The sequence below is a fragment of the Ostrea edulis genome, chromosome 1 (genome assembly GCF_947568905.1).
Source record: "Ostrea edulis chromosome 1, xbOstEdul1.1, whole genome shotgun sequence".
Classification (NCBI taxonomy): domain Eukaryota; kingdom Metazoa; phylum Mollusca; class Bivalvia; order Ostreida; family Ostreidae; genus Ostrea; species Ostrea edulis.
The window spans coordinates 26,851,844-26,904,863 of NC_079164.1; the positions used below are offsets into that span (position 1 = coordinate 26,851,844).

The 53,020-nt window shown below is 35.8% G+C and overlaps 3 protein-coding genes across 8 annotated transcripts in view; 1 reads left to right on the forward strand and 2 right to left on the reverse strand.

Annotated features, from left to right (window-relative positions):
- The first annotated feature begins 2,894 nt into the window (after window positions 1-2,894).
- On the forward strand, window positions 2,895-14,429 carry LOC125664018 (sterol 26-hydroxylase, mitochondrial-like). The gene is made up of 8 exons (XM_056155319.1): window positions 2,895-3,482; window positions 4,140-4,318; window positions 4,905-5,088; window positions 5,785-5,962; window positions 7,176-7,339; window positions 8,836-8,917; window positions 11,342-11,560; window positions 11,677-14,429. Exons 1-8 carry the CDS (start codon window positions 3,217-3,219, stop codon window positions 11,800-11,802), a joined length of 1,398 nt encoding a protein of 465 aa, XP_056011294.1. The 5' UTR covers window positions 2,895-3,216; the 3' UTR covers window positions 11,803-14,429.
- A 3,776-nt stretch (window positions 14,430-18,205) lies between these two features.
- On the reverse strand, window positions 18,206-28,860 carry LOC125663847 (dual specificity protein phosphatase 22-like). The gene is made up of 5 exons (XM_048896249.2): window positions 28,689-28,860; window positions 25,753-25,869; window positions 22,333-22,457; window positions 21,869-22,040; window positions 18,206-19,619 (listed from the first exon to the last, which is right to left on the reverse strand). Exons 1-5 carry the CDS (start codon window positions 28,812-28,814, stop codon window positions 19,230-19,232), a joined length of 930 nt encoding a protein of 309 aa, XP_048752206.2. The 5' UTR covers window positions 28,815-28,860; the 3' UTR covers window positions 18,206-19,229.
- A 3,719-nt stretch (window positions 28,861-32,579) lies between these two features.
- The window catches only part of LOC125663848 (uncharacterized), a 20,884-nt gene continuing 443 nt past the window's right edge, over window positions 32,580-53,020 (reverse strand). The window contains exons 1-11 of one of the 6 annotated variants that reach the window (XM_048896252.2): window positions 44,552-44,709; window positions 42,383-42,494; window positions 41,165-41,385; window positions 40,162-40,328; window positions 38,508-38,758; window positions 37,029-38,074; window positions 36,641-36,934; window positions 36,336-36,527; window positions 36,089-36,236; window positions 35,591-35,871; window positions 32,580-34,467 (exon numbers count right to left, since the gene is read on the reverse strand). In XM_048896252.2, coding sequence (XP_048752209.2) covers window positions 33,679-34,467; window positions 35,591-35,871; window positions 36,089-36,236; window positions 36,336-36,527; window positions 36,641-36,934; window positions 37,029-38,074; window positions 38,508-38,758; window positions 40,162-40,328; window positions 41,165-41,385; window positions 42,383-42,482 — 3,489 coding nt within the window. In that variant the 5' untranslated portion in view covers window positions 42,483-42,494; window positions 44,552-44,709 and the 3' untranslated portion in view covers window positions 32,580-33,678. Of the gene's footprint in view, window positions 34,468-34,870; window positions 35,336-35,590; window positions 35,872-36,088; window positions 36,237-36,335; window positions 36,528-36,640; window positions 36,935-37,028; window positions 38,075-38,507; window positions 38,759-40,161; window positions 40,329-41,164; window positions 41,386-42,382; window positions 42,504-43,132; window positions 44,059-44,551; window positions 44,710-53,020 lie in introns of those variants that run through there. The other 5 variants (XM_048896251.2, XM_048896254.2, XM_056153062.1 and 2 more) reach the window with 5 other exon arrangements.

Consider the following 53,020-nt stretch of genomic DNA (forward strand, 5'->3'; position numbering starts at 1 on the left):
AGAATATCCGAGTTTCCTGTTACTAATTTTAAAACGCGCGTAGGTGTGAAATATGTCATCAGTCTGGATGTGCACAATTTCATCATTGTTCGTCTGTTAATGTAAAACTTATACGGTACCAATTTTGATGCACCAGATGCGCATTTCGACAAATAATGTCTCTTCAGTGATGCTCAACCGAAATGTTTGAAATCCGAAATAACTATGAAGTTTTAGATCTAAATATAGCCAAAAACAGCGTGCCAAACAAGTGGAGCTAAATTCGTACAAGGATAAGAGCTATGCATGAGGGAGATAATCCTTAATTTTGAAATGAATTTCTAAATTTTATAACAGCAATTAAATATACATCCGTATTTTCAAGCTAGTAACGAAGTACTTAGCTACTGGGCTGTAGAGACCCTCGGGGACTAACAGTCCACCAGCAGAGGCCTCGACCCAGGGGTCATAATGTAAAACTTATACGGTACCAATTTTGATGCACCAGATGCGCATTTCGACAAATAATGTCTCTTCAGTGATGCTCAACTGTCAATAACTATGGATGGCACCGACGTTCTGTCGGTGGGAGATTTACTGAGCTGAATCAAAGTGAATTATCGAGTATTCTTGAAAACAGAGATAGTTCAAATACCACAAATGTAATCCAAGCCTCCATTAGGATTCTTCAAGAGTACTGTGCGTCCGAGGAAGATGGCGTTTTGCGGAAAACAAATGACGACCTGGCAGAATCTCTCATAAATTTTTATGCAGTGTCGAAGAAGAATGGAAAATTTTATTCAAGAGCATTCATGATCAGTATTCGGTTAGGATTAGAAAGGCATTTTCTTTCACTGAGAAAATTAGATATTGTGAATGACCCTGTATTCCAGTTGTCCAATGAAACGTTGAAGTTGTTTTAACACATATAAAACGTGCGGGTAAAGGGAGTATGCAACACAAAGAGAACATTGACAAACTTTATTCATCGGCCGCTCTTCATACTAAACATCCCCAAGGATTGCTGTACAAGGTCTTTTTGGACGTCATGTTTCACACGTGCAGGAGGGAGAATCTGAGATGCATGAAGAAAGATGATTTTGTCTTTTAAAATGATGCCCAGAGTAGACGTTTCTACATAAACACTGCTAAATATGAAACTAAAAATCACAGGGCCGATGGTGTTGCAGACGACTAAAATGCCAGGTAGATCTACTTATCGTGAATTACTTTAAAATGCATATTAATTTATTCCATATGAACCATTTTGAAAAATGAAAGGTGAAGATAACGAACAGTGATCAATCTCATAACTCCTATAAGCAATTATACAAAATAAAGAGTTGGACAAACACGGATCCCTGGACACACCAGAGGTGGAATCAGATGCCTCGGAGGAGTAAGAATATCCTGTTGACCGGTCACACCCACCCTGAGCCCCATATCTTGATCAGGTAAACGGAGTTATCCGTAGTCAAAATCAGTGTACCAAGAACGGTCTAACAATCGGTATGAAACACGTCAGACAGCAATGTTTCTTTTGAATCAGACATGTCAATATAATATTGCTTAATTTTTTCGGGAAGTGCCAGATGCCCAGTTTCAAGTCTTCAAAAATATATCTCCAAATTCAATCTTAGGTGTGACTGGTTCTGGTAGAGGCCCCACAGAAAGTGTGAAGAACTTGATAGTGCTTTGTATGACGATGAACCTGTAGGACACACTTCCCTTGTTAAATTCATGAAAACAATATCATTTGTAGGTTATCAACTACATATACTAACCACTGTATAAGGGCAATTTGCACCACCGTCCTGGATCAGAAAGGAATTGAATCCATTTGCACCACCGTCCTGGATCAGAAAGGAATTGAATCCTGTCATATTATGTCCAGAAGTGGCCACAAGAGTGGAAACTCCATCAAAAGTTATTCGAGAAATGTTAGTGAAAACACCCCCCCCCCCTGAAATGTGTAGTAGTTTGCAAAATGTAATGATCGCTACTTGTACTAATGGTCCAGTTGATCAACAACTGATGAAGATGTTTCTGAATCACCTTTCCATGAGTATGAAGTTCAACAACTTGATAATGCTCAACCCCTTGCCGAGATACTTGCAGATTGTCCCGAGTCGAGGGAAAGAAAATATCGTCATCCCTGTTTCAACATCATGTGCAACATCGCACTCCTTAACATGTGGTCCAGTGTGTTCTCATGTGACTCAAGTTTAGATTCACTACCATATGAATAACAGCTATTACCTGTTCTTATCTTTAACAGGGGTTACATTTAATATTTCCTTGCTTCCTAACACCTATTCACTGCATATTGAAGTTTTCTGTAATTTGTAAAATGCAGATTAAATATGAAGTGAAAACTTTCAAATCTTATTTCATATCGGTATAATAAAACAATCAATTACGCCTTATGAGGTCAACATGGTGAAATAAGGACACTCGACCTGGCCCCTTCGCTGACCTGGCCTGGGTCGCTATATGTCCTTGGTCAGGTTATATCGTGGGCCAGGTTTCGGGTCCGTATTTCACCATGTAGGCCTCATAAGGGGTAAATAATTGTATAATATTTGTTGTTGTTTTTTTCTTCGGTAGAGGAACATAATTTTTGTAATGCAAATAACTGATTATCATAAAATCAAGAAATTAAAAAAAAAAAAAGACGTCATGATTGATTTTATAATCCTTCTTATCACTAATAAAATCATATTTCACTTCATTTCCAAAGTAAATTAATAAATTTGGACTCTGTTCCAGAGAGAAGGCCAAATTGAATGTGTGATAAATCATGATACTGAAAAGGTAGGTGCTCATGTATCTGAACAATTCTATTTTGATGGTGCAGTAAAACGTTTCAATGAAAACAGACATTTGCATTTAATTTGAGCTTACTGTTGTTTCCCTTTCAGAGCTCTTTGGCAGTATACATTTACGCCAATATTTCCCACATCAACGATACGAATGAAGTCTGGCGATATTTCGGCATTTCAGGAGAAGTCGTTTGACAGCCTCCCTGGCCCACAGGGAGTGTACAGCATACCCTTTATAGGAACGGCCCTTCATTTTAAGCCTTTCAGTAAGCTGGATTGTAGCTACATGTAGATTTAGGAAGAGAATTGATCACCCATTTATTCTCGTACATTTTCAGTTTGATTGTTGTAAATTCCTTATGGTATTAGGCGCTCCACCATCATTTTCGACAGTTTTGTAGCCTTTCGGAAATAAATGACAATAAAAAGTACATATGATTTATGTTTGTTTTCAGCCGATCAGCCATTTGTCACTATCAACGACTTGTTTCGATTGCTTCAACAGAAGTATGGGGATATTTACAGATTTAGAGGTACCTTTCGCTGGGTTGTGGTCGTGTCAAATCCAGACCTTGCTAATGAGGTTCTCACCAAACGGGTCAAGTACCCTTTCCGACCGGAAGTGGAAATTGTGAAAGTGTTCGGGATTCGGAACAACATAGAAGAAGGACTGGGCACACTGTACGATCAAAATAATGATTAATAACAATCGATAAATTTGGAAAGAGCTGGCCACTGACTGTGCTGGTGATTTAAAATGATCATATTCTAAACAAAAATGAAATGAGAAAATTGTCGTTGAAAGCTTTTCAATGCATATTCAATTCAATCGGAGAAAATGATTGTTGGTTGTGCATTTAAGGAGGAATACTACATCGTCACAAGGATTGACTTCTCAAAAACTTTAATGGAAATATCATATATATGTAATCAATACTCGTATGTATTTTCCTTTCAAATCTAATTGCTTAGCTGGGTATGTAGTTCGTGCATTAGCAGGGTTTTAACCTTTTCCTGATCAGTTCTACTCAATCCACACATGCCCGTGATACACCACAACATTCCTTTTTATAATGCAATTTATCTCTACATTGCACTATGAGAATAAACATTCTTCTTATCACTAAAACTGCATTTTTCAGTAAATGAGGTAGATTTGAAACTTTTTAATTTTAAAGTAGTTTTGTACCTACATGTATCCCCCACTTTCCATCTACATAATATTTCTTTGGTGTGTTATTCCTCCTTAAACAGACTGATAAAAATGGATTTGTTTAAGTTTCGCAATTTGACACTTATGATAATACCTTCTAGTTGGCTTTCTCTTTCCTTTCACAGACAAGGAGAAGCATGGTGGCACCTCCGGAAGCCGGCTCAGGATCACATGCTCAAGCCCACTGCCGTTCAGTTATATATTCCTCTAATAGAACAGGTTGCTGAAGATTTTGTTGCCACTCTGAGGGGCGTCCCGGTCATCGAAGACTGTCTCAAAACACTCGTCAGTGTATCCACGGAATGTAGGTTTGGCATCTCTTCGGGGGAAAAACAGTCAAATTTTCATAGAAAATTAACAACCAATCAAATTAAATGAATCTATGTATGAAAAAGGTGAAGATAACGAACAGTGATCAATCTCATAAATTCTATAACGAATACAGAATTGAGAACAGAGCAAACACGGGCCATGGGAAACATTAGAGGTGAGGTGCCTAGGAGGAGTAAGCACCCCTTGCTGACCGGTCACACCTCCATAAATCCTCTTTTTGATCAGGTAAACGGAAGAATTTGTAATAAATATCAGAATATTAAAAGTGGTCTGCCAATTGGTATGAAACACGTCAGGCATCATTCGACCTTATAACAGGTTTTATTTGCAAATCGGATCATTTTAATCGTTCTATCTCTATCTACAATTATCTACCATTACACGTTTTTTCTACTTGCATTAATGCTTTATGTACTTCGAGGAAAAGGAACACGAGGTATGCATACAATATGATGAATTTGTAATCGGGATTAATGACACAGATTACGGAATAAGACAATTCAGATTCCATAAAAACAGTTCTGCACAACGACTTCGAATTCTGTGAAATTTTTCAGGTGTGGGAATGCTTTGTTTCAACCGGCGTCTGGGCTGTCTAGACGGTCAATCAATTGTCAATATGGAAGATCTTAATACCATCTTTACCTCCACGGCTGAGGCGGGGAGGTTCTTCAAACCCTATAAATACTTCAGGACTCCATTTTACAAGAGGTTTGAGAAGGCTGTACAGAATCTGCATAGGTATCCAAGTTTTATGAAAATACGTTAGTTCTTAAGAACACTTGATACAAACAAACAAAAAATGAATGCATGGGTTGATTATATTTTTTGCTTTGTTTGATTGTAATAAGTACAAATATAAATTTCCTTAAAACAAGGGATTTGCAAATTTTCTATAATGTTCAAAAGTTCAAATATGTTACACCACTCTATATCCGAGTGGTTAGAGCATCGCGATCACGATCACACGGCCTTTCTCCTCTGGTCGGCGAGGGTTCGAATCCCGCTCGCGCCGCTAAGTGAGAAAGTTTTCCAGTTTACTTTCGGAAGGTCAGTGGTCTTCTCCCAGGTACATTGCATTTGAGTTTTCTCTTCCACCTATAAAAACTGGGCGCCACCAGATAACTGAAAAATTGTTGAGTGTGGCGGAAAACAGCAAAAAAAAAAAAAAAAAAAAAAAAAAAAAAAAAAAAAATCTTAATGTTTACACATTCATTCCCCCATGTTTTGGACTTAATTGTAAAATCATGGGAATGAATTACATTTCATAGGATGAATTATATTCAATTTGCTATAAAATATAAATCAAGTCATTCTTTTAAGGTGTCGTTAAGTCCTTAATAGGTTTTTTATCACTTGTAGCTATAAACTGAATTTTACAGAAGGACTATAGAATATGACAATGTAAAAATCATCTCTTTAATAATGATATTTTAGTATTACAGACAAGGAGATAGAGGGCGCTCTGCGGAGACTGAGAGACGGGACCAATCAAGGCGTGGATGGGGATACCTCGGAACCCAATCTCCTGCTCTCTATGTTGTCAGACGGTCGCCTAAACAAAGAAAAAATAAATGTTCTCATCACGAACCTGTTTGGTGGGGGGATCGATTCGGTAGGTGCATTAAACTACTAGTACATGTATATATTTCAGCACGGATACATATTAAGGCTTAGATCTCTGTTTTTCTCTTCAAAAGGAGTATGGTGGGTGTTTAAGAACATGCGACACGTTTCTCAATAATATTTAATTATTCATGAAATGTCACGTGCATTGCACGTTTATTATTTGATCAAACAACAATGTAAATCTGTCATTAATGGTTTAAATTTTGGGGTAATGTTTCTACTAAAAATCTTCAGGCATATTTCCAAGTTTGTTATAGAGTTAGCACTAAGCATATTCTAATTGTTCCTGGTTGTTGCAAGTAAAAATGTAAATTTAGCACTAATGTATAAATGGGCATTACTGGTAGTAAAGAATGGAGGAGAGAAAACAATCTTTTTTGCTATTGGGTGGGTACCCTTACTTTACAAGCAAGGTGATCTAACCGCTGAGAAAACCTGGCTTATATAAAAAAAAAAAATTGCACAATTACTATCATATAAGATTTAAACCCATTTCGGAAATCATACAGTAACTCTTCATATCGAGGAGATGAAAAAATGATTATATAGAAAATGTCAGAAATGTCACGTATGGCATTGAAACTTGTGGAGCTAAATTCAAACTATGTATTTATTTAACTCGCTTTTCCCGATCATTTCAAGGATTCCGATTAATCAAACAGGCACAGGTCATAGGATACCCAAGATTTTGGAAACATCAAATGAAGTAGGATTTTGCAGTGTTTACATGGGATTTTCTATTATTTGATCTAACAACTATGTAAATATATCATTAATACATGACATACAACTATAAAAAGACATTCTTAAAGGGATCAAATCTTGGGATAATGTTTTTCCATTGAATTTTCAAGCAAAGATTTGTGGATAATGCAAAAATAAAGGTGGTTTCACAAGAAAAGTTATGATAAATATGGATTTTTAGCAATACATTGTATTTAGAAATACATTTAAAAATAGTGTCTTAAGTTTCTATAACATATTAACGGGTATCCTATGTCCTTAATGGTCATTCATTTAATCAGGGAGTAAAGAAAGTTGACATAAATCAAGGTTTCAAATAACCGATAATACGTCACAATTGTATAGGTATTTGATCTTATACTATTACACAAGTTCTTACTTATGGATAAATGCTACATATATCATTTGTGATTTCTTAGAAATTCTTTAGAAATATTATCTGGGTTTTGCTGCAGACTTCTAACACACTTGCGTTCCTCTGGCACGAATTAGCTGTCAACGCAGACAAGCAGGAAAACATATACCAAGAAATCGTGACTACTGTTGGCAATGGCGATCTGAACAAAGAGTCGCTATCTAAAATGTCCTATGTAAAGGCATGCTTAAAAGAATCTATGAGGTACGTGTTTTCATTTCTGTGCTCTACAAATTAAAACATTTCCGCACATCGCTCCGGCTCCCTCGGGCGGATTCAGGAAAATTATGCGCAATTCAATAAGCTGACCTTCCTACTTTGGAGTCAGGTGTCAACGAAATTATCAAAACACCACAAAACTATTTCTAAAAAAAAATCCAAAGCACCTTATCACTTACAGTGCATGTGCACTTTCCTGTTGTCTGTTGACTATTATCACTTACAGTGCATGTGCACTTTCCTGTTGTCTGTTGACTATTATCACTTACAGTACATGTGCACTTTCCTGTTGTCTGTTGACTATTAGTACAAATCAATAACAGTGAACCGAGTGTCTCCTCATAAGTTGATCAGTGAACAATTAAATGAAGAAACCGATGTCAAGATATATATCGCAAAACAGTAAGTACAGGACATTGTATCAACAGGAGTACTAGAGAAACTGAAAAGGTGTGGATGTTTCTGTATTGTAAAAACAAATACGGCTTCATAGAAAAAGAAAACCATACATTTGTTATCGACGTGCGGATAGTTGGTAATAGTTTGTATAAGTTTTTATAAGTCTTTCTTAAATTCATTTGACCTGTCTGTGACATTTAACTTTGCACCAAACTCAAACTGATTTGATATTTTTTTCTAGTCCGGTTCTAGTCCGGTTTCCAACTCTCTGTATGATGTCAGTAGTGTATGTTGTACTGGATATGTTTACCATCAGTATAACCATTATAATGATCAGAAATCCACTCAACCCTAATACTCTATCTTCTAAACCATGAAAAATTACATCAAAGTAATGTTACCCCCCCCCTATATCTATAAAATACTAGCACAAGAATGAATGCTTGAATTCTCTCTTAACATCAGCTGAGGGCATGCCGGTTATCATTATTCAAACACATCTGAAGGACCATATAAGATAACTATGCGCCACATCCGGTACATCCACAGACGCGTGACGTTAATTCACGTTTATTGAAAATCGCACAGAATTCCACCAACACTAAACATTCATGATAACATGTATGTACTACAGTAAAAACAGTCTCATCAAACACCTGTGCAATCCGTTTCACTGGACAATCCTATTTTCCATTTTCAGTTTCATATTTTCATTGTTTTACACCGTTTATTTCAATGCACTGTGTATTCCAACAAACTGTCTCCCAGTGCATGTCAGATTAGACAGGTTTCACTGTACATGTATTTTACTATACAAGTCTTTAACATTTGATACAGAAATATGTTTAAATATACCCCGGAACCTAGATAATTTGTGCAGTTGCTATAATAAGGCAAAAATACAGGCAGGATCGAAACCCCTGATTATCCAACTGGATCCGCCTATGAATGCATTGTATAATTAATTTTTGGCTCAAGTCTATGACCACTAGCACAAGACATTTTTCATCAACAGTTGTTAGTAATATAAAGTGTAATACTCGTGAATAATGTGAATTTTCCTTTTTTTTTACCTTTAAAAGGAAGAACTTTCCCATCAACGTCGGAAGTATTCGGATATTTGACAACGATTGCTTCGTATCTGGATACCATATTCCAAAGAAGGTATTTACAAGATCTGCTTTTGAAAATTTTAAGGGGGGGGGGGGGCGCTGCGCCCCCTTAAATCCGCCACTGATACACACACTCATGATCTTAAAATCTCAAACTGTTGAATGATTTTTTTTAAAATTTAATTATCACTTCTTTAACTGTCTCATATAAATAGTATCTCATTTTGTGCCAGAATCAATGTTTACGAGTTTCATATTTTCATCGATTTTTCGTCCAAAATAAGGCATTGCGCCTCATAAAAAACATTCATTCATTTGAAATTTTGATATGAATAAAGTAGTTTGTGAATGTTAACACCGTTCCGATAATTATAACAACCGTGTTTCATTTATTTTTGTCATGTGTTAAGATAAATGATAATTCCCAGTTTTCGAGGATTTTTTTTTTTTATCAAAACGTACTTTTTGCCCCCCAAAATACACGCTTCCCCTTTATTTTGTGCTCTGGATTTTTATATACGCTAAAGCATCCCTTGACTCACCGTTTGAAAACAAAAACATTTTTGTCGCAATTAGTTTGAGGTTATGCTATATTTTTGGATATAATGACTGGACTATTAGTTACTGATAAACCTAGTGTAAATGTATTGTGTATAATGTCTGGAAGACTGATATACATGTAATATTATGTACATAAATATTTACTGGTTGAAGTCGGAAGGTTGTTGTTGGAGCCCAACATGTACCTAAATTGGCTATGTCCAATCCAAGGTAAAAATTATTAGTGACTGCCCCTCTGCCAAACGGTCAGCGTCTGAAAGTGAGAATCGACAACTTTTCGATTATAGACCTTGAAAACGGTAGGAGGGGAGATGAGAAAAGAGAGAAATTAGAAAAGATTTTTTTTAAAGAAACAACTATTGTACTGTATTATATATAATTTCAAGACTATTGTACATATGTACTCTACATAATTACATATGTACTCTACATAATTACATATGTACTCTACATAATTACATATGTACCTATCGGGATGACTCTCTGGAAGGAAAAATCCAAATTGTCTTTAAAAAAAACCCTTCAATTTACAGCGCCGATGTTGATTTTATTTCATTATAATTGTCAAATATGTCTAAGACTTTCACATATATTGAAAACGTTGAAAACGCTAGGGCAAAAATAAGAAAAATATGAAAGAGTTCTTTATTATAGTAGAAAATCCCATTAGGTCCCATGCTAAAGGTGTCGATACTTTGAGTCGACCCCAACGCAATAATGTGCGGGCAAAGACAATTTTAATTTTCTTAATAAAATGTCCAAAGTACAACTCATCAATGATACAAATTTAATAAAAATCCCTAGAGCAGAAATAATTGTATTCGGCCCCCTTAAGTAACGAATTATTATTTTTTGAAAGATATAGTCTCATGACTGCAACAGTGTGTGTATACGAATTGAATATGCATTTTTTATCCATATTTTTTTCCAAGCTAATTCTTTGGGTAAGTAGCGATTAACGGAACAGCATTGGCGCAGCACATATGAGGTCATATCATAAAAGAAAGGAGTGCGCAATGTTGACCCCAAAAAATCCAATTCATTAATTGATTTTCAATTTAATATCATAAACATCAAATTATTAACAAAGTTTTACAATTTGAACTTAAAACAGGTAAAATCTTTTCTCAAATCTATCTAATTGTAAACAGCGTAGGTATAATCACTATTGGTGCCAATCGGTCATGTTGTCACTTGGAGAAATTGAAAATACAATTACTTAACGAAGAATTGTTGAAAAAATTCCTCATTTTGATTAATTTATTGTGTTTGTTTGGTAATACTAACGAAATTAGAGATAAGATCAACTTCTCTAGGCATCGAATGAGGTGGATTGATGTTTTATAAGACGGGGATGGGCAACAGCACTTTGTGTTCATTCTGCACAGGTGCAGCCAAGCACAGGAACTGGTGATTTTGTCTGTATTAGTAGGGACCTATATCACACCACCCTCTAATAACGTGTAACAATAAATCTATAAGGGGGTGGTATGGAATACATATCACTACTATCATTACTGTGAGTCGAGATGCAGACGACATGCTCGACAGTGTTCATACGCCTTCAGTATTTAGTGATTCGGTCTTTACAATTACATGTATATGCAAATATCATCAAAATTTTGTAATGCTTTTTGTTAAAGGATTAAAAAGTAAATGTAAATATAAAAAAGAATAATATCAGTTAGTATCGAAAAAAGTGCGATCTTTTTTTTAAATACTGAAAACTCCATGATGAATTACAATGTATATATTCTTCCATACACCATCTTCACGGGTCATGAGAGAGAGAGAGAGAGAGAGAGAGAGAGAGACAGAGAGACAGAGAGAGAGAGGAGTTAAATAAAAGTTTATTTCTATATCTTGGCATCTATAGGCTTCCGTACCATTAAGACATTCGTTGCAATTTTGACAGACGCCGATTTTGATAGCATCAAATAACATTAGCAAAGACGCTAGATTTCACAAACACCCAGACCAATTCATCCCAGAGAGGTTCCTCCGGCGGGAAAACACAACGGACGCAGAAGTAAAACATACTCACCCCTTTGCTTACCTGCCCTTTGGATTTGGTCCACGAAGCTGCATAGGACAAAGATTTGCCGAGACCGAAATCCTCGTGCTAACGATTAAGGTAGGAGTCAGTCTCCATAGTGTGAAATACTAATGTTTATCAATTTATGATCAATGCTCATACAGGATACTAATGGATGGCTCGTTTAAGGTAACGCCAAGTTTCTTTCCATATAGTTGATCCAGAACTTCCGAATCTCTCTTCCGCCCGGAAGTGACCGACATCTGGAGTCTGTGACCCGGACTTTTACCGCCCCGGCCAGGAAAGTAACACTTCATCTCACGCGGAGGACCGGGACGTAACGCTGTCATAGAATGAGTCCGTCAAGTTGGCAACATCACCAGACATATCGTCGCCGTTTCATACAAGTCGCAACTTTATCCAAATGTGTACATATATATGAATGTACATACATATATATATGAATATATGTACAGGGAGCTTACAGATGTCTACTCTCAATTGACACGTGCTGGTCAAACTTAGTGTGGTTTAAATAAATCACATTTATCTATCTATGAATACACTTACATATGTCGCTAAAATTATAGAGCAATCTATTCATTGCATGTCGACGTCACAACTGTGTTTCATGCTTGTTGTAACTGTATTTAGATATTCTTGCATATCAATATTTGTTGATGCATTTCCCCACATAGTAATTTCCCGTGACGTCAGCTTTTGAGCAGGTAATACACACCTTGAAGCCCTAATTGTTATAAGCAAAAGTTCAGGTACATGTATATGCGGATTATCAGCTGAACTTTTAATGATATAACAAAAAAGATATTTAAAAAATCCTATGAAAAGTGCTGGGAGCAAGTGCATACTCAAACTAAAACAGCATATCGACAGTATTCTGAGTGAGCGAATTACCGGAGTTGCCCATATTCCTAAAGAAATCATACTATTACTAGCCTGTATATTAAATAAGTCGGAAGTTGGACCCAGAAATGTACATGTACGAATACATCTAGAATATATATCCAAAATTGTTATATTACTGGCTATAGCAGATACACCTGAACGTACGCACACTGTTTTACAAACGATGAACTTACTTATGCAAATAAGACCATTTTAAAACGCACCATACATGCTGATTAGGACGATTTCAAGGTCACAATATAACATGGATATTACCTTCGCGCATGCTCTCTCTCCCTCTATATATATATTTCGAAAATGTGGGACTGATACAATATACGAAAGAGAAATAAAATGACAAGTAATCATTTGATAGGATATTTAACACATATAAGTACTATGACATGTCAAACGTTGTGCAATTTTAATCTTTTCCATTTGCAATGTACAATTTTTCATTTGTGTTGTGCATTTTTCATTTATATTGTATAATTAGGTCACCTGAGTACATTCAGGTGACCTATTGCAATTGGTTGTCGTCCAGCATCGTGCATTAACAATTGAACATTTTTAACTTCTTCTTCATAACTTCCATTCCAATTCTTTTCAAATTTGATATGAAGCATTTTTAGGAGAAGGGGGACATAAATTGTAAATTTCAGGACTACTGCACCACTGGGGCCTTAGAGGTGGGGCAAAACTATCAAATTTTGACCGATTTTCAAGCATCTTTTTTTCTACAACCGCACATGTACAAGAGAAACTAAATGTATAGTGATATAGAACAGGAAAGCCTCTACCATAATTGTAAATTTCATGATACCCGGGGTAGAGGTTGTAACCCCAGGGCGGGACCAAACTTGATATATAGTGTTTATGTGTAAAACACTTAAATAACATCTTCTTTAAAGATATTGATACTAAATTGAAACTAAATAGATATTTAGAAAGAGCAGGTAATCCTTTACCAAATTTGTAAAATTTGATGATCCCAGGGGTAGGGGTTTTGGTGTAAGGGTGGGACCAAGATGGTCAGTTATTAAATGTGTGAACAATAGAAATTTTTAACTTCTTGACAACTACCATTCCAATTCTTTTCAAATTTGGTATGAAACATTTTTAAGACGAGGGGGACATAAATTGTAAATTTGAGGATTCCTGCACCCCCGGGGTCTTAGGGGCGGGGCAAAAACTGCCAAAAATTGACAATTTTTCAAAAATCTTTTTCTCTACAACCGCACATGTACAAGAGAAACTAAATGTATAGTGATATAGAACAGGAAAGTCTCTACCATAATTGTAAATTTCATGATACCCGGGGTAGGGGTTGTAACCCCAGGGCGGGACCAAACTTGATATATAGTGTTTATGTGTAAAACACTTAAATAACATCTTCTTTAGTGCTATTGATTCTAAATTGAAACTTAATGGATATATTCATAAAGAGCAGGTAGTCCTTTACCAAAATTGTGTTTGATGATCCTTGGGGTAAGGGTTTGGTTTCAGGGTGGTGCCAAAATAATTATAATGATTTGAAGGACTTCTTTACGTTTGCTGATACTTATAAAATCTAAAAGCATATTTAGGAATAGCAGAAAGGGATTTACAAAAAAATGGTGAATTTCGTAACCCCCGGGTTTTGACTCAAGGATGATTCCAAATTAGTCATCGTTTAATGTTAATACATATATTATATTATGTAACGGCTTTGATCAGTATATGCACCTTTTTTGAAGTTTTAAGAACACATCTTGTTTTATACTGTTGCTTAATATTGGAATTTAGCTTAGATATTCAGAACAGGAATTTTTTTTCTACATTTCATAACCCTTGGAACTAGTGATACTTTTAACTACATATGTAGTACTCAGGTGACCGATAAAGGCCTGTGGGCCTCTTTGTTTTTCATTTGTATTGTATTTTTTCCCTTTGCGTTGTATAATTTTCCTGTTGTATTCTATATGTACATGTATTGTTTTCCATTTGTACATGTATATACATACGAGTATATATAATGTATTCCATTCATATTGTAAAATTTTTCAAATGTAAATGTATCCGAGGTGTGCTTTATTTTGATTTACTATGAAGGATTCCATTGCTCAAGTTGTAGCCTGTACCGCGTTGAAAACGACCAAGATATTCCGGATGATTATGGAAACCACAAGATCCCCATCGCCCATCTGTGTAGCAGTTCCTAGCAATAAACAAGCTTGAGCAAATCTATCATATACAACCAGCTTGGTTCAGAAAAAAACCCTTTTCAAATGTAATGATTAAGGCTGCATTAATTGTCAAACTTAATTATTAAACTTTACTACATATATTCATTAATTATCATATGACCTTGTGGACCGGTACGTATGACCTTTAATATTAACTTTCACCTAAGGGTGCTTTGTGCCAAGTTTGGTTCCCTATACATTCGCATGTAAATCTTTAATCCCCTATTGTGGCCCCATCCTACCCCATGGGTCATGATTTTTACAATCCTGAATCTCCACTGTCAAGAAGCTGTCATGCAAATTTCAGCTTTTCTGGCCCAGTGGTTCTGGAGGAGATTTTTATATGACCCCCACCCTATTTTTGCATTTTGTGATTATCTCTTATTAGAAGGGGGCATGGACCTTCATTTGAACAAACCCGAATTCCCGTCACCAAACGATGCTTTGTTCCAAGTTTGATTGAAATTGGCCCAGTGGTTCTAGAGAAGAAGATGAAAAAGTAAAAAGTTTACTACGCCCACAACGACACACAATTTTCGATTAGAAAAGCTCACTTTAACCGTTGGCTCAGGTGAGCTAAAATCCTTTTAATTTATTTGAACATATTTTATTGTATAAATATACAAAGGGATTGGTTACAATTTCGAGCAACCTGGAAAACCTCTACCGTATACAAATATATTATGTTATACATGTACAATTTAAGATTGTCGTACCACAAAAATATGATAAACGTTAGAATATACTACTATGATAATATACAACATAGGCGGATCCAGAAATATGTAAGGGGGGGAGGTGTCTAGCACTTGAACTTGTAGGTAATTTTCACAACATCCACCCCACCCCATTTACACCCTTTGCTTGTGTACATAACATCTTTTGTGAGGCCTTAAGAGAGTTTTTATACATGAAAATGGTTATAGCTTATTTACTACTTTTCCCCAGTTCTAGTCACTTGAATTGTAGCACGCATCAATTCATTTGTTGACACCATCAATTCATTGGAAGTGAGTAACAATTCAGTTATAGCGCTCATCAATTCAGCAGAATAATCAATTACATCAATAATTCAATTAATGAGCGCAATAATTCAGAATTGAAGATGCAATAATTATTTGAAGAAATCTTTAACTGAATTGTTGCGCGCATCAAATGAATTGATGACATATTGAAGATATCTTCATTTACTTTAGTTTATGTTAACTTGGCGCTCCATAGCCAACATCGTTTTCCTGACAATTTAGTAAGTTAAACGTACAAGTATCACTAACTCTAAGGGCTATGGAATCCGCAAATGTATATTGAATTTTCCTGTTCTGCATATCTAAGCTAAATTCTAATATTTACATCTGCAGTATAAAACAAGATGTGTTCATACAGCACAAATGCCCCCCCCCCCCTAAAGTGCCCATGTTGATGAGAGACTTTACACAATATATGTCAATATATCATCACTACTATTTTGGACCCGCCCTAAAGTCAAAACCCTGAGTTGTGAAATTCACAATTTTTTTGTACATCCTTTTCTGCTTTTCCTAAATATGCATTTAGTTTTTACGAGTATACTGTATCAGTAAACTTAAAATGATAAAGACAATAATCACTATAATAATTTTGTCACCCTGAAATCAAACCCTTACTCCCTAAGATCATGAAATTTACAATTTGTTTTGCACATATACACTATATATAACAAGTTTGACCCCACCCTTGAGTCTGGACCTCTAGCTCGGGGATCATGGACGTACAATTTTGGTATAGGCCCCGCCCCGAAGGCCCCAGGAGTCCTGACATTTGCAATTTATGATCTCCTTGTCCCAAGAAGTTAATAGTTTTATTATTCACATTTAATAACTGATAATTTTGGCCCCACCTTGATACTAAAACCCCTACCCCTGGGATCATGAAATTCAAAATTTTGGTAGAGGCCTTCTTACTTTACATCATGATGCATTTAGTTTTTCTTACACATTTGTGGTTGTAAAGAAGATTTTCGAAATTTTTGCCCGCGCCTAAGGCCTCATGGGTGCAAGAGTCCTCAAAATTACAAGTTATGCCCCCTTGTCCAAAAGATGCGTCATAGAAAAGAATTGGAAGAGTAGCCATCAAGAAGAAGTTAAAACTGTTCAATTGTTAATGCACGATGGATGCAGATCAATTGCAATAGGTCACCTAAGTTTACTCAAGTGACCTAAAAATTGGTAAATATTTGGCAGTTTTAACCCTACCCCAGGAGTGCAGGAGTCCTGAAATTTATAATCCATGCCCCCTAGCCCCAAAGATGCTTCATACGAGAGCGAGTCAATAAGTAACCTAACTTATTTCCGGTTGAGATCCACCTCTTCTTTTTCGATGCAATTGCCCTCTAGTGTGATGCACTTACACCAACGGCATTCAAGTGCCATCAGCCCAAAACTGAAAAAGTCAGAGTCCTTTCCATTGACCCACTCCTCAACTGCCGTCACGACTTCTTCGTCAGACCGGAAATGACGTCCACGGATATCCTTTTTCAGGTTTGGGAATAGGAAGAAGTCGCTAAGAGCTTGGTCAGGCGAATAGGCAGGATGTGGTATTAATTCATACTCGTTTCGCTCAACAGCATCCATTGCAAGTGTGGACTCTCGCGTTGTCCTGTTGCAGCAAAACACCTTTAGAGAGTTTACCTCGGCGTTTTTCACGGATGGCGGTTCTCGGCTGGTCTAGCAAGTTTGCATAGTACACTCGTTATTGTACTTTTTTGGGTAAAAAAAAACCCTCCAACATCATAACGCCCTTTGCGTCCCAAAATACTGTGCCCATCACCTTGCCAGCAGATGGTTGCGTATTGAACTTCTTTGGCCTCGGGGACCCTGGCCCTACCCACTGACGACTCTAACTTTATTCTCTGGCTCATAATAATGGACCCAAGTCTCATCTACAGTCACCAGACGCAAAAGAAAAATCATCTTTTGACCTAAAACGCTTCAACAAAGCGCTGCATACTGATGCTCTGGTTGTTATTTGCTCATCGCTAAGGGATTTGGGGACCCAACGGGCTTTTAGCTTGCGCATACCTAAACGATCATATAAGATTATTGAAACGCTACCATGTGAAATGCCTAATGCCTACGCTATTTCTTCCACCTGAATTCGCCTATCAGAGTATACCAGATCCCGAACTTTCTTACTCATTTCTTCGTCCGTGGCATCAAGTGCGCGTCTAGACTCTTGCTTGTTTCACCTTTTAAATACAAGTACCAAATTATAGCACAGTACCAACTTTAGATGAAAAGCATGCCTTTCCATCACTAGCCATGTTTGACATTCAATATCTGATTAAAGAATGACTTGATACGCGTGCAATTTTGTACCCAGGTATAAAACATGTATTGGAACAAGGCATGAAAATCGTGACTGTCTCGGTCAATCGGAAATGGGATAGGCTGGTTACTTGTTGACTCGCCCTCGTACCAAATTTGGAGAGAATTCGAAGAGTAGTTATCAAGAAGAAGTTAAAATGTGTAATACGCACAACGGACGCAGACCAATAGCAATAGGTCATCTGAGTCTTTTTTTGTGATGACTGTAGAATGAGTTACCTTTTCTTTCTCAGGTACATGTTTATATGGAATAAGCAATGGAATTTTTATTTCTATTAAAAATAGCCTCACATTACTTACTAGTAAATTTACACTATTATTTTTAAACACTTGAACATACATGAGAATGCGTTCAATAATTATTTGCTGAAAAAAATACCAATAATTTTATAAAAACCTTCTGAAAGTTTTACATAAATATCTATAACAATAGGGTTACCTCTATTACATTAATAAAGTGTAGCAGGGCCACTACTGGGCAGTCTGTCTGCACTATAAGTCTTCACCATCGTTGTTCATTTCTATGCAAATGTATATTGAAAATAAAATTCCATGCGGTACCTTTTCAATGGTTACGGTGGGGACTGAAAAATTGATTATTATTTTTGGCCTTATTCTATATTACCATGTCCATATTATTATTGAAAGGATATATCGTGCTACAGTCAACATAAGGTAAAGGTAAATTCAAAATCATTTCTATGTACTTTATACATTTGTATACTGTAGAAATACATATTTTGGTGAGAATCATATTTTTGCACTTTTTGTGCTTGCTTTGTTGCACTGAAACATTAATTTACTGTGCTATTATGTTTATGCTAGAAAATGGGATAAATTTTGAATACGTACATACATTTACATAGTATGGATTGCATAATGATTTGCATACATTTAATCAACTATTGGCACATTATGCAGAGGTGGATAAAACAATTTTAATTCCACAGGAAAATTTAAAATACTCACAATAATTGCAAAATAGAGAGAATAATTGCTTTGTACAAGTTGTCCTTGTATAAAGACCTAAAAACAAGAAATAAATACTGAGAAAGACTCTTGTAAACTAATACATGTATAAATATCACAAACACAGTTCACACTAGTAGTGATAAACTACTCTAAAATATCTAAATAACTTACTGTAAACATGACAGATAAAAATCTATAATGACACTGTTGCATAGATAATACTGAGTATTGCATAGATTACTGGATACTCCTTTGATGATGTACAGTGTATACTCAGGTGTTCTAGAACACTCGGATCACTGGTTAAATTTTGGACGTATTTTTAACTTCTTCGTTCAGGTTCACAGTTTCATTGTCTGGCTCTTCACTGTCCTGGTTCTGGTTTAACACATCCTGGGATTCCCCAGTATGATGATTAGTAGAGTCCAGTATCTGACCTCCGCCTGTTTCGTTGTTCTGGGAGTCCTCGTTCTGTTTGGCACCCTGTGAGCTGCTGACATCATCACTCGACCTATCTGTACTCACTTGTTTAGACTGTGCTTTGTATGCTCTGTGAGGAAGGCTGTATAAACCATCATCTCTGTTTGGATCACCATGTAAAACAAATTTTTGAAAAGCATCCAGAAGAAATTTCATTTCTTCATTGTCATTGTATGGTACAGGCTCAAACGTGGACTTCACTCTTTCTCTCTCCTAGAAAAAAGTTACATACAAGTGTAAAAGAAAATAGTTACATACAAGTGTAAAAGAAAATAGTTACATACGAGTGTAAAAGAAAATAGTTACTTTCCTAGAAAATAGTTACATACGAGTGTAAAAGACAGTCTCTTTCCTAGAAAATAGTTACATACCAGTGTAAAAGACGGTCTCTTTCCTAGAAAATAGTTACATACGAGTGTAAAAGACAGTCTCTTTCCTAGAAAATAGTTACATACGAGTGTAAAAGAAAATAGTTACTTATGAGTGTAAAAGACAGTCTCTTTCCTAGAAAATAGTTACTTATGAGTGTAAAAGAAAGTCTCTTTCCTAGAAAATAGTTTCATACGAGTGTAAAAGACAGTCTCTTTCCTAGAAAATAGTTACATACGAGTGTAAAAGACAGTCTCTTTCCTAGAAAATAGTTACTTATGAGTGTAAAAGAAAGTCTCTTTCCTAGAAAATAGTTTCATACGAGTGTAAAAGACAGTCTCTTTCCTAGAAAATAGTTACTTATGAGTGTAAAAGAAAGTCTCTTTCCTAGAAAATAGTTACATACGTGTGTAAAAGAAAGTCTCTTTCCTAGAAAATAGTTACATATGGGTGTAAAAGACAGTCTCTTTCTTAGAAAATAGTTACATACCAGTGTAAAAGACGGTCTCTTTCCTAGAAAATAGTTACATACGAGTGTAAAAGAAAATAGTTACTTATGAGTGTAAAAGAAAGTCTCTTTCCTAGAAAATAGTTACTTATGAGTGTAAAAGAAAGTCTCTTTCCTAGAAAATAGTTACTTATGAGTGTAAAAGACAGTCTCTTTCCTAGAAAATAGTTACTTATGAGTGTAAAAGACAGTTGCATGGGCATCAGAGCAATTCCCAATACAGAATTCACTGGTAAAGTGAAAAAGTGACAAATCTGCCAAAGCAATGAAAAAAAAAGACATGGGAAAAAATCGTTTCTATAAATGTGTATATAGTTTAGGTTGTGTATAAGAAAGGATAACAGTGGGTGCCTGACAGTGACTACATCAATTTGTAATATAAAATATAAGCCCTATTTAATTTGTGTCAGATTAAATTTTGCTATTTTTGTGTCCAGGAAAAAACGAAATTAAATCAAACACGAATTTTTTATTTCAAGAAATGTTTATTTTAATGTCAGAAATATTTGTCTTTGTTATTCGTCATCTATTTATAGATAACATAGCAACACTTTATGCTAGCTGCAATAACGTAACATTCTCCCATGGGGGGGGGGGCTTAACTCCTTAGGATCTCCATAATGGTTCGGATGCGGGAGTGATTCACTACCGCAGCATTTTCGATCATTCTGAACATTTGATGGTTTTCTTTACTTAAAGTTGATATCATATGTTTCTAAGTCAATTTACCACCTGCAATTTGCGATTTGTGAGACTTTATCCTATCGTTTTTAACAATTTTGATAGATTCCACTTTCTCGATTCATATTGTGCACTATGTTTGATGTTCTGAAGCTGAACTTCAAATTGTCAATTTATTTACATATGCCCATATAAGGTAGTTTTACACCAATGTATGAGTATGGAGCAGGAAGTGATTTTGTCGGTATATACCAGTAGGACATGCACAATATTTCATGAAAAACACATTTATTACATGTAGATATGCCCAAGTGCAAAGTTCAGCAGTTAAAAATTCTTCAAGCCTAAAGTCTGGGACTAGCAAATTCCGTATTTGGCAATTAGAAATGCTGACTTGAGCATGTGAAAAAAAATTTCAACCCTAAAAGTTGGTACCCTTTTTAGTGTAAACAACATTACAGACAAATACATTAGCTTATCATAGGTTATTCATATAAAAATTTTGCACCAATACGAAGATCCTATGGAATTGTAACCCTCTCCTGAAAATGTCAAAATAAAAAAAAATCTGAGAGGGCTATATTATATCAGCTATGCTTTACGCCAGCATACTTCATGAAGTGTGTTAGTGATTTGTGAAAAGTATGCTGCTCTGAACGTTGTTGATCATACCCTCATGTATTTTCAAAAACGAAATATATCTTTTATATTTACATTTTACTTTTATTTCTGTCGAAATATTCCCAGTTGTTGTAGTCGTACTTATTTATCAAGATTCATTTGTGCATTGGAGAATATTTTCCTAACGTTCTCCTTACCTTAGGCTTTTTCAACATTTTAAAAGATAAATTTCTTTTTGACATGAATTCAATAAACTTCAATGTAAATATTTAAATATTTTCACCATAGTAACTTTATCAGCATCATAAGCCTGTAACTGCCTCTGGAAGCCAAAGTTAGGATTGGCGTAAGTTCTGGCCCCTCTAACAGCCTTCAGACAATCCTTCCACCCATAATCCGTCACCGTCATCATATAGGCAGCTGTCACAGTCACGCTTCTCGACACTCCTGCTAAGCTAAATTCAATCACCAGCAATTAATAGTCTCCATGTGCACGTATACATAACTTAGTGCAATAATTTTGATAATCATTCATCATCATTCATTTCACTTCGATCTTTCATTATGGTGTTTATCATCATTCACACATGTATAAAGATTTTAAGAAATCAAACTATATAATCTAGCTACATGTAAAATACACAAAAGTTCTTTAATTTTACTGGGAGGAGGCAGTGGATTAATTAACTGGATTCAATTTTTTCATATGTACTTGAATTTTGGTTAATTTGTTTAAAGGCACGTTACCAATGAACTAAGACATTTCCCCCTTTGATTCGAGCTTCGTGGATAAAGTCGATACATTCTGAGAAGAACTGGGTCAGGTCCTGGTCGGGCGTATCACTGGCATGCACACACTTATATTCTATATCCTAAAACAGCAGCAAAGGCCATTTTAAAATGTACATTTTAAGGTACAGTCTTAAAACATTATCAATTTCTGTGATAAAGTGACAAAAAAATGATGGAAAAATGTAATAAATGCTCTGTAAAATACAACAAGAGGCCCACAGGCCTTATCGGTCACCATACTACTAGTGAAAAAGTATCACTACTCCCATGGGCAATGAAATCTAGAAAAAATTCCTGTTCTGAATATCTAAGCTAAATTCTAATGTTCAGCAACAGTATAAAACAAAATGTGTTCTTAAAACTTCACTGCCCTCAAAAGTGCATACACTGATGAAAGGCTTTAAATAATAGGTGTATGTATTAACATCAAAACATCAAAAGATATGACTAATTTGGACCCATCCTAAAGTCATAACCCTGGGTTGTTTTGTATATCCTTTTCTGCTTAATTCCGAAGTATGCATTCATATTTTATAAGTATCAGCAAACTTACACATAAAGACTATATACTAAGTTTGGCCCCATCCTGGGGTCAGAACCCCTACTCTGGGGATCATCAAATTTACAATTTTGGTAAAAGACTACCTGCTCTATCCATTTAGTATCAATAGCACTAAAGAAGAAAAACACTATATACCAAGTTTGGCCCCACCCTGGAGTCAGAACTACTACCCCGGGGATCATGAAATTTACAATTTTGGTAGAGGCCTTCTGTTCTACATAACTATGCATTTAGTTTTTCTTACATGTGTGTGGTTCTTGAGAAGATTTTTGAAAATTTGTCTATTTTGGGCAGTTTTTGCCCTGCCCCTAAGGCCCCAGGGGTGCTGGAATCCTGAAATTTACAATTTATGTTGCCCTTGTTCCAAATATATTTCATGTCAAATTTGAAAAGAATTGGAATGATAGTTATCAAGAAGAAGTTAAAAATGTCTATTGTTCACACATTTAATAACTGACCATTTTGCCCCCACCCTGATACCAAAACCCCTACCTCTGGGATTATCAAATTACAATTTTGGTAAAGGACTACCTGCTCTATCTAAATATCTATTTATTTTCAATTTAATATCAATAGCACTAAAGATGTGTCTTACACATAAACACTATATACCAAGTTTGGCCCTACCCTGGGGTCAGAACCCCTACCCCAGGGATCATGAAATTTATAATTTTGGTAGAGGCCTTCCTGCTCTGCATCACTATGCATTTAGATATCCTTACAAGTGTGTTGTTCTTGTAAAGAAAAATTTTGAAAATTTGTCTATTTTGGGCAGTTTTTACCCCGCCCCTAGGAATCCTGAAATTTAAAAAATTGATGACCCCCTTTTTCCAAATATGTTTCATACCAAATTTGAAAAGAATTGGAATGATAGTTATCAAGAAGTTAAAAATGTCTATTGTTCACACATTTAATAACTGACCATTTTGGCCCCACCCTTATACCAAAACCTCTACCCCTGGGATCATCAAATTTACAATTTTGGTAAATGACTACCTATTCTTTCTAAATCTCTGTTTACTTTCAATTTAGTATCAATAGCACTAAAGAAGACACTATTTAAGTGTTTTACACATAAACACTATGTACCAAGTTTGGCCCCACCCTGGGGATCATGAAATTTACAATTTTGGTAGAGGCTTTCCTGCTCTATATAACAATGCATTTAGTTTTTCTTACATGTGTGCAATTCTTGATAAGAAGATTTTTGAAAATGTGTCCATTTTGGGCAGTTTTTGCCCCGCCCCAGGGGTGCTGGAGTCCTGAAATGTATGTCCCCCTTGTCCCAATGATGCTTCATACCCAATTTGAAAAGAATTGGAATGGTAGTTTTTTAGAAGAAGTTAAAAATGTTCTGACTTTAATTGTTAATGCACGACAGACGACGCACGACAACCAATTGCAATGAGTTTACTCAGGTGACCTAATAAAACAAAAAAGTTTTTTATATACTGAGCAGTACTAAATATAAATTCTGATGGTTTGTTATGTAAATAAATGTTATACATGGGTAAATATTACATGGTTACTTGGTTATTACTTGCAATCTGAACTGAGTGTCTGTGATAATTATTATTACTTATCAAAATTATCCATTGTGAATGTCTTAATTTACAAATTCTTGCATTTTGAATTGATAATTTGTAAATGATTATTGATATATAGAAAGGGGCGCCCCATGGACACGGTGTGAGCTGAAAATTTTCAAATTTTATTTTTCCATTTTCGATATTCAGAATGCTAAACTATGATATTTCTAATGGATAGCAAAAATTTTAATGTCAGTTGTTGAAGTACATGGGAGGTACAGAGCTCACAATTCTTTGCTATGTAAACGAAGGCTTGTCCCATGTTTTTGTTTATATATGTCAAATATACTAGTAAACGCTTCGTTTAAAGCAGATTTTTTTTTTAATTTACAAGTTAATTCTGAACACAATTACCGGTAAGTAATTTCTAGTGTTTGGGATATCTCATTTTGTTTTAAACATGATATTTTCTATTAAGGTAGCTCCATCCTCATGTGACTCATCAATATTAATGGTTAAAAGTGGAAAAACTGTATTGATTTCCACTCAATATAGTTTAACATAATTAATAACCAAAGAAAATATATATGTTGCCACCTTTTTAAAGATGTCAGACATACAAAAACAGAAGTATACATCAACATCAGAAAATCACATATTTTCGTTAAACAGAATAATAAACATAGATAAAAACTTGTTGAAATGACAAAATTTAAATATCAACAGTTTTAAAAAAAACTGATTAATTCATAAATATGTATAGATTAATTGCGGATACTAGGCAAACCAATGTATAATAGACATCTAGTAGAGGAAATTCCAGCATAGGAGTTATTGCCCTTGACAAAATTATTTTAATCATAAATAATTGATTATCTATGAAAAATGTAAACTTTTTCAGTATAAATAGTTTACCAGATTTTTTATTATATCTAGTGAATAAAATTCCTCAGAAAGATATATTTCTAACATGCGCAAAGTTTAATTTATCAAGATTTTTGCAAAAACCTATGACATCACATGAGGATCGATCTACCTTAAACAATCTATATGCAAACAAAAACATGGCACGAACCTTGTTTACATAACAAAGAATTGTGACTGCTATATCTCACTTGTAACTAAACAACTGATGTTAAGATTTTGGTTGACCATCAGAAATACTTTAGTTAAGCATTGGAAACAATAAAAATGGAAAAATAAAATTTGAACACTTTCTACTCAAATCGTGTCCATGTCCTTTAAGATTATCTAAGAGAAATATACATAAATCCTCTAACTTACATCTCTAAGTTTCTTTGCAAAGTCATGTATTGATAAAATGTGGGTGATTTTGTTTGTCTTCAGCTGTTCAGTGTCCTTAGCGTCACGGAAATTCCCAACATACAATCCAGGCAGAATCTTAAAAAGACAGAAAACTTTTCCATTGTAAATGAACAGTTTCTCATTTCAAAACGACATTTGTCAATGGTGTGGTGACCAAAATGAATGCTAAAACACAAATGTCTTGGGATAACCATCGCCGCAAACTACTGTTTTGAGTCCACACACTGATGGAGAGAATCGATTAGAAGCACCCATCGGTAACCGACGATGTGGGATACCTGGTTTTCTGGGGGTTTTTTTTTTTGGTTTTCAATTTTAGAAATAATGTACTTATTGTCTAACAATCAACTCTTTCTAAAATATTCTGATTTAAAGTTTGGGACCGATCGAATGTAGGATCAGATCAGCCAATGTTCAAATCACCCTGCAGTTGTTTTCCAAACATCTCCATGATTCAGAACTGAACTATGAATTCGGTTATGGAAAATGCAAAGACCAGTGATAATTACGACAATTTTCAGACAATTTGTTTTTCATTAAAGGAACTCCTGATCTTCTCAAAAGCAGATTGAAACCTAAATTATGTTGGTGGATTATACCACCAGCAATCGTTAATGAAATTGCGATGCGGGCAAACGAACTGATTTAAATCAGATTCAGTGAGAAAACGAAACGTGTGCCATATCAATGCAGATCATATTAAAATGTACGGGTACTGGAAGTTAATGATAAGCACTATGTATATATAAAAAGATTTTATATATTACTATATAAAAATTACCCGTGTTTAAAGGGTGTTGCTAAAATGTGGAACAGAAAATGGAAGGGAAGATGGAACGGAATGGAATTTAAAAATTAGAATGATTAATGTAGATAAGATAATGCCAAAAATCGGGATAAAAATATTCATTTTGATTAAAATCAATGATTTGAAAATTGTTTTCAAGCAAAAAAACAACTTTATCTCAAAATTTTGCATCATGAATTGATTAAGCAAATTAAGGTAAACGTTTGTTTAAGAATTTACAAAGCGTTTTACAAGATTTTTGAAATTTCGGCATTGACAGAGGTGTTAGCGAGCAGGGACACCTATGGGTAAGGAATGAAAAGAACACAAGTGGTTTATATGCCCCCCGGTACCAAAACGTCATATTAACGCACAGGTTCATGTACTTTCACATGATACCGTGTATCTGTCTGTACAGGGAGTGTGATATGTATATAACAACGATAATTCATGATTTTATTAAGTGAATAAGTTAAACATTTGTGTTTGATTGATTATTTTTTAACTAACAGAGAATTAGTGACTGCAGCACTCCAATCCTAAATAGGGAGGACTTCTGACAATTCATTTCTAAACTAAATACTTGTATAGCTTAATGCTAAGCTAATACTTAAGTTAATTAATTAGATTAATAATGAGATGACTTTTCATTCCATTCAAGCATAAATTCTGTGTTAGCCTTTTAGCTGTTTCATATATTATGAAATAAATCTGTTAATTCCTCTTACTATGGGTCATAAACTTCACCCTAGTTTACATTGGTTCTGTTTCAATCTTTCTTTCCTGCTGTATCTCTTCAGTTTCAACTCTAATCTGTAGGATATCGGTACATGTACGAACTTTCACATAGCTTCATCCCTAATGAGGCAAACCTTTTTTTTTTCCACACCGGACTCGTTCGATTTGAAATTTGATGTGATACATAAATCTAGTTCGATTAAAAGCACGTTCGATTTAAAAAGGTTATGTTTGGGGAAAATTGTTCAAAAGATTATTTTGTCTTTTACAATGTTGTTTTCGGGGGGGGGGGGGGTTGGGGGGGGTTGGGGGGTTGGGGGGGGTGGTGTTTACCTTTTATTTATTGGATAGGCTCATAAAATCTTAAAGTAACAGCCAGTTCATCCACAAAATACACCATTTTAAAATACATAATAATGCATTAGTATGAAGTATTAATATGAAATGGTGGATCCTGAGGATGGATTCCAGTTATCTCTGTAAACAGGTCCAGTCCAAAGACTATTTCTACCTACGTAGCTATTAATAGCTACCTAGGTATTTAAACCTACTTAAAGTAGCTACTTCTGCCTACTTTTACCTGTTTTCAAAAATATAAATAAATAATAATCAAGGTGCATCCTTTAAACAGGTCAGTCGTTTTATGTATCATGTTGTGCATGTGCACGGCAAAATTCGGAGTGTAAATTTGAATACTTTACGAGGGTGGAGAATGAAGAGGAAATGCATGAAAATTCGCCCCAAAAACCATTAATGTAAAAATGCATGAAGGTAAACCTCAGAATTAATACAGATTTGTAAGACATTCTTGACTCTTTATCACGTAGCTTTGATCCTAAGCTCCTAGAAAATGTAACTGGGTGCAGTTATTGATGCAAATTTGAAAGGTTAGAAAGCAATCATTTTTTCTCCAATATTTTTGTGGTATTCGTCGTCAGTGGAAGTGAATCAAGAAATTTGGTATACACCATAATGCGTCATTCCTGCGTTTAGCCACGAAATGCAAATAAAGAAAAAGGTTGGTAAATATATCTACTTGGAGTAAGTTTAAATACCTAGGCAGCTATATAAGTAGCTACGAAAGGTAGAAATAGTCCTGGACGTTGTAAATTTTGCTTCCCTCGTTCATAACAAGCCTTTTGATTTTACAAAATGCTGACTTCCTCATAACATCATTGCATAAAACTATTTTCCGTTCCGTGTTTAAATGCCCATGGGTGGAAAGGTGTATTAAACTGCACACTTGTGTACAGGTAACTACCATTATACGTAACACTATGAAAAGCCATTCCCAAAAAACGGAATGAGTACCTGTGAATATTTTGTATATACTACCCCCCCCCCCCCTTATTTTATGTAAACACTTTACCCTGTTCATTCCGTTACCCATTCTGCATAAGGATATTTTACGTCGCGTTGCTCTTTTAAAGTGAAAATAGTAAGATTTTATCCTTGTTCCGGTTAAAGGGTTTAAGACAATCCGTACGTTAATCATTCACTCAAGCTCCGATCGGTATCACAGGCATCAGAATGTGTAGTCTGGCGCATGCCTGACCTAATGTAGCGTAGCGGAAATTGGGTCAGGCATGCGCCAGACTACAGAATGTGTGGATAGCTTGTATATATCTTATCCCCCTTTCTAGAATGCAATTATTTTATACAGAACCAATAATTTATCCAAAATATCATTTTCACCTGTCACAGGCTGTGTCAGTTCTGGGACAGTGGTTGGTCAACGGCACCAAATGTAACAGGAAGGGCGACAATGCAACAGACTGGGATTCGAACCCGGGCCCCTTGAATCTTTAGTCAGGTGCTCTACCAACTGAGCTAACTGGCCACAAGTTTTGAATCCCAATCTGGTCTGTCACATTTTCTTCTTTCTTGTTACAAATTAAAAGTCCTATAGTGTAACCGATTATAGGTTAAAGAAGGTTTTGTACTAGAAAGTGTCTGTTATAAATTATTCTTAATACATGTATTTGAACAGTCGATTATTGCACAGACACTAAAAGGTGAGGGCTCAATCATATGTTATACATCAATATCACTCAAAGCAATTCTGTGAGGCACTGCAGGGCTAGGGGAGTTCTGTACTTTCGATTCTAAAGGACCAAATTTTCGATGAGCCATTTACACTGGCTCACAGTAATTATTAAATAAATGTACTACGCTGGTCAAAATACTGAAGAGTGAAGAAACCATATTTTGTCTTCATGTATTGCTTCTCACTGAATTATTTGATTAATTTCAGATATATTTCATGATTCTTCGATCATAATGTCTTAAATAGCTTGAGTTAAACTAAAGCTGAAAACCTCGTCATTATGGATGTGAAGACAAGGTATGTTGATGATATACATAACCCAGTCAGTGTCAAACAACACAACCAGCAAAGACCCTAATCTACTGCATTAAAAAACGTAAGTAGTTAACATAGACCCTAAACCGGTTAGTGAAAAACATAACCTAGTCAATGTAGACCCTAACCTAGTCAGTATAGACCCTAACCTAGTCATTGTAGACCCTAACCTAGTCATTGTATAGACCCTAACCTAGTCATTGTAGACCCTAACCTAGTCATTGTATAGACCCTAACCTAGTCATTGTAGACCCTAACCTAGTCATTGTATAGACCCTAACCTAGTCATTGTAGACCCTAACCTAGTCATTGTAGATCCTAACCTAGTCATTATAGACCCTAACCTAGTCAGTATGGACCCTAACCTAGTCATTGTAGACCCTAACCTAGTCAATATGGACCCTAACCTAGTCATTGTAGACCCTAACCTAGTCAGTATGGACCCTAACCTAGTCAGTGTAGACCTTAACCTAGTTAGTATGGACCCTAACCTAGTCAGTGTAGACCTTAACCTAGTCATTGTGTAGACCCTAACCTAGTCATTGTAGATCCTAACCTAGTCAGTGTATAGACCCTAACCTAGTCAGTGTATAGACCCTAACCTAGTCATTGTAGATCCTAACCTATTCAGTGTAGACCCTAACCTAGTCAGTGTATAGACCCTAACCTAGTCAGTGTATAGACCCTAACCTAGTCATTGTAGACCCTAACCTAGTCATTGTAGACCCTAATTAGTCATTGTAGACCCTAACCTAGTCAGTATGGACCCTAACCTAGTCAGTGTAGACCCTCTCCGCCGCACTGATCTATAGTTTAGAGCGTTCGAATCCCGGGCGTGACAGAACTAAGTCGTTAAAATAGGTAGTGAGAGTTCCATTGCCAAACGCTCAGCATCAGGTGTGAATGTCACGGGTCCTCGGAGATGACCTTAAAAACGGATGTCCCGTGTCACAGTAGGTGTGGCACGCTAAACAACTCTCACTGCTCAATGGCCGTAATAAGGCGTAATTACCGAGCAAAGGTCTAAAGTTGAAGCCATTCACCGGTCTTGGTGACGTCTCCATATGGGTGAATTGCTACTCTAAAATTTTATTTAATGGCGCATTAAAGCATCTCATATCATTATAAAGTATGATCTCTCACCATCAAAAGAGTGATACAATCTCTAAATTATCTTATATGATATTTTTGTTATGAAATTATATATCATATGAGATACTTTAACGAACCAGATAAAATTTTGGTGTAGTGATCCACCTTAAGGTATTACCTGTAAAGCTAAATTCTCAACAAAGAGAAGCACCACAACATATATGATAATTTTTATTTATACATATGTATAGTACACATACCTTTTGTTACAGAATATAAATTGTAATTTGCATAATGTCCTGAAATTCTTGTCGGATACCCTTGGCTGATCTCGTCTTTTACTCATCCGATGAGTAGAAGACGAGATCAGCCGTGGGTATCCGGCAATGTGAATGCAGGGGCGTAGCTAGAACGAAATGATGTGCGTGCCAAACACAGGGGCTAAGCCCGTTCTGGGCCCGAACCCTGTGATACCATAAATATAGAAAGGGGTCTAACTCTGACCCAGATAAAAAAAAACTAACCACTCGCTTCAAATGCCTAAAAAAATCTTAAATTAGGTAAGCTATGCGTAATTTGCCGATCTCCTTGCATAGATTAATTAATTACCTAATTTAAGATTTTTTAGGCATTTGAAGCGAGTGGTTAGTTTTTTATCTGGGTCAGAGTTAGACCCCTTTCTATATTTATGGTATCACAGGGTTCGGGCCCAAAACGGGCTAAGCCCCTGTGGTGCCAAAGGAGGCAGGAAGTCTGGAGGGTCATCTTAAACCCCTGCCTCCCGTGGGCCCTGGACGAAACCATAGTAGGAGCACAGGTGTAAAGTTCCAGAAGCTATTGGGATTTTAGCATTTTCTGTTGTCAAAATATGTATATAAAGTGAACAACGCCCGAGTTTGAAATCGCTTAACAGAATTTCTAACTTTTACTTTCTTGTTAAACAAGCGTTCGGTAGATTTTCTCTCAAAATTGCAACAAATAATTTATTGAATATCAAACAAAATAATATATAAATGCTTAAGAAGTATTTTCTCGAATTAAATGGAAAAACGTAAATAACGAAATTTCTCGGTACACTTTTTGTGAAACACGCGTTTCATAGATTTATTTTTCGTCTGCATCCCCCTTCTGTCGGATTTCGAATTATTTTGGTACGGAATACTTTTGATTATGATCGTCTGAAGTTAAACTAGAATATCCTTGATTAAATATCATTTGAAATACGCCCAATATTGGTTTAAGACGGATAAATAACGGTTTTACATTACTTTAGAAATTATTAATACGCAAGTGTCAAGGATACACAAATTCATAAATGTGTGGTAAATGATAAAGCAACATGAATGTAAAGTGTCCTCTAAGAATTGTCGAAAATATGCAGGATATATAGTTGTATAATGCATACAACTCGACTAATTTCATATATTTCAAATGGTATATTTAATGAAATGTGCAGGCAGGTCCCAAAATAATCAATTCCATGAAATTTTGTTGATGGAACTGCATAGACACAGCTGTAACATCACCCGGGTACTTGACTTTTAAATATATTTTGATAAAAAAAAAAAGATATCTTTCTGTAAACAAGCTATTTTGTTTGTTTACCGGAAAGAATTGTTTTTATTATACAGACCTATATTCAAAACGTCAAACAGCTCTGTAGCACCATCATTATTTAACATGACTTCTCATTGTGGCAGAACTGTTAACGTCTGTAAGAAAAGTTGTGATGGTCTCGTCCATCACATTTCATGATCCGGAAAGCTGCAGTCCGCAACAAAGAGACTCCAAGAAAAAAGACAATCATAGTTTTCATAATTCTTATTTAATTCTTTTGTCAAAAATATAAGTCCAATTTCCTAAATTAGAGAGGTATGTGTTTTACTGGATTACGTATTCTGAAATAAAAGTGACTATTTAGATGTACATTGTTCTTGGGAAAATGGAAAAAGAATTTTGGAGAACGAAACAAAAAGTTGCAATATATCCCGATTAACGTAAAAGGAACCCCCCAATGTAATAACTGATATTGAATACATTGAAAAATAGTCATTATTAAATAAATAAACGTCAGGGACAATACGTATGAGTATGATGCATTTTAAAGTATGAACTTGTACGAGAGGTTGGAGCTAAATATAACAATGGAAAAGAACTGATCTCGTGTGTGTGAAATGTTTATGGGTACATATATAATATCACCAAAATAAACAAAACAAAAAACAGATAAAGGAATATAAATCATTCCATATCCAGATACCATGTTATTTATTCTATTGTACAATGCAAAAAAGAAAACTGCAAAAAACCACAATCTTATTCTGGAAATCAAAATCTTGTTTTGATAAAAAAGAAAAGAAAAAGAGCATTAAGTACATGTATATTTTTTCACATGACAAGTTAATTTTCTACTAACTAATTTCGCAAAAAGAAAAGGAAATATTAAAAACAAACAGACAAACTGTTATGATGTAAGTATGTGTTTATAGAAAGACAATAACGCAATGTTGAGAATTTGATCGTCAAGCAAAACATTGAATAGATATCCAATAAACAACATTACATGATGAATGCATGAAATAATATATTCGCCAAAATAACAACCAAAAACAAGTGACAATATCAAGTGAATCGAAAACTTTCTTCCAGCTATCAACATTTATCAAATCCGATTCAGTCTTTGGCACAAGCTTACTCATTGTTTGTGACGTCATAAATGCCATGCTCATAGCACTTTACATCAGCTATCGACAATCTGAACTGAGTCGCTCACGTCCACCGGGTCGATCGACAACAATTTGACTTTTCGAACTTTAAACCCCAGTGTTTTGTGTCGATTGTCTCGTATCTCGTTTTGAGTAGCGGGATTGGATTTCTGTACCGTGGCGTTCAATACATAGCTTCATCATGATGGCGCCGATGACTTTGACTGAAGTCTCCTAACCAAATCTCGCTTTACTCGAGATAAACTGTGACTAGTTCTATGCCGTGAAGCCGACATATTTCTTAACTTTCCGTAACGATCGATATGATTCCTCTTTCTCATCGGCATTGTCTTCTGTAGATCATTTGTATACCTGTCTAATTTAGGAGAAGACACTGTGTTAAGAACTGTCGGTGCATTTCTTACACTACTGGGGAACGCTCGTGGTCGTTCACGGAATGTCGTCTGTTTATGATTGTTAATGGCGTTGACAGTGATGTTTCGCCTGCCTACACTCCCTATAGACGTGGACAACCTTCCAGTACGTTCCCGACTTCCTGGTCCCCTCTGACGCCGAGATCCTTGTTTGATAGACTTTGATAAAGGCTGATCTGAGATGATTTTCTTGATATAGTGAGCTGGAACTATCATTTTTGGCAGGTTCGTCAACTCAATCATACTGCTCTTGGAGGAACTTGGCACCTTGGCGGATTTAATACTCATTAGCGGTAGGTTGTTTGGTGTTGACTTGGAAGACTGGTAGGGTTTTTGGTGACCTCCAGAGAGGTTTTTATTTTTTCTGTGGTGTTTTGATTTCACTCCCGTCATATTTTTATGGCGGCCATGATCTCCAAACAATGGGGAAGTTTTGGGAGACTTCATAGGGTTCTTCTTACCAGTCATCCAAACGAGCAGTGCGTAGTGAAGTGTGACGTCCTTTAAATTTACATCAGTTGTCTGTTGTATTCCTCCCAAGTAGATCTGATGCAACTGTGAAGAGAAACAGGGATTAAGTAAAATAAAATGCACATCGTATGTTGGCACCTCCTCAAACGTAAAATATTGTATACACCTCCACCATCTAATAACCCTTGCAGCTACACACAACAAACACAAGACAATGACATTTAATAGGTTGGTGATTGATATGATGTTTGTTTCATTTTGTTTCTTTCAGAATCTCAACATACATGTATTTGCACAAGTTTTCTTCTTGGTTTTTGATACACAATCATATTCTACGGCTTATACTTTTAGAAGACAATCATATCTCTTTTTCATCCATGGATGGTCGAACTTTTAGGTAATACAAAATACAAGTTTGACACAGATTAGTCAGCTGGCAACAAGAAATGCTGACAACCAGTGAATTCAGCGGATGTGGTTGCCTTACCTTTTTACGCGCTCTTTGAGCCGTGCTGTATAAATGGATCCCCTTTCCAGCTACGAGACAAAACCCCACAATACTACTGGGAGGTCAACAAAACAAAAAGCTAAGGCTCTAAATCATGCATGGAGCGTTAACATACATAATAATTATTTCTTGAAGAATGATAACATGTGTAAATTTGTGTGATGAGAATGGAAAGACTTATGGTATATTTAAAACAACGCATGGATTAGATAAACTTCATTGTACGAAATAAACTTTCATTTACGTTTGACAAAATATCACATTCAGAATTTAAATCAATGATGCGAGAGTGCTAAATGAAGCTGTGATGCTTAAACTACTGTAAATGATCAATAAATAGTTTACAGTAAAGCAGATGCACATTTGATAAGCTGCAAACATAAATCTGTTATAGGTTTTAAATTTTATACCCGTTGTAGAGGACACTATTGGGGTAGTGGTTTCCTACAATAGTATGTCACAATGTTAAAAAAGCATGCACTAAATGAATAAACTATATCATGATATTAAATCATAACCAGTAAAATATCTACGTCAATAAATCATGCAGTAATATGTTTATATAAAATATGGATCTCATAATGCAATGGATTTCTACTAAATTAGGATTTCAAGTTGATACGTAAATATGAAACAGAATGAATAAAATGATATCAATTAAAGCAGAGCTTGAATATATAATGGTAAGAGAATAAGTACAGGCGGGACTGTAGAAGGGGCAGCTTCCGTGGGGCGGGGCGAACTGAGAGTAGTGGTGGGCGGTGCCGCTGAGGTGGGCGGAGCTACAGCCATGTTAGCAGATGGAGGTGGCGTGGGACATATGTCCTCCGGTGTTTGGGCCTGTTCTTTAGGAGTCCAGTCGCCACATCGTGGAAAATTAGGCGGAGGTTTTGGCATCTGCTCCGGCTCGCCTACCTGGAGAACCATGCTCATTCCCATTTCCATGTGGAAGGCGATGTGACAGTGAAACAACCAGAATCCTGTTTGAAGAAAATGGCATACTAAATATGGAAAAATTTATGTTGTAAACTAGGTTTTCCCCATTAAATTAGAATGTTAATGCGTTGTCCTTGTATGTTCAATAAGAATCTTTTAAAGAAATGATTCATGAGATGAAGAAAAGAAAAATGGCATCCAAACGGATTATAAAAGCTTCTTAGATAAACAGATTGCTAAGGTTGCTATACAAAAATATACCTGGGTTGGTGGCGTGGAATCTGATAATTGTATAACCTCCATCAGGAACGGTAACTGTGTCCTTTGAAATGGCTCTATGAAGCTTTCTGTTGATCAATCCCATATCATCCAACAAACGAACATGTTCGACCGAAGTGCTGTTCCCCAACTGTAACAAATCAAAAGTGCAAGCATGATTATTGGAATTCTCTAAGATGAAATGCTGATTCCGACATCTTTTTGTTTCAGGTAGAATTTAAATCATTACCTTTTCCATAGCAACGACCCGGAAGTTGTATCCGTGCATGTGCATGGGATGATTGTTGTCCATATGTTTACCCTCGTCCACCAGCACCATTTCTACAACCTCTCCAAGCTTGATTTTAATTCTGTGAGTGCATTCACAAAATTCCTTCTTACAGTTTTTCTCTTTGAATGAGTCTTCATCACAAAAACTGTCCTGTATATGAAATAGTTATATCTTTTCATGTTGCATTTTTAGCCACCGTTTTATGTATGCATTGTAAATAAAATACGTTTTAAAATCAATTGGATCACAGTGAATTCACAAACCTCCATATCCTTAGTGTATTGTGTGAGTGGAGGCGAAGGTGGGGCCGAGTAGGAGATTTTGTTGATCTGAGGAGAAAACATGTGATGGGCGTGACCTCCTTTGTTCATCATGTGTTGCAATGGATAAAAGTCAGGATCGTTAAACCGATAATTTTCTATGAAATTGAAATCCATGCCGAGGTAGAACACCCTGTCTGGTTTCACTTTGAGTGAAATGTCATCGGGAATTAGGGACTCCAGTCGATCCACGTTCATTGTGTTCAAATCTGAATTCTTATTGAACGGATTCAATTTCTGTAGATTGAAAGAGAAGAAAATAAATAATAGCCTAAAATGAGAACAGTACATGGATTTGAAACCACACAGATCAAGCATTGTGTTAACTTACCATTCCTGGTCTTTCCCCTGCCTCATAATCAGTAGACTCCTTTGGAAACATAGGCATAACGCCCTCATACCTAAGGATAGCCGTCTGTCTAACAGAGTTATACTCAGGACCACAATCAGCTAAACCGCGAGTTCTAATCCAAAAATTCCCAGCCTCTTTGTCAGCATTTAATATGAAGTCGTATCTTTCCCCGGCGAAAATGTTGAAAGATTGAACATGGACTGGTTTAAAAGGCGTGCCATCGGAGCTTATGACAGTCAGTGTGTGGTTATCTATGGAAAACTCGATAGGACAATTGTTGACACCATTGCTAGCCACTCTAAATCTGTAGCGCTGACCTTGCTTGACGGTGAAAATGGCACGTGGCGTCTGAACAGGCATCGGTGACTGGGGTTTATCACTATCATCACTTGTTGTTGGAACAGTAACTGTGTTTTCATTGGCACTTCTACGTCTGCGCATCGCCATTTGATGCATTTGGTGCATCTGATGTTCTGAGTTCACAAGCATTTCAAGATCCGAGTTCGAAAGCGTTGTAAGAGACTCCATACCACTCGGCATTTCACTGTCTCCATTGTTCATGTTCATATTGCTTTCTCCATTGGTCATACCCATGGAGTTCATGTTGTGCATATTGTGGTCCACAGTGCTCATTGGCATGGCGTCCATACCCATGCCGTGGTCAACATGTGCATTTTGCATTTCCATCGTATGCATGCTATGCATGCTGTGCATGTTTTGCATTGCTGGGTTGGTGGTAGGAAGGGAATCCATGGAATTCTCATTGTCAGTATTAGGCGTATGTCCATTACCATGCCCTTCTTGCGTCATCTGGTGACCATTCGTGTCAGGCATCATGTGGCTAGCATGTTGATTTCCGTTAGAACCATGCATCATGTGGGTAGCATGTTGATTTCCGTTAGAACCATGCATCATGTGACCAGTCATTTGATGTCCATTGGATTCCATCGGCATCATGTGACCTCCATGACCATTATGTGCTCCCTCACTCGATTGAGGAGGGAATGTTCTGAGAGTTGCTCGTCCTGAAAATAAATTACAGTCAAACCTGTATTAAGAGACCTTCCAATGGGGAAAGGAAAGAATTTAACATATGACAAGTGGTCTCTCACTACAGGTTGTTTATTTTCTACAGTGAAGGCATACATTTATTCAGCAAATAATATACAATGGAGAAGATAACTGCACGTGTAATTAGAATTCATTTCAAATCAAGTATAATAATGGTTTGAACAGGTGTTGATACATATTGTGAAATTTTTTGATCTTTTAATAAAGTAGTTATTAACTTTTGATGCGGTCTACACGTGGCTATACGGACATAATCATTTATTAGTTGATCACCGATTACGGCCTTCGGCTTCGGTCAACCAATGTTATCTGACTAGATCCGAATAGCCACGAATAGACACCAAGAGTCAATGGCTGTGTAGTATTAAACACTGCCGGGATACTCGCCATTTATTAGAATAGAATCCGGTAAGTGTTCTGTCATGGCGTGATGGTGGCCGGCAAATCGAGGAGCCCCCATTTCGCCTATCCAGTCGTTGAGTAAAATAGAGTGTTCTGGCAAATCGTAGTCGTACAGTGCAGAATGATAATCACGTGACTTTGGTTGCCGAATTACAAGGGATCCAAAAACACCGTCCGCTCTTTGTAAACCTGCATGTGCGTGCCAGAAATGGGTCCCAGGTGTTTCAGCAATGAATCTGTTCATGTTCATATTGAAATTTAAATTCATGAAAGATTTCCTCTATAATGATTGTTGTATGAAGCTCGTAATACAGTAAATAAAGTTGATCCAAACATAAACTGTTCGTAAAATCTGTTCACGCTATGTACATATACTGTACGTATAGATAATTACCTTACAGTGTATAATCATATAATATACATGAATTTCATGAAAGTGGCAAACACAATGAGCGCTAAGAGTATCGCCATAGAAGTACACTGTACACTCACAGTACCATGGTTTTATCTTAAACTTAAATACAAATCCGTGGTTGTGCGAGTCAACAAATTCTCTTAATCATCGAAATACATTTTTTCTTCATAAGCATCAGTTGAAGGAAATATGTTTAAAAAATAAGATAAAAACTGCAAGTGCACAATGGAAGAAACAGGTTCCGTAGCATGTGCTATTAGTAACCGGTATTTTCTCAAACTCCCTTTCAAGAGACAATCGGCAAGCTCCTGTCTCCTAAAGGGACTGGTTCACGGTTTTTTGAAGAATCCCCCCCCCCCATTTTTGATGTTGAAAATTAAAAATATAACTCATTTAAAGTTGACAACCAAACTTTGGACTTTCTGAATGCAAGGATAAGAGCAATATTTTAGCCTTAACTCTGTGTTATGTAAACAAAGACTCGAGTCTTTTTATGCTTACAGACAGACCAGTGAAATTTTGATTTTGTAATTCAAAGCATCTTTATTTTGTACAGTCACAAATTCAGCTTTTAATTGACACATTTTACCAAAAGTATACTTGAAATGTGATATATATTATAAACGATATATATAATCGATATCCATTTATTTCAAAAACATTGTAAACAATAACACAAAGCAAATAATAAACTCTCAAAAATGAGCTTCCGTAATGATATATATATATATATATATATATATATATATATATATATATATATATATGTGTGTGTGTGTGTGTGTGTGTGTGTGTGTGTGTGTGTGTGTGTGTGTATGAAGATTATATATAACCTTCATTTTTTTTGTAGACTGCAGATTTTGATCATTTAAAGAGAAAAACAAAATGGGGGTGGGGGTGGGGGGTGGGGGTCGTGAATCAGTTTTAAAAAAGATTTTCAAATGACCCAACCTTATTTTTGCATTTTCGTGATTATCGCCCCTTTGAAGGGGGCCTGGTTCTACAAACGTGAACGCCATGCACCCAAGGATACTTTGTGCCAAGTTTGGTTGACATTGGCCCAGGGGTTCTGGAGAAGTCGAAAATGTAAAAAGTTTACAGACGGACGGACAAAAAGTGATCAGAAAAGCTCATTGTAAGCTGAAAGTTCAAGTGAGCTAATGCTATTATATTTAAAGTGTTGAAATTAGCAGTCACCTCAAAAGCTGCAATTATGTGTCTTACCTGTACTGAAACTTGGAATGTTGGCTGATGGGACACTGGGTCAACATGGCCACACCGTCCATATACGGGGTCTTGCTTTGTAGGATGCCATGCCAGTGAATCGCAGTACCCTCCCCGCCTTCTAACATGTTCTTTACATTCACTACGATGGTGTCCCCCTCACATACCTATAGAGGTAGAGCCAACAGGTGAATTCTAATTAACATATGTATTAACTTATTGTTTTAATGATACAGGTGTACATTTACATGCCTATAATGTGGAATCATTACATTTTGTGGATACCCTAATCCTACGAATTTTAAAACAACGAAATACAGAAAAATTCATATGACGTTTCAACCATATCCACACAAAATTACATCCCTTTCCCGTCAAAAAAGAGTAAAATATCGACATCTCGAAAATTGGCCCCAGCGAAGTTCAACAATTGCACAGTACATGTATACAGATATTTCAATAATTATTGTACAGTCTTAAGTGTTTAATAAAGGAAAAGTTTTTGTTTCTCTCTCTCTCTCTCTCTCTCTCTCTCTCTCTCTCTCTCTCTCTCTGTCTCTCTCAGTGGAGATTGAGAACAGCTTACAATTTTTTCGCAAAATGCATACGTGACCTAAATGAATAATCATGTTAGCTATGAAAGAGTGCCAGGTACTTGCGTAGGGTAAAATGATGAAGACAGGTAATGTCAAACAGAATTGTAAGGAACGAAACAAGAAGCGGTGAATAAGAACAGTATGTGTAAACTTGCTGTCATTTGGTGCAATAGGAGTAGGTACAAACCTCCTGGTTTTGTTATCAGAACGCCGTTATTGTAATTATAACTTACAAAACACAGCGAGCATTCGCTGTTACATTTGACCATTGAGAATTTTTTACTTTTCGTGAACATTCACTGTAAAGTTCTCCGATAGATCATTTAAAGTTGGTGATCCATATATGTATTTGTCTACAACTTTAATCCTTTAGCTCGTTCTTAGCAGACGACCGATAATTCCCTCACCCGTATAGCAGGTCCGGGCAGCATCCGGTTCACTGTCATTACTCCGCGAGACACGCCGTCCGTTGCCACGCAGTGTGGCCGGAAGCAGTCAGTGGTGTTGTAGGGACAGCCATAACAGGCCTGCGTCAGGGTGTAGTAGTATTCAATGTTGAAGTCGTACTCACAAACCAAAGGGGCGCCGTCCTCCTCGCATTCACGGGCGCATGCGTGGTCACGGTAATCTATAACAATAATGGCTACCCAGGTTAAGTGGGCTGTTTTTTGTTTTTTTATTTATTTATTTTTGTTTTTTTTTTTGGTTTGGTTTGCGCTAGGAGGTTTATTGTATAATAAATGAATGCATGATACATCTTTGACTTAACACCATCAACTTTTATACAATATATACATGACTTGAATCTACATTATTGCCCTACAACTTAAAACATCCTCTCCCTAATATACAATATCATACATATCTTATAACTTTAAATCAACAATTTGAAATAAGAGAAAAAAGAATACATAATAAATATAAACGACGGTTCCAGAATATTTAGTGAAACATGTTAGACAACAAAACTTTTACAAAGAAACTGTTTTATTAGAGTAATCGACTTTATACATGTATTAATCAATAGAGTCTTTAATTTTGTACTTTAAAAAATCCTAACGAGTTCAGTGCCCACCAGTGTATTTACACTTGAACTCTAGTAATGTCAAGAAGTGCTCACAAGAATACCGTTTATTGCGGATTTGTTTTATTACTTAAAACAGAGAAAGATATGGAAATTTATAGATAAAGGTGAAGGTCACATTACAAAATGTAAATAAGAAAAGAAATTCGTTATGGCACTTCTGATCCATGATCCAGAAATCGGAACTAATAGGTTGGTTTTTTTTTTTGTTTTTTTTTGTTTGTTTTTTTGTGTGTGTGTGCCTTTCTTTTTTTTTTCTTTGTGAAACAGACGGATGTGACATAACCTATTACAAAATACAATATTCTTTTAATTTTATGCATTTTCTTGAAATTGTTTTTTAACAATCTCACAGCTACAATGTATTACTGATACAAGATGTGAAATTTACAAAAAGGTAGGCATCTGAACTGTTTGGTTGATAGGTGATATACCGATACCACGCAGCATGAGGCACCACAACAAGGAAATAATTAGATTCAAATCTCATTTACCAAAAGGATGAAATGTAACTATACTATAAGGAACCGGATGGACTTACCTGATAATCGGGACTTGAAGGAGTAGTCAGACAGAGCAACATGTGAGACCAGATTGAGGACGGATAAAGCCAGGCTCCAGATATGTGTCGGAACAATCATTTTACTCAACAGCTGAAACATAGAATACAAACATTGAAATTATGCTAGAGCAAACAGGTGTAATCCACGATTTTTGTTCTCGTATTATTCCCACTGCTCAGAAAATACAGGCACAGACAGTAGATATAATGTCGCGTAATGAGAAAAAATCCGCTCTAACATCAGCCTCGCCATGAGGGGTTAGGTTAAATACAAAATAAAACCCTCAAAGATGTTCTTCACGCACGTCGACACATTCGTTACAGTTGTAATGTTACCACATTAACTCGTTATTCAGTATTTATTGTACAATGTGTTAAAATTAAACCCGGAAATAAGTATACATTACATGTGTTGACCTTTCGGACACCTGCAATACTTTCAAAGATTCTTGACGCATTTTTTAAAGGAAATGATACACAAGTTCACACACACACAAATTATCGTTGTTCATACCAAACTTGTTTTGATACACTAAATTGAGACAAAATACGTTTCGTGGTAAGACCAATGATACAGTATGCATCACTTGAAAATAGCTGTCATTTTTAAGTTGTTAAAAAAATTCCCATATCGTTGCCCTGTATTATGTTGTGACTAGAAAACAACGTAGATCTATACATTTCTTCTTTATGAAAAAGTTATAATGTACTGATGAATTCGTTTCGTACCTATAGGTTTCTTTGAACTTCAAGTGAGGCGCCGCTTATCAAACACTTGTGAATTTAACAGCAACCCATAACTGCACAAATGTAAGAACTGTTTTGAATGAAGCAAGTGCAGCGTACACTTCGTGTGAAATAATTTGGAAACAACACTTATCTACTATTAACGGAAGTTGTAAGAAGCTCAAATGGTGGGCACGTTGACGTCATCAGCCCACGTATCAATATCCAAAAATCCATTGACAATTTCTGACTTGATTGGCAGATTTATGGACACCTCTAGTCCACAGCTAAAGAAAGAAATATGACCGGATGTTCAACCCCGTGTTAATCACAGTGAAATTTATTGACTCATAATAGTATACTTCACAAGATGATAATTCGTCAGCTATATAATACAGTGTTAATTCTTCGTAACAGATGAACTGTATCTAACAATGCGGCGCCATGTCTCACTCTCGTCTTCTTCGTTAGTATCAAAACAGCTGGTGTTCCACAAATTCAGTTGGATATAAACGTAAGGTATAAAAAAACCCACCTCTAATCCACTGCATCAACAATGACCAACTCCACTGTACTTTTATCTGGGTTCGAGTATGACACTGTGTTTAATATTCCAACTCTACAGAAACAATAATTACCTCCTGTCCTGTAATTCTAATACTAGTATCAGAACTTATCCGTCGTATGATGATAATTCATCCATAAAAGACTATCAGAAGAAAAGACCCGTTCTGGACAAGCATCTAGAATACCCAAACCAACCTAATGTTTCTCTTCAAGTAGGTTACTAATTTAGAATTGAAATAGACACTATATGAACTTTGTAAAATCCTAATCTAAAAATGGGTTCCATGTTGTGTGTACACAGGTATAGACAACACGGAGGAGTGAGAAGAAGAAGGCAAGGGAGAGAGCGAGAGTATATAAAAAGAGCGAGAATTCGCGAGAGTGTGATAGCGATTATGCGATATACCGGTAGGCACTTCTAGCGCCCGCTCCCGATATAGCAAAACGTTTGAATCACGTTTACTATTCTCAAACGACCTGTACTGATTTCCTAAACGCTGAGATCATGCGTATACTATTCCCAGACGACCTATATCAGTACCTACGCGCTGAGATCTTGTATATTATTACCAAACAGTTCATTTACACTGTAGCCTACTTAAAGGTATAAAGTCATGGTACATACGATCTAAGCGTTTAGCGATACCGGGGTGTGTGTGTTAGAAGACAACGGATTACTTGAACCCCCACACTTCCTGTGAACAATTGCTGACAGTAAAAGTGTTACAAATAACCAAAGTTAGAAAATGACCTACCGGTATTGCCTACTTTACGTTTAATGTCAAAAACAGAAAGGAACCTTACCCAGCCGAACAAATGACCTCGAAAATGAATTTCGAAAAAAAAGACACCTACCTTATTTTCCAGCAAGATACTTGAATTCCGATTTCATGATTTCCAAACGTGGCATTCACATACTGAGTATTAATGCAGTTTGTACATGTATGAATTTGTTGACAAGAATGAGTTATTCTGCTTCAAATAATCCCCTGTCATGCACGGCCGACAACAAGCCTGCACATGCATCATTAACATATGGGGTTAAAACAGAAAGACGCATGGGCATCATTCATTTCCCGTAATATCATAAGTAGGGCTCAGAAGCAAAGTCAATTTTTGATTTGCAATGAACAACTTGCTACACTAAAACGTACACTTGCACTCAGGCATAATACAATTCCAATCAATTCAGCCAACGTAATGTTTACCTACTTAATACAAGAAAACAAAAGTTTAGAAATGATTTTGAAATGAAATGGACCATGATGTCCTTGGATTAGGCAAATGTTGAATTAGCTGACTCATCAAAGTCCAACAAAAGAGACATCACAAACGTAGTCCTCTCTGCAGTTATCATACACCTAGGTAATTGTAGATTTATTTACAAGTTGAGGCTAACTTTACCTTCCGGGGCCAAATTACTCGTGTCCGCGAGAATCGTCTAACCACCGTCCTCTTCTGAAGAGCGGACGCCACAGACGAAGAATGTGCAGTTTTTTAAACGTAAAGTTTTTGTTCTTGTACATAAACACTCTTTGACACAATCCAGGAAATGTTCCAACATTGACTGCGTTAATGCCTTACTTTGATGTCGGTTGATTTTGGGAACATGGTCAAATTAACATTTATTAAGGTCATCTAGTTTGTGTAAAAGTTGAAAAAAATTGTGTTATCTTAATGTTGAACAGAAAGTTAATTTGTCAAACAGTCAAGAGCAATGTCGATTATGACATTTTACAGAGATGAACTTTCATCACCTGCTAAAGTTTAGAATTTTTCAAAGTCTGAATTTGAGACAAGTGTATTTTACACTGCTATACTTAATTTACGAATGACGATATGTCGCATTGTTTACCTGATCTGAAATGATCCCATGATGCATTGCATTCCGGCTTGCACATTTACAGAGCTACCGGGGCAATGCAGTCCTAAAAGTGGCGTCAAATATTATTTTTAGCCTATGAATAAAAGGTATGCATTTGTTGGTCCATGTAAATTAATTAGAAGTTCTGCAGAACCGTCAACGACAACTCTCAAACTTACTTGATAAAAATACCTCGCATGCAAAAATAAGTATGCGTTTTATGCCCATGTATACAATAAATCACACGATAATATATTTCATATAAATCTTTAAATTCTGTACATTATACAATGCTAAACCTCTCATTATGAATTAGGAAGGGAACAAGCAGTTAGTCTAGTTCGCAAACTCGGCAAACATGTTTAGATCATCTAGTTATTACGACTCCGGACAATCATTTCATATAAATCACTGGATAGCCCATCAACGACAAGGGGCGACCTTCATGTTCTGCCATTACTATCACCTGCATAGGTCCCATAATTAGGCTGCTTATATAACATTGAACTACATTGTATACATGTAGCAATAAAAAACCGACCTTTAAAAGAAATAAATGTTTATTTAAACAATTTAAAAGCTGTGAGACTAAGATTTTTCTTTCAAGGTATACAGAATTATTAATTTTGAATGCATCTGAATTAGTTTAAAAAAATCACCAACTTTCCTAAATCATATGCGCGAAAATAGTTGTACTTGAAGGAAAATTGGGGACGATTACTGTAACATTAAAAAACTACAGGTAACGGTGTACATGTAACACCCTGAAAACCGTTAATGGTAACATTGGGGATTTTTGCGCATGCGCACCATTTCGATGCAAAGTCAAGAACGCAATCGTCCAAGTTTCTTGAATAGGCTGAGTGTTATGTACATTTGTTTGTTAGCTTAGAATTGAAATCAAATATTTTTGATTAAAACAGTTGTAATGATATAAGACATATTGGATATCCTTATACAATTTGTAAATACTTAAATGCGATAAGTTTAAATGTATCAAATAGACAAACAATGTCAAAACATCGGATCATACAGCTTTAGATATTAGTCAAAACGAAGCTTGGTGAATATTTCCCTTGTCTTCTGCAATATATATATATATATATATAATAAATTTTGCATACATATATTGATAAATGTCAATCTGTCAAAACAAAGACCTTATCAAATCTCGTCATGAACCACAAATGCTGCTTATATATGAAAGTGGTCTAAATTTTTTGTAATTTTCTCAAACGAATATGTCAGAAGTTGTCCATATTTAACACAACATCAAAACGTTGATAGAGATTCTCTAACGAGGAAGGTCTTCATATCTGTTGGAAATTAGCATATCTGATACACCTGTTTGAATGTTTAAATTGTGTTGCATACAAAATTAAGTCCTTCTTAACTCTGTTAATTAGATAAAATCGACGCCCAAGGATTGCTCCATATGCTTTGAACAGCGCTTAGATCTATAAAAACATTCAGCTGGAAAATTACATAATATTTATTTTCTGGTTTCTCCCTTCGAAGAAACTTCTCAGGTCTTATACTTAAAGTTCGTGCTTCATGAAACGAATGACTGTTTATGAAATTGGCGCATACAACACAAAGAATGTCAAGCTTTTATGATACTATTCAAAGTCTTTTTCGTATTGAAAAGAAAATAGTTGAATCAGCTAGTTTACCATATTGCAGTACTTTGTCTAATGGTCCTACGTATAGAAAGGCCACAATGATCTCTTTTGTAGACCATCGAACTAGAGGTTACGGGAGCCAGTGCATTTCCGGAATCAGATCCTACCTGATTATCCACCTTAATAATGTCGTCATCAGATGCGTTACACACCACCATAGAACGACCGTAATACAGAGACAAATACGAATTGGGCTTACAGTCCAAAGATTTTAACATCAGCTGATCAAAAACACAGAAAAACATCACAACAAACAGTAGGAAACTCCAGGTCCACGACATGGCTATCCCAACAATGAAATCTCGCACACTGAGGTATCGGTATGGGAGAGAAGCTATAACGTGTTTATACATTAACGAGACAATACACAAACAAGCTAGACAATAAGAAATTAACAAGGTCAGCTGTAGACATGGACATCAGGAACACTCTTCGAGTTGACCGAACCACTTAACCTGTGGATTGCAGGCTATATTTAGTAGCTCAAGGTGCATGGTGGTAGTAGTTTCAGCATGTGCAATTGTCCGTGAACATATCGGACGGTTTCCACTAAAATTAATCATGTGAACCGTGCAGAAATAGGAAACAATAAACATCGTTCCAAACAAAAATATGGAGGTTCTCGGGAATCTACAAGTAGGCAAGGCAGGGTGATCACTGATTAGTTACGAAATTTAATAACGTTTAAGTCAAGCATTATGATTTATAATTGTCGTTATATCAATACACACAAACGTCATGTATATCTACTTTAGTGCACAGAGGGCTATTCAAAGGAGAAAAAAACTTTCATTAAAAAACTGCATTGTTTGTAACTAGTATACATCAGCAAAAAAGTTTACATTCCACGTGTCATCTTTTCGTACACTTTACCAGTATTTTTTTCTTGCACCCCTTACCGAAAAATAATTGAATCAACAATATTATCATCACCTACTCGTACATGTACGTGCAATTTTATGTAGTGATTTGTACTACTATTATCTATAACAATTTAACAAATATTCAGTACATACTGATTTTGACTACGAATTACTTCGTTTACCTGATCAAGATATAGGACGTTACAGAAATAGGTATCTACAGCTGCGCTATGTAGTAAAAGTTAGGAGACATGGTAATATTGACTTCGATGGCAACATTAAAACAAAATACATGTATGTTTGACAATACTAGAAAGTTCAAAAACAAAATATATAAGGCGTGTCCTATAAATGTAGGGATTATTTTCACAGTGTCTTGCGCTGGAGTACTGACACTAGAACTAAGGTTGGTTGTTGTTCGTTTGTTTTACGTCCCGTCGAGAATTTTTCACTCATATTGAAACGTCACCAGCTGTAGGTGAAAATCCACAAATCTAGACCTCGCAGGGCCGTAGCAGTGATAATTCTTTAACATGTCAACGCCTGTCGCGACACGGGACCTCCGTTCTTAAGGTCGTATCCGAGAGACTCGTGATTCTTACTTCAAAATGTCGAACGTTTAGCTAAAGAACAATCATTACCCACTCTTACGTCTTAAAGCTGTCATTTTGGTGTCGAAAATGTTTGTCGCAAAATTGTGATTTTCTGTTCCAGTAACAGAAAAAAAATAAAGCTTAAACACTTTTGATATTAATACTGGTGTTAGAATGAAGCAAAATCCCATTCTTGTCTTCCCATACAAAAATTGATTTCTATATACTGCTACATATTCAATAGAACCGAAATCTTTATTTTGATAAAATCTTAAACGTAGTTTTAATTTTATCAATGACTATGGTTAAAGTTACATACAAAAAATATCATAATAGCATAATAATAATACATTTTTCAGATTTAGAGCTCTAATGCTACTTTAATAAGTTTAATGTGGCCATGGCACGAGCGGGGCTCGAACTCACGACTTCCAGGTTACGAAGCAAACGTTCTACCAATGAGCTTAGTCTGCTACCGCAATCGGTAGAAATAAGGGAAATCACCGCAAATTCATGGATAATATGAAGGCAACAAAGTTTGTTTTGTGCAACGAAGATGCATTTTGTTTGGTGAATATGTAAATTTTACATATATTTAACCAGGTCTGTGTATAAATGAAAATATGGTCAATCGCATCAAGGGATGTTCAAAACATACGAAAGCCTATTAGGATCAAACTATGGGGAAAAAAATAGAAACGCGTTATAACCCGAAAAAGAGGCGTAAGAACGCAAAGCGAAAAGGAGTTATAACGCTAAAAGGCGAAATAACGCGAGTCCTTTTCTCTATTTCGTTGAATATGGGGGAAGACAACTCCAATTCTTTACCAAAAAAGATAAATGATTCAGCTGCCCAGAAGATGGATGAAGAAAAGATTTACTACGTAGCTGAAATCAGCGCATGCATGTAACATGGTGTACTCACATAAAAACAATTTCAAAGAGGAATGGAGAAAACTTGGCGTCTGCGTAATTGTTTATGTTAATTATAAAACTTGACAATTCCATTCTTAGAAATGAGTTTTAATAGTAGCAATTTCAGTCTAAATGTACTGTACATATATTTTCCAGATAAAGAATGAGAGTTCCACTCCTTAAGAGCCTTAACTGATAAAAAATCTTCTCGGCAAATGTGTATACAAATCTTATCTCGGAATGGATATCCGATGCATCTTTTAATAAAATATGATGTAGATAAAATTTTATAAAGAAAATTATATCTCCAGCTTTGGATGTTTTATGTTTCTACTCATGTTCATGTAAGGTGTTGTTTCTGTCCAAAGACAGTGTGCCACCAAACGTGGGGAAGAGGGCGTTGTATGTGTGTAATTTTCCACCATAAATTCAAAACGGGCGGATGCATGTAATAATAATCGAAGATTGTACTGGAAACAAAACTTAGATTAAACCACGCTTTACCCCCCCCCCCCCCCCCTCCAACATGTACTTGGAATAGGAAAATATACATTTATAAGGCATAGTTGAACTATATAGCTTTCAGTTTGAATTCTTTGAACAAAGAAAATGACTAAAATATCATACCGAGGTATATATATAATATCGCCTTTTAGAAAGGCGTAATAATGCCTTTTAGAAAGGCGTAATAATTCCTTTTGAAAAGGCGTAATATAACGCCTTTTTCGCGTTATTTCGCCTTTTTCGCGTTATAACCCTTTTCACTTTGCGTTATTACGTCTTTTTTCGCGTTATAACGCCTTTCTGTTCATTTCCCCCATAGTTTGATCCTAATAGGCTTTCGTAGAAACATGCACATCCACCAGAGATAAAACATACATTGTCCAGTCCAGATGACCATTCTGCATGTATCTGCTACCAAAATGTCCCATTAAAAACAAAATAAAGGGAAATGCGAATGTACAAAGACCCAAAACCACCTAGAGTCGAATTCATTCCGCCCGTATAATTACTGATTCACCGCAAGATTTCTTCCAAACTTGATAATATATATATATATATATATATATATATATATACATACTTTAATTTTCACTTGCATATATACTATATGTGATGATCATTTCTATAAATTGCCGCTTTATGAACTTATGCAAAATGATAAACGATTTTTCTATTTTAATTCTATATATAGAAAATATATTTTTATAAAAATTTTAATATAATTTGAATATATGAATATCTTTTGATGATAGCAGTCTTAGATATTTAACTAAAGCAAATATTTCAGATATCAAAAATACCCATTGCGATTTCTGCTCAAGTGCAATTTTTCGGGGGGAATCTCAATATGGTTAACCAACGGGCTGAGCAGTTCGACGTCAGTACCCCAGGAGCCAGAACGATGGAGTTAACAGCACTGTCAGGAGACTAACGAAGAGTAATGGATATGATTTACCTGATCTGTTTGCAGCTAGAGTCCTTTATACGTAGACAGGTGTTTGTAGAAATATGTCAGAGTTACCGATATATATCTGATAAAATTCAAATTACACTTTTACGTAATGATTGCCACAAGGGTTACTCATAAGAAACGTGGTTTTTTGTTCTCCTTTTTAAAGCAACGAATCAGATTATCTTTTGATTAAAGTTCCCGTAAGATGACGTGCTTGTAAACACAAAAGTGCTTTAAAGTCATGGAATCCTTCACATAGGCGTTCCAAATCCAGTCAAAAAGGTGAAATAAAATTATGTTCAAGATTCACTAAACAATCGTATTGTGTCACCTGTAAATCTACATAATTTGTGGAGACCTCATTATCAAATATCATACAAGGAAGTTGATCTCATAAACAATTTTTTGACCTTGCGATTTCTCCCCTGTCTTGGAACGTTTGAACAAAGCGTTCTTCACGTGGTTGCAATTTAAAAGTGAAACTGAATTGAAAGACGTTTTGATTACAACGTTAAAGGCTGCAAAACCTCGTCATGTTCTCTAGTTTTCTTAACTCGGTTAATTATTGTGGCCTCCTAGACAATAAGTATCTCCCAAAATGAAATATCATCTGACAGGGGGTTTTATAATTCATCCGAAAACTACAACACAACTTACAAATATTTTTTTTGACATCCTTATCAACACAATTATGAAATTTAATTATATAATTTGAATCTACTGCTTTGCCCTGATTTATTTTTCTTCTTTTGAATCAAAATTGCGTATTAAGTTAATTGCAGCTTCAGAATATATTTTTGTTAGAATTAATACACAGAGGCTAGCAATGCATTTGCATTTTTCGTCACTTAAAGATTTTATGGAAAGATTTGTTTTATAAAGTTTCTTTTTTAAATATAATGTAATCTAATTCTAGGAGAGCTTGGTATACATGTATATTATAAAACACTTCAACATTTCCTCAACATTGCCTAATACATACATGTACTCGGTATCTACAGCATTATATCAGTAGTACTCGTCACTTACATGTATGTAAATAACTCTGAGAGAGAGAGAGAGATTGCATGTTTAAATAGCTGACTTTTTGAATGGTACCAGACGTGGTCTGTCTTATCGATAATCAGAGCTGACGCCAGCGGATATTTTGTGAATGTGGCGTCACTATCATTCACCATCTTAGTTGTACTGGACGTGTTTTAACGTCATATACCGGTCTATCTCTGAGCGCTAAAAATCAGACACGGGGCTAAACGCGAAATATCATATTAAACATACAACGTATACTTCTGTCTGATAAAACAATCTGCAGCCATATATCAATTCGTTTTAAACAATCTCTCTCAGACACGTTAAAACTGTTTGTTTTTTATATGCAGTATATAAATAATTTGAATTGATACCATTGATACTCTTAGATACGGCAGTCACTATTCTTCGCCATGTCCCTCTCTACTCTGATATATAAATGTTTCACCGACACAAATCGATCTTGTTATGAAATGTTAGAATATACATCAACTAAAACTGGTCGGTTAAATAAAGACTTTGGTATCAATTTAAGTTCATGAAACAAATATGTCCAGATGAAATGATCTGTATACGAAATAAAATTAGATTAGCAAACTTCGTATGTCTGTTGTATAGCAATAGAGAGACAGACATCGAGCTATTCGTCGTTTAATACATATAGATTGTGTAACATGAAAAAGGTGTGGACAAACATGTGTTGTTTTGTCAATCGTGTTATTTCAAAACTAATGAAATATTAATGCAGTGATATTCGGCATATATTAGTTTTGATGTGGGTTTTATGATATATTAAACGAGATGTAAGTAAACACTTAATCTTTTGTAATTTGACATACAGTTAAAGTTTCACATTTGCTGAGGTAATTTGATAAAAGCTAATGGATAGATAAATCCGTTTTCAGTAGGTTTACTATTCATC

Excerpts from the sequence above, each read along its gene's own strand:
- LOC125664018 (XM_056155319.1), top strand. The coding sequence starts at position 3,217 with ATGACAATAAAAAGTACATATGATTTATGTTTGTTTTCAGCCGATCAG. Across the intron at positions 5,963-7,175 it reads TTGGTGGGGGGATCGATTCG|ACTTCTAACACACTTGCGTT; the intron begins GTAGGTGCATTA and ends GTTTTGCTGCAG. Across the intron at positions 7,340-8,835 it reads TGCTTAAAAGAATCTATGAG|GAAGAACTTTCCCATCAACG; the intron begins GTACGTGTTTTC and ends TACCTTTAAAAG.
- LOC125663847 (XM_048896249.2), bottom strand. The coding sequence starts at position 28,814 with ATGATTAACGTACGGATTGTCTTAAACCCTTTAACCGGAACAAGGATA. Across the intron at positions 22,458-25,752 it reads TTGCAAAGAAACTTAGAGAT|GATATAGAATATAAGTGTGT; the intron begins GTAAGTTAGAGG and ends CTGCTGTTTTAG. Across the intron at positions 19,620-21,868 it reads ATGCTGATAAAGTTACTATG|GAGAGAGAAAGAGTGAAGTC; the intron begins GTGAAAATATTT and ends ACTTTTTTCTAG.